Source organism: Atractosteus spatula, chromosome 10, assembly GCF_055471065.1.
Source record: "Atractosteus spatula isolate fAtrSpa1 chromosome 10, fAtrSpa1.hap1, whole genome shotgun sequence".
Taxonomy (NCBI): domain Eukaryota; kingdom Metazoa; phylum Chordata; class Actinopteri; order Semionotiformes; family Lepisosteidae; genus Atractosteus; species Atractosteus spatula.
The window spans coordinates 443487-515575 of record NC_142715.1 but is presented as its reverse complement, the minus strand read 5'-3'; the positions used below and the strand labels follow the sequence as shown (position 1 = coordinate 515575).

General features: G+C 42.5%; 5 non-coding genes and 1 pseudogene across 5 annotated transcripts; 5 read left to right on the top strand and 1 right to left on the bottom strand.

Annotated features, from left to right (window-relative positions):
• The first annotated feature begins 17504 nt into the window (after positions 1-17504).
• On the top strand, positions 17505-17645 carry LOC148824406 (U1 spliceosomal RNA; annotated as a pseudogene).
• A 618-nt stretch (positions 17646-18263) lies between these two features.
• LOC148824405 (5S ribosomal RNA) lies at positions 18264-18382 on the bottom strand. Its single transcript, XR_016093079.1, has one exon. It is a non-coding gene; the product is annotated as a 5S ribosomal RNA (ribosomal RNA).
• Positions 18383-20503: 2121 nt separating this feature from the next.
• On the top strand, positions 20504-20616 carry trnal-caa (transfer RNA leucine (anticodon CAA)). The gene is made up of 2 exons: positions 20504-20541; positions 20571-20616. It is a non-coding gene; the product is annotated as a tRNA-Leu (tRNA).
• Positions 20617-40000: 19384 nt separating this feature from the next.
• On the top strand, positions 40001-40094 carry trnai-uau (transfer RNA isoleucine (anticodon UAU)). The gene is made up of 2 exons: positions 40001-40038; positions 40059-40094. It is a non-coding gene; the product is annotated as a tRNA-Ile (tRNA).
• A 21905-nt stretch (positions 40095-61999) lies between these two features.
• trnak-uuu (transfer RNA lysine (anticodon UUU)) lies at positions 62000-62072 on the top strand. The gene has a single exon. It is a non-coding gene; the product is annotated as a tRNA-Lys (tRNA).
• A 2426-nt stretch (positions 62073-64498) lies between these two features.
• Positions 64499-64570, top strand: trnat-cgu (transfer RNA threonine (anticodon CGU)). Its single transcript has one exon. It is a non-coding gene; the product is annotated as a tRNA-Thr (tRNA).
• Positions 64571-72089: the final 7519 nt, after the last annotated feature.

The following is a 72089-nucleotide window of genomic DNA, read 5'->3' as shown; positions in this document are numbered from 1 at the left end:
TAAGACCGAAGAAAATTGTTGCCCTGCTTTTTGTCGTAAATACACAAGCTCTTTACGTCATGTGTCGGAAATAAACTGCATGAAATTCGCTAAAGCAACAAAAGGCAAGCGCCACAAAGAGGACAAACATTTGAGTTTATGGTGCAATGTTATCTCGTGTCTTTAAAATAACTTTAAACGCAATTTGTTTTTCTCTGTGGCTCTAAGGCTTTCTTATTTAGCTGTACTGTTTTCTTTTACATATTGTAAAAAAGTCGCTAAATCATACGAACCATAAAAATTCCAATTGTAAACAGTTTACCATTCATTATTCTGAATTTTAAACCCATGGAGTATTCATACCTTGTTTTAGTATTTGTGAATATTGCAGAGCTCCTTTTCAAAAACTGTCAGCAATATTGTTAAGGTTTTTTTTTAAAACATTTTGTTACATATTGTAACGCATACGGCCTCCATTGCTTGCGAGAGCTGAGCTGGCTTACCAGAGCGGTGACGTCACCGCCCTTCCCTGTGAATAGCAAGGACCGCAGCCGCAGGGTTGATGGGAGATTTCCCTTTGGCTCAAGAGGCTGGGTTCCTGTTCTAGTCCCCGACGGTGGGGGGGGGGGGGGGCTTTTCATGTCTTTTTAAATCATTTGTAATCTCTAAATCACCCAGGCGGTCTGGGTACAACTCCTCGTATAGGAGCGCGTCTATGTTGCCTTTTGGATTTTAAATGAGCAACTCAGTGCAGAAGACAGCCCCGTAAAACAGCATGCGGAGTGCAAAAACGTGTAATAATAGCGATCGCTTTGGTGTGTTAAGAGAGATACATTGCGCGAGGAGGGGTGACTGGCAGAGAGTGTTGACCTTCAAAAAAAGGACTCGTCTCGGTAAATATATTTCCACATCCTGAAGAGGAGGTTATCCCCATTTCTCTAGTCGGAACTCCTCTATTGCTAGAGAGCTGTAGAATGTGGAGTCTCCAATCCTGCTCTGGGAGTAGGGTGTACTATTGTTTCCGTAGCGCGGTGGTTATCACGTTCACCTCATTTCTTTGGCCTTCTGACAGGCATGTTTTTTTTAAAGAAACTACTGTATAAAAAATAGAGAGGAACTAAGCTACTAATAATGGTTGCGATAATGAACAATGTTTTGCTCAAGCAATTTCATACTATAATGTGGCATGTATTAACTGCGTTTATCTGTCCTAGTGTCTGGTGAAAATACATTGAGAGCAGAGTCCTTGATTCATCTACTAAAGCAAGGAAAGAGATTTGCTTCTTGATAATCTTTAGCTGGACCAAATACATGCATTGCCATTTAGTGCTAGGTACCATTAAGGTGATTAAAGATGAGCGGGACCTTGTGTAAGAGAATGACATACACTGCACCCAAGGTGGGGCTGGAAACCACAACATTGAGATTAAGAGTCTCAGGCTCTACCGATTGAGTTAGTCAGATGCTGACGCCTGAGTGGATCTGCTGTCGTCACTTTAAAGAGGTAGCTGGCTTATAATTATGTGGTGATCAGGATTCTAGTGTCTCTCACGTTGTGGTGTGTTGACTATTCAAAACAGAGCAAATGTCAGTAGTCATTGAAATTAATGGTTGTAATCAAAAACGCTTAATTCTTTCACACAGTAACAGATACGCATATAACGTGGGAAGGTCCTCATTGTGTTTTCTGTGTCCGATACTGGCAAAATACCAAGAGGCAGCAGGCAATACGAGAAATAAATTTTAAATACTGAAAGTATTACCCGGGTCACCCTGGTGAAATCGAGGAATATTAACCGCTAGACCATATGGGAGCATGCAGCCTCGCCATTTCATGCATAACGCAGGCAAAGTGTAATTCCTGTCTCTACGGCGCACTTGTTATTGAGCTAGCTGGCACCCAGAGCGCTGCAGGGTCTACTTACTGAGACTCAGTTGAAGTACAATGTATGGATTTTCCGTTTTTTTGTCACATGAAATCACAGCCGTTTCTACACAGGCATGAGACAGCATGTGTATAGTATGTCAGAAATCTCAGTAACGTGCAGAAATAATAAAACCGTAAATATTTTTTTGTACAACATACCTTTAAATAGGTCTAACTGAATATCAGTGGTGCAAATTGGGGTGTAGCAAAAGATTTAAAGCACACTTTATAAAAAGTGATATACTAACAGCATGTTATAAAAACCCTCAGTATAATTAAATAAGGTAAAAAAATAGGTTTAAAATTAATGATCAATTATACATTTCTTATTATGGGTGTTGTTTGTGTTTCATGTGATTAAGATTAAAAACAATCATTTAGAAATACATTCAAAAGACAACAATAGTTTTATAAAAATATATTTTTTTAATAAGTCAGCAGAATGCACGAAACAATAAAGTGATGTAACAGAAAATGCTCACACAATTTGTAAAAACATTTTTTTAAAAGCTGTAATATTCACAAATACTAATACAAAGTATAAATATTCCGTGGGTTTAAAATTCAGGATTATGAATCCTCAATTGCTTACAATGGGTGTTTGTGTTCTATACCTGTACCGATAGAAACACCTATTTCTCTACAAGACATAGAAATAAGGAAGAATGAGCAACTTTATCCCAGTCCCACTGCCTGATTCCTACGCAGATGACTTAGTAAAACAGAGCACTTTTGCTGGAACATCATTTAATCATACGATTTGATCGCTTGAAGATGGGCACACAACATGTCTTTTTCCAAAGCTTTTCATACTGTCATTCCATGAACCCGTTCCAGCTTCACGTAGCAAAACGTCTCGCCTTAACGCACTTTTGTAGAATTTGGTTTACTGTCATAAAACCAGTAAATGTGCTAATTGTCATATACAATTTAAGTTAGGCACATAGAAATAATTTTATTCAATACAGTTTCAATTAACAATAGCTCTCCTCTTGTACTGTGGAAAGAAAAAGGAAAATATTAAGACACATTGTGAAGCGTGACACTTAGGCTTGTTTAATTGAAAGAAAAAAGGGTTGAAGCAGGCGAAATCACAACAGGGCCAGCCTATCAGCTGTGTTTGGTGTTCATTCAATTCGGCATTGTTACTGCATATCAGATCCTTTTCTCCTACTCTTCTCTTCTTATATTCTAACGTAGTGGGTTAATATAAGCTTAAGTGCATGGAAGGTTTCTTTCTTCTCAACTTCTCTTTAAGCATATTTTGCTGTTGAAAATAAACTTTGTGGATTTCAAGGCTGTGTTCCTCTTCCGTTAGTGTCACCCAAATTGATATATTGTGTTTTGGTGATTCTTCAGACTATTGTATTTTAAGGGGGTCATTTGAATAAGTTTTTTTTTTTTAATACCACATATATAAAATCCAGAAACATAGAGAAGGTGCTCGTGTTTTTACGGCTGTAAGAACAGTTTTGCACAAGAAATATTTAGTTATATAAAATATTGTAATAACAACAGGGAGCTATTGGCCACTCTGACACAGTACAAACAACACAAACCTTCTGCCTTACTGTATGCACTTCTCCAGGACCAATTTCAGCACACGATGATCCTCGGTCAAACGAAAACTTTAATTTATATCACATTGGCTTCTGGAAAAGCAGTTGATCTAACATCACATTTTCCCCAACACACTTCGTCCTCACTTTGAGTGTAATCTCTGGGTTTGAGCACAGAACGAGACACCCCATATAGGACCTGAGCCCCAAATTCCTGTCTTAAAAGACTAATAAACTTCCACTCAGATGCACTTTTTATATCTAAGTTCTCTGATTGACTATCTTCACCTGGGTATTGAGCCAATCATCTGGTCCTGAGACTTAATAGGCTGGATTTGAGCGTCTTTCCAAAGGATAATTTGAAAACCTCACTTATGCAAATAGTGACACTCTATCTTTTCTTCACATATGAGATTTTAAATATTTGAGCACTTTCCTCTTCACACTCATCTATCTATAGTAAGTGGTATCTTTGCATCATATTTCACCATGGAAAGAAAGATCAAAGGGTTTTGGCAGAAGAGAAGGAGCTCTCCTGGCCTGTATAGGAACAAGCAATCTTGGTGTTATTAGCACCACACTCTAACCAACTGAGCTAACCGGCCATATGGAAGAAAGTGCTCTCTGTGCAGCATAAAAATTTAATTTAGAGATTTTTTTTCCTACTCTGAATTGAAACCCTCCCAATTAAGTGTGTGGGCTCTCTGGAAGTGGACAAAATGGTTTTAGTAATTGATTTTCTATCCCAGTCCTCCTAGAAAGAGGGCATGATTGCTCACTGTGCGGCATAGAAGGTGTTTTAGAGCTTCTTTTACTAAGAATTGAAACTCTTGCAAATACGTGTCCTTACTTCCTGGAAGTGGATACAAGTGGTCTGAGTTGCTTTATTGTGAAGTGACTGGAACAATAAAAGAAGAAATGGACACAAAACTGGAGATGTCAGGTCAGTGTGGTCACTTGTATGAAGTCAGTGTGTGTTTAAAAACAGAGTCTTTTACTTCCTCACTGGTGAGAATATAGTGGAGAGATGCAGATTGAAGTGGGAAAGACTTTCTGTTATGTAGCGACAGGATTCTTTACTGGAAACTGAACTGTTATTGTCTGGTTTTGGTGCTAAAAACATCTGTAAATAACAGTAACAGGACTGAAAACACCCTTTCAAATACAATTACTGTATCAGTATTATACAACTCAAATCATTAAATAATATTTTGCATATTTTATTATAGTGTTGATATGTAGAAATATATTCTGTTAATAATTGCTAATTTCATTTAATTTGGAAAATTCCCTTTCCTCCCAAAACCAGGCAACCTAACATAAAAGGTTAAATACATTGTTAAAGATCCAGAGTGAAAGTATATAGAATATTGTTTTACACAATCTCTTAGTGTTTCACAAATTATATTTATTTTACAGGTGGCACCGTGGTTAACATTGCTACCATGAAGTGCTGGAGCTCTGTGTTTCATTCCTGACCTGTGCGCTATCTGTGTGGAGTGTGTATGTTGTAGTGGTTTGATGGGTTTACTGAGACAATTATTAATTGTAACAGTAATCACGAGGTTGTTCGTTGTAGCTTTTAGAAAATCAATCGTCAGAACAACTAACAACGCACACACACGGGTTCAATACACGAGATACATTTATTAATATAAATTGTGCACCAAAGATATACTAGTCTGCCTGGATACGAGCGGCAGACCTTACTGTGAGGGTTATCAATATACAAGGTATATAATCTCGAAGAGATGCAAACACAAAGAGATACACAACAGAGAATATATGTCAATATATATCGTTCGGTTACCAAATCGCTAATCAGTGTTATTACCCACTGTTACTCTAAACTTGGAAGTAAATACATTACTCATGAATTAAATTGATAACAACTTGTGTTGAGGTACAATTGAATTCTCGAGACGCAATGTAGAACATGGGGTTTACTTATCCACTGTGTATGGATTTGGAATCTCCCGGCATGAACACCAAACCAGCTGACAGGCTCTGTTGCAGCCTCTGTTGCAGCGGTTGTTCAATGGGCGTTGTGTCGGCGTCCTCTGGCTACCGGTCAACCAGTCAAGGTGCAGCTCGGAGTAGGACGGGCGGAGGAATCTGACTGTGGCGCGCAGGGCAGTCGTTGCTCCGAGGGGATCTACCAGCAGTCCGGCTGGCTAGTAGAAAGTCTCTATGTACAGAGTGTGACCGCGAGTCCTCACAAGTCACTCTTTTGCCTGGGAAGAAGCTGGTTCGTTCCCGGTCCAGCGCTGCTTCTGAATAAGCTATTCAGGTTGTCGACGAGGGGTCCAACTGTAGGCTGCCGTTGATCAAGTGGAGCATTCGCGTTGGTAGAATTCTGAGTACGTACGGGATCCTCGGCCTCGCGCTTAGAACAAAGTCCAAGTCCTTTTGCAGACAACAGCAGTTGTCACGTGATTGTCTCTGAGGATGCGCGAAAATGGCCAAGGAGAGCCCCGATCTGAGTTTGCACTCAATTTTTGACCAAGACCCAGATGTGTGCTGATTGGTTTAGAGTTTGGCGGGCATTGGAGACCCACGTGGTATTACCACGCCCTGCCAGTCGCTGATTGGTTGGTCAAAATGAGATATAAGTCACTTACTCTTGACACTTAGGAATGCAGTCCAGATGTCCATTCGGCACTCCCTAGACAGATAGGCGCCAATGGATGACCATTGATCATGATAGCCAGGCTTAGCTAAGTGCATCCCTGTCTGGGAGCTTGTTCCTTATCAAAAGAAAACATCTTAAATCAGCCTGCATGGATACTTTCTCTGTGGCTGCACCACAGAGATGGAGGGTGAGATGGGGCCTCCTTTAGGACAGCATACCAACGCTTAATTCTGTCTTATTAACAAGCATTGCTGCTACATATCCCCCCTTTTTGAAGGTCACGAGGTCCTGAGGCGTTGTTGCCTTCAAAACAAAAACAGAGTTAAGTGATGTCTGTTGTACCACGGTGGATTCTACCACCCAATATTCACATTACCTCTCGAGAATTTGTACAGGAAATAGTGTTGGAAAGAACATTGCGTATACCTGCTCTCAGTTATAAGGTACATAGAAATGAGGCATCGGGCATCATCATTAGCCCTAGACCTTAAACTTCCGGCAGTTCACTATCAGTATCAGATAGCTCTGCAGCAGGCAGACGTTTGGGAGTGGTTACCTGATTTCGGTGATAAACCATTGCTCCCTTTGTCTCATTCAAACTACCCCGCAAGGCTTTGATACAAGAGAACAGCATCCAACACATTACCCCAGCCATGATCCAGCTACCCAGCAGCAGTGTCAAGATGACCATGTTTATTGTTCCTAGTGCCCCAGAGGATCCACAATGACTGTGCTTGGGACCTACCAGTGTAGTTTTTAAGTTTGTGTCGTTAAGAACAAATTCGACTACCTGTACACCCTCAAGACTTACTGTCTCTTGGATTCTCTCATCCAAGTCAACGCTGTGTCCTCTGAAAGCGTCCACAATCTCGAGTTCCGTTTCATACAGTTCTGACTCCAGGTGATACAGTGCTAAATCGTTGAGATGCACTATAGCTCCTTCAGGAACTTGTAGAAAAACTGTTTGGTTGGGTAGCTGCACTTCGGTAGCTGTATCATGTCTGTCATAGGTTATTGTAACAGTTAACTGTGGTGTGCTGACCAGCCATTTCTTTCCCACCTGCTCAACCTGGGGTTCGTTAACCTCACTTTTGCTCGTCACTGTGGCCTTACACTTTTCAGTGGCAGCCCCCTTTCTGATACCACAAAACCTCTGAGTTGTGTCCCTAAGGAATGGCTTACTTGGGCATACCCAGTGGATATCCTTGGTTGATATACACAGTTCCAGGTTTGGAACAAGGTACAAATTTGGATCATCCTCCTGGTAAGCTATGAGCGGTAGGGTGGTCAACTTCACATGCATGTCCCCCCTCCAGAAGCCAACGTTCAATTTAGACTTGAGTCTATAGATATCCTTGCTACTCACGATGGGAAGGTTCAACAGGAAACCTATTTCCTTGGCTTCGGGGTTGACATGTATGGGAATGGCACTGCCTAGACTGTATGCAAGATGTACTTGCAATGGCTGCACCATCTCGGAAGTGGTTGTCTTCAGTACTTCTTCTACTAAGGACAGTGGAACCAAGTAGGTTGGAATCTGTCCCATGGCTAGGCTAGTTACCGTGGCACTAAGCTCCCTAAGCAGATCCTGCATCAGCATTCTGACCTGTTGCACATAAGCGTAGTCCCACTGTAACACGTCGACAATCCTGCCCACGGTGTGGAGGGTGTTATTTAACACTGCTGCATGAAGGTTTACTGCTAAAATTGTGCCCTGTAAGGTTTTCCCTAGGCTTTCCAGCCGCTGCTGCTGCTGATACAGCCTGTCATAAATTTCTGGCATTTCCTTACGTAACCCAGACACCTGCCTTCTCATGGTGGTCAGGGTGACAGTGTTAGCAGCAAACAGACCCGCTGAAAATAGCAAACCCACGGCGGAGGCCGCAGCAATCAGACCCCCCAAGAACCTTTTTGGGCGGCTGAGGCCTGTCATCTCCTCCTGGGTGACTGTTGCCTTCCTCAGCTGGCGGAGCATGTGTATAGTGTCTAGCTGGGCATGCCATACAGTATCCCCAGCCCACTGCCTACCATGATAGGACACCCTACTGTTCATGTTGATGTGCTTCCGAAACACATCACTTGGGTCCAGCCGTACATACACTCGCTGAGTATATGTTCTGCAATTTGTTAACAACAATCCGGGAGCGTCCTGCAGGACTATGCCGGTAGGAGGACCGGGTTCCACAACTTCAAGGGGCTGTGTCGAGGCGATCCACAGTACTGTCAGGACCAGCCGTGGCAGTTTTAGGATTCCCATTCTGGAACACAGATGAGGCACATGGTTCAGTTCCACTATAATTTTGAATATATTTTCCTAGCAGGACCTACACTACAGTACCTAACTACCTGCAGCTACAAAGGGGCACCCCCCTCTTTGATCGGGTTTGGACTTTTAACCCTATTCTGTGTCCTCCGGCGCCATTTGAGGTGGGCGATACAACCGGAGGTGGTTGCGATGCACCCACTTGTAGACCAGAGGTTGCCTTCCCTTTTCAATCCGAATTCGATAAGCTACCGGTGATACCTTATCGACAATCTCGTGGGGTCCTGTCCAACTGGGTAAGAACTTCCGGGCCACCCCTGTGGGTTTGGCAAATTGGAAGTACAGGACCTTGTCTCCTACTTGGAGTTCCTGGTTAACTGCCTTTTGGTCATAGTATGCTTTCCTACCCTCTGCACTCCTTCCCAGATTGTTCTGGGCAAAAGCAAAGGTTGCCTGCAGATGTGCTCGCAGGTCTGACACATACTGATGGGCCGTAGCAGCCCCCGTCGTGCTCAGGTCCTTCACCCCATAAAGACAGTGTAGGGGAAGAGTCATCTTCCGACCTGTCATCATCTCAAAAGGTGGGACCCCCGTAGAGCAATGGGGTGTAGCTCGGATGGCCATCAGAACCAGGGGCAGCTTAATGTCCCAGTCCCTACTGCTGGTGGAGACAAACTTTTTGAGCATACTAACCACCGTTCGGTTTGCCCTTTCTGCCTGGCCCGAGGATTGAGGGTGGTAGGAGATATGCAACTGGGCCTTGACCCCAAGCATATTCCACAGGGTTGCCATTACTGTAGCTGTGAAATGGGTTCCCCGATCCGAGTCCACGGTCAGGGGGAGTCCCCATCGACTGAACACATGGTTCACCAACAGCACTGCAGTTGTCTCTGCTGTGTCATTGGGTGCTGGGAAGCACTCAATCCATTTTGTGAATGCACACGTAACAGTGAGGAAATATTTGTTCCCTCTGGATGACCTCACCAGCGGCCCCACCCAATCCATTTGTAGATTGGACCAGGGGAATGTCATGCCCTTTTTCTGGAGTGGTGCACGGTGCAAGGGCCGTGATGGTTGGAACTGGCTACACGTCAGACACCCCTTTACATACGCGGCGATGTCTCGGCCCATGTGAGGCCAGAATGCCACCTGCTGGATAGTGTCGTACGTGGCCTTGATTCCCCAGTGACCCCCACAGGGTTCGTCATGAGCGTGTTGGATCATGACCCCCCGATGACAGCGGGGAACTACCCACTTTGGGACACCTTGTGCAACTGGTACACAAACCAACAACCCCTTTATAATTTTTAGGTTGTCTTTCACCTCTGCCAGCTCCTTCAGCTCCGGAGACTGGCTCAGCACCTGCTCCGAAAGAGGTTGACGCACTGGGTCAGCGATATGCTGATACATTTGCCCAATTGCTGGGTCCTGTTTCTGCATTTCCGCAAGATCGGTGTTAAAACCCTGTGACCCAAGCACTACAGATTGAGCTTGAGATCAGCTCCTACATCCTGTCTAGCCCTGCTTCGGGTGACCACCTTGACCTCAGCCACGGTTTCTGGGGGTAGCCATTCCTGCTGGAACTGCCAGGGTTCACCGTCTAAGGCGCCAGATTTGGCCAGCCGGTCGGCCTCATCATTCCCGTCTTTGTCGGATCCCTTCACCTGGGAGTGTCCCTTCACCTTCCTCCAGTAAACCATCATTCCAGCCTCGGTCATGAGCTTGTCACTGGCCAGGAACAACTCTTTGTTCTTTACTTCCTTGCCCCGGGCATTTTTCATGCCGTTACCCTTCCAATACGGAAGATAGGACACGAAGCTATGTCGGGTGTAGTTCGAGTCACTACAGATGACAAATTGTTTAAGGCCATTTGTCAGGGCCTGCTGGAGGGTGATCAGCACCCCAGCTACTTCCGCATACTGACTAGTCTTTGGTCCTAGCTTATAGCAGGTCGGCCCACAGGGAGTATTGTCTTGCCAGACTACTCCTACCCCTGCTAGCACCTGCTGTTCGTGGCGAAAAGAGCAACCGTCAACATAGGCCATGGGTAAGCCCTGGCCCACGTTCTCATCGTAGTACCGATGATTGTTCAGTAGCTCAGCAGCGGGAATTTTTTCTGGAGCTTCCATGTCAATGTCACAGCCGTGACACACTTGGCCCAAAGCCAGGCCCTGTCCCAGGTACATTTTCTTGCTCTGTGCATAACGTACCTCTATCTCATAGCCTTGTAGGGCCATCATCCATGCCACAATCCTGCTATTTGACACCCTGTCCGCTTTCAGTCTCTGGCTATGCAGGAATGTCACAGGTTGGTGGCAGGTTTTGATAATGATCTTTTGTCCCCCAACATAACTACGGAAGTGTTCTACCGACCAGACCGTAGACAACAGGGCCTTCTCGCAGTCCAAGAACTTTTGCTCCACTGGGCTCAGGGCTCGACTGGCATAAGCCACCACCCTTCGCTCTTGGTCATATTCCTGACTCAGAGCAGCCCCAAGGCAGTGCTCTGAGAACCCTGCTTCAAGGTAGAAGACCTTATTTTTGTCAGGGTAGGCCAAGCACGGCGCACTACCGAGTCTGCGCTTCAGCTCCATCACAGACTGTTCTGGGGAAGGCCCCCACTCAAAGGGCACGTCTTTCTGCAACAGCTTGTGGAGGGGCCTTGCTATTTCAGCGTAATCCTCAATGAACTGCCAGGAATAATTACATACTCCCAGAAAGCTGCGCAGTTCAGACAGGTTAGTGGGCAACTTCATATTCTGGAGAGCTTGGACTCTGCTGGACTGTGGCTGTATGCCTTGGGCTCCAACCAATAGTCCCACGTACTCCACTTGGGTCCTACACCACTGTCCCTTAGCCAGAGACAGTTTGGCCCCTGCACGGGAGAGCTGGGTCAACACATGCCTGATCTCGGCCATGTGTTCTTCCCAGGTCTGACTCCGCATCAGAATATCGTCCACATAGACCAGGTTGCCCCTGGCGGCTACATCACTCATGGCTTTGTGCAGAAATATGTTGAACTCCGCTGGGGAGTTGGAATACCCAAAGGGGCATCGATTCCAGGTGAACTACCTGTTTCCAAAGGAAAAGGCCAGTTTGTACTGGTCTGTCGGTTCTACCTTAAGGGTCCAGAACCCATTGGCCACATCCACTGTGGTGAAATATTTCGCTGTTGTTACCTTGGCTAACTCCTGATCTAGGTAGATCATTGGCCATCGTGACAAAGGAACCTGTTTATTCAGCTGCCGGTAGTCAATGGTCAGACGCCACTTACCATTGGGTTTCAGCACCGGCCACAGTGGGGAGTTATAAGTGGAGTTACACTCCCTTATGATCTGACGCTCTAGTAGAACCAACGTCTGCTTTATGGACTCGTATGCCGTGAGGGGAATGCGATACTGCCTGACATAGGTTGGGCGGGCGCCAGGGGCCGTGGGAATGCGCACTGTGTGCAAATCCGTCACCCCGCAGTCATAGGCGTCCCGTGCAAACACTTCCTGGAAATCCTGGAAGATCTGACGCAGCTGCTGACGCTGGCTTTCCGTTTCCAGGGCATCTGCCTTACCAACCTGTTCCTGTATCTGCTCTAGGAACCCCGCTTTTGGCGGCATGGCGGTATCCCGGGTTGCACTCTCGGCTGAGTGGTCCGTCGGAACACTTGCGTGTACTGTGTACACAACCATCTCATCCTTATCGCTAAGGTCCACCCTGCACACCTCCTGGTTGCAGAATCCCTCTATTAGCATAATTGCAATCATCCGCTGGGGGTAGGTGTAGTACACCTGCTCGGTTCCCCCCTCCCTGGCCAAGGGACCAGGGAGCTGCCCCAGTACTGGGATGGCCAGTTCGAAATCATAGAAACCATTGTCAATTACCAGTCCCATGTCAGTGCGAGCAGGGATTTTGACATCTTGTTTTGCTATGTTCTGCACCAACAGGCAGGTGGCTCGGCCATTCCGTTCCAGTCTGGGGGTACCACAGACTGCTAGGTTCAGTCTGATAAACTGAGCTGATGGTTGGAAGAAAACCATCTCAGCGTCCATTCTCTGTCCCCTCTTTAGGACAAGCCGTACCGGAAACCCTGCTGTTGACGCAGGAACGATCAGGTCCGATTCGTTTACTACCTGGCAGGCCTGAGGAATCGTCTGACCTGACCGAATGTTCTCGGGGTCGCCGCTTAGAGAGTGGGCACCTGGGTTCACCCGCGTCCACAGCACAATGTTTACTGTGTCCAGCTGGGCGCCCAGTCGAACCAACAGGTCTGCACCAATACAGACTGAATGGGTCAGCTGAGGTGCTACCTGGAAGTAGTGAGCAAACTTCCTTTTTCCGATGGAGATGGAAGCTACACAGCAGCTTCCTTTGCTCCAAATGGACCTATGAGGTGGGGGTGCCCACCACAGATCTTGTGACTGCATCACCAGGGTCACCTGACGGCTTCGCGACAGGTCCTCGAACAGACCTTCACTGATTATGGACTTCTCAGAGCTGAGCCTAAGAATTACATCATCAACCTACACTTCTGCCACCTGGACCCCTCCCACCACCATGGGGTGGTAGTCCTGGTCCCCCTGAGGTGCCAGGATGCACAGAAAGGACTCCCATTCATTACCGGACAGGGAGATCCACTCTTCTTCAGGGATGAAAAAGGGGTGTGCTTTACCTGGCGGGTCAAGCAGCTGCTCGGAGCACTGCTCCTGTAGTTGGGAGACCGTGGGAGTGCTGGCCTGGGCAGGACTTCCCTGTAGTTTTGGAAAGTGAGAATAGACATTTATTTCTCGTCCAGAGGAACCAGGAGGATCCTCCAACTCAGCTATAGTGTTCAGTGGGCACTGTGTGAGCACAGCATAACCACTGAACCCCCCTTTTTGCTGTGCGACAGGGTTAGGGTTTTTGACCTGAGCCCACAATTTTCCACGCTGGCAGTCCACCAGAGGCTCCAGCCTGTCAAGCAGGTCTTGGCCAATGAGTAGTGGCTCTGTTTTAAACCTAGAGATGTAAACAGGATGCACCACGTTCATTGGCCTGAACCTAAGTGCCACCCACACTCGGTGTGTGATCCTGGCATGAGCCTGGGTATAGCTGGAAATCTCTATCTTACACGGTTCTACCTTAAGTATGATGCCTTTTCCTTTCGCTACTCGTTTGAGCTCGCTGAAACATCAAACTAATTTCAGCCCCAGTGTCAATCAGTGCTTCTCTATCTAAGACGTTTTCAAGAGAAACCTTGATATAAATACGCCTTGCTTTGCCTTTCTGGCTGAGATTCCCTAAGAATTGTTGGAAGCCTGCCTTTTCTTTGACTTCAGGGGCGGGATCAGCACCCAACTCAGAGTCACAGCCTTCTTCCAGGCAGGAACCCTCCCACCCAATCAGATAGACTGAGGGAGGGGTTTGGGATGGATCCCCGCCTCCTCCAGTGGGAGGGGGCGTGGTCCCCCTAAGCTCATTCACGCTTCCGGCATTCGGTGCGGAAGGTTTACCCTGTCCTGATCTCTCAAGCAGGGCTTGTTCAAGCCTGGCCAGGCGGGCTGCAGTCGACTCCCTTTGTCCAGCCTTATGATAGGCTCTGCCTGAGCCCTTGCCTTCCCCGTAGCGCTCACGGCGGCTCTGACGCTTAGTGCGGTCCTGCCTGCCTATTTTGCGCCTGGGCTTAGCAGGCTCAGGAACCTCAGCTCCCTCGAGCTGAGGCGAGTCGTCAACCCTGCTGGCTTTAGTAGCGAACACGGCCGTTTTAGCAGGTTTTCGCTCTGAGGAAGCAGAGACTTCAGCTCCCCAGGCTTTTTGAGCCAACCTTCTAATGTCAGCCATTTTCATCGCTTTTGCATCAGTGTGCATCACAATCATTTTCCTGACTGAGGGATGCAGATTAGCAATGAATAAACCTTTGAAATTCACGTTCTCTTCGCAACCCTCTTCATTCCACCCTGCAAAATAAGTGCGCCTAAGCCTCTCATAATAGTCGCGAGGGGCTTCAGCTTTTTCGTGCTTAATATGGTGCGCAGCAGCCACGGCAGATATGGGGTCGATAAAAGCCGAAAATTCTCCGATCATTGCCTGACACAGCTCCTCAAAGCTATTACAGACCTCCGGTCCTTGTCTAGACATCCACTCGTGGACCGCTCGGCTAGTAGTTTTCCTTACTAACATAGCCTTTTCCTGTTCGGACGCTTCGGGCATAAACTGCAAAGTATATCTCAGCTCATCGACGTAGGTCTCCACATTATTCCCTGACGCTGACGGGTCAAACCTTTCTACATCTTTGGCTAACTGCCTCAGGGAGTGGAGGTTAATTTTTACGGTTTCTCCGCGGGCAGGGAGAAGGCCGTGATCAGGAGCAGGGGGTCTATGCCTGAATTGAATCGCCCTTGCGTCTCGCGCAGGACTTGGCGATCTCCCCCATGCCGATCTGACCACAGACCCTGGCCGGGAGAAACCTCCTCCCGGCGTGCTGGGTGAGCGCTCCGGGCTGCTAGGTGGGCTGGCATGCAAGTGGGATCTAGCCTGTTTTGCTTCCAGTACGGCAGCATCTAACTCCTTTTGCCTTTCCTGGCTGAGCTCATTTAAACTCTCAATTTCTTTTTCTTTTTCTTTCAAGCTCGCTTCCAGGTCTCTCCTAGCTACCTCAGCCGCAGTTTCTCTAGCAGACAGGTCATCTAATTTACCTAAAACTTCCCTGAGTCTGTCTTCACTTTCCTCATTTTTCACTCTCTTTTCTCTGATTATATCCAACAGCTCAACTCACTCTGCCTTATATCTTTCTAGCTTTCCCTGAAGCTTTTGAAACTTTGTCAGCTCGGACAAAGACAGTTCCAGCTGTTTAGCTAGATTTAAGCCGAAACTAGATAGGACCTGAACTGCATTCAGGGACCCTCCTGTGTTAAGCTGGTTCGCTACCTTAGCTACTAAATTTACTTGCAGCTTCTCAATATCATCAAAGTTCAACTTTTCAATACCGCTCCAGTAACCAGGATTGTCGTCACTAGAAATAGTACTTATAAGCGACTCCACTTCAGACATTTTAGCAGCCATTGTCATTACGTCAGAGAAACTTTAAGAGTATTACCTTTTTTTTCTTTTACCAAAATACAGTATGGAATCTAAACACCCGAGCAGATGGATTTCCAATCAGCACACGTTACACTAAACGGTAGAAAACAGGGGGATTTCTTTACGCAGTTATCAGCACACCCGGTATTCGCTTATAGAAGCCGCGGTGCTGTGCTGAACTTAAACTCACAGCAATATCAGTTATTCTGTGCGATTGATTCTCATTTCATTCTAAACTCGCCCACCCAGGGACGCCATTAAATGTAGAGGTTTGATGGGTTTACTGAGACAATTATTAATTGTAGCAGTAATCACGAGGTTCTTCGTTGGGGCTTTTAGAAAATCAATCGTCAGAACAACTAACAACGCACACACACGGGTTCAATACACAAGATACATTTATTCATATAAATTGTGCACCAAACATATACTAGTCTGCCTGGATACGAGCGGCAGACCTTACTGTGAGGGTTATCAATATACAAGGTATATAATCTCGAAGAGATGCCAACACAAAGAGATACACAACAGAGAATATATGTCAATATATATCGTTCGGTTACCAAATCGCTAATCAGTGTTATTACCCACTGTTACTCTAAACTCGTAAGTAAATACATTACTCATGAATTAAATTGATAACAACTTGTTTTGAGGTACAATTGAATTCTCAAGACGCAATGTAGAACATGGGGTTTACTTATCCACTGTATGGATTTGGAATTTCCCGGCACGAACACCAAACCAGCTGACAGGCTCTGTTGCAGCCTCGGTTCCGGCGGTTGTCCAATGGGCGTTGTCCCGGTGTCCTCTGGCTACCGGCCAACCAGTCGAGGCCCAGCTCGGAGTAGGACAGCCGGAGGAATCTGACTGTGGCGCGCAAGGCAGTCGTTGCTCCGAGGGGATCTATTAGCAGTCCGGCTGGCTAGTAGAAAGTCTCTATGCACAGAGTGTGACCGCGAGTCCTCACAAGTCACTCTTTTGCCTGGGAAGAAGCTGGTTCGTTCCCGGTCCAGCGCTGCTTCTGAATAAGCTATTCAGGTTGTCGACTAGGGTCCAACTGTAGGCTGCCGTTGATCAAGCGGAGCATTCACGTTGGTAGAATTCTGAGTATGTACGGGATCCTCGGCCTCGCGCTTAGAACAAAGTCCAAGTCCCTTTGCAGACAACAGCAGTTGTCACGTGATTGTCTCTGAGAATGCGCGGAAATGGTCAAGGAGAGCCCCGATCTGAGCTTGCGCTCCCTTTTTGACCAAGACACAGATGTGTGCTGATTGGTTGAGAGTTTGGCGGGCATTGGAGACCCACGTGGTATTACCACGCCCTGCCAGTCCCTGATTGGTTGGTCAAGGTGAGATATGAGTCACTTACTCTTGACACTTAGGAATGCAATCCAGATGTCCATTCGGCACTCCCTAGACAGATAGGCGCCAATGGATGACCATTGATCATGATAGCCAGGCTTAGCTAAGTGCATCCCCATTTGGGAGCTGTCCCTTATCAAAAGAAAACATCTTAAAGCAGCCTGCATGAATACTTTCTCTGTGGCTGCACCACAGAGATGGAGGGTGAGATGGGGCCTCATTTTGGACAGCATACCACCGCTTAATTCTGTCTTATTAACAAGCATTGCCGCTACAACGGCATCTCTGCTTTCAAACTTCCTCCTGACGTGTTTGACAGGATCTGGGCCGTGGTGAACAGTGGGAAAGATGCCCTGTGGAGAGTGAGGAACATGGGGCTGTTCAAAGGCATCGAGGTCCCAGTCAAGGCAGCAGGTAGCCTGGCCATGTTCATCACCCGAGAGAACTATTACCTCAGAGATCTGTGGAGAGAAGGGAGGGAGGAAGCAGAAGATCTGTGGGAAATAGAGAGCATAGGTCAATATCTCAAGAGACTGTGAAAAACATTGTCATGTTTAAGTAAAGAATGTGATTTGCACCAGAAAAAAAGAAATTGTTGCTATGTAACTGGTACCGTGTCAAAATGTAATGAGATGTGATCATATATACTGTTCTAAGTATGTATATTAATGTAAAGCTTTCTAATTTGTGATGTCCTGTATTTTTTAGGAAAAGAAAATAAAGTTCTTAAAAATCGAAATCGAATCGGTTCACCCAGAGCGAGGCTCGGCCATTGCACTCCGGCTGTGCTGACCCCTGCGAATTCCCCCAATGTGGGAATCTCGACTGCATAATTTCTGGTAGTGGGGGACTGCGTTCGCGCTCTCCCCTGATGTGCTTGGTCCAATATCAGATACGGAAGAGTTACGACACCACGAGCTGCGATAGGATCCCAGTTCGAAAGGAGTCGATGCCACTGCTGGTTCCCGGTTTCTTTTAGTTAGAGGTCCGGAGAAGCATTTCAAGCTGGTTACACTACTCCTTCCGGACATTCATTCCCTTTTCAAAGTCAGTCGTTTTGCTGTAGTCTGCATTATTTAGGCTGATTATCGAGGTTAGCCTTTATTTGGTCATGGGGGCCTCGGTACTGTATGCTAATTCTCAAGACAGTTTCACCCGTTTTCTGATTGCTAGGTTCTGTACCAGTGCAGACATGTCAAACAGTGGCTGTACCTCTATTGTATCCGTGCTCAATGAATGAAATCAGTAATAAATGAATATATGTATAGTTATACGAAAAACAAGTGGTTTATCGACTCTTCTTCATTTGCAGATTTAGAGGCAGCTTCGATATTCGTTTTACAAACGTTTTTTTTTTATATGGGTCACACACATGCCATAGCAACAAAACATCTCTAGAGATGAGGCTATAGATCACCTTTCCATCCTCCAGGTTTTCCTCCCAAAGCCTACAGTACCAACGGCGACCCCTGCTGGCCGAGAGAGCAAAAGCTTGCAGCACCTGGTATTCCCAGGCGGTCTCCCATCCAAGTACTAACCAGACCCAACCCTGCTTAGCTTCCGAGATCAGACAAGATCGGGCACATTCAGGGTGGTGTGGCCACAAGCAAAAGCCATGCCGCCTGAATCGCTACTTGAAGCTGTGTGTGGCTGGGGCTCCGTGCCCCCCGAGCGGGACTGAAGGATCGTTCGTGTGCAACTCTTTGGAAAGGAGCCTCTTTCCAAATCGCATTGCGTACCTGGATGTTGGCGAATGTGCTCCCTTGTGTTGGCTTGTCCCGCACTGGAGGAGAACAAACAAACTGCTCGGAGGAGCACAAGGCAAGTCTTCACAAGACAAGAACCTCCAGTGCACAGCACTCAAAACATTTCTGGGCTGTCGCGTGTTTATTTCAGCACATCAAGCGCACCAGTCCAACACGTCGGCCAGGTGCGCGGCGCCTCCGCCCTCTTGTGGCCTTGCGGTGTCAGAGCAAGAGGCTCCTTCTCGCTGCCTTTCCGCTGTGTTGCAGAGCCCCGAGAGGGAACCTGGAGCGCACACTTTGTGGGGGGCGGGGGACCGCGTTCGCGCTCTGCCCCCGGTCTCTTGTGCGAGTACTAAATCTCACGGCGTCAGCCAGCGGCCAGGAGACAAGTACAATATCGCGGGACAGGGGGGCCTCGTCATTGATTGTTACATATGAGACGGGCATTAGGAGGAGACCCCGACTGATTGGTAAAGGGGAATACTAACACCAGAGTGACACCCCCGGCGTGTCTTCTTGAGAGACGCCCAGGGATTTCTTAATGGCCAAGGAGGGTCGGGACCTCGGTTTTACGCCTCCCCCGAAGGACGGCGCATGTTTGTGCAGCAGAGTGTCGCCATCAGGATGCTGGGGCATAAGAAAGCCACACAGACCGCAGGGTGAGCGCTCCCTACTGGTCCCAGTCACACCTCTTGCAGGAGCAGCAGCAACCTGAGCTTTTCCGGGGGGAATCTCCCATCCGGGTGCCGACTAGGCTCACACCTGCTGGGCTGCCGTGGGTGAGCCCAGTCGAGAGTCGCAGGGTGAGATCTAGTCACCAGGGAGAAACGATACTCAACTCAACAAGCGAGCGCGTTGGTTGCTCTTGCTCTTAATGTAAGGAGCGGTTTTTTTTTTGCATTAATCATTATTAACCAGAAACAGCTGCACAACTGGTGGCATTTGTGATTATTTCACTTCTCTGCTTCAGCAAGGTCAATAAAAGACTCTGAAAGTAGTAGAGAAAAACTGAATTAAAATCATATTACAAATTCTGAGCGATATCTGCATACAGGCAATCCAATAAGAACGTTGAAATCTTTGAATATCATCTCTCTATATATTGCGCTGCTTTTTCCTTGGAGTGAAACTATTGGATTGAAGGAATGCTAACCGCTGGGTTAAAATGTATTGTTGTTATTTGGAGAAATCAATGAACTCTTGATTTTATATGTTTTAACAGACGGTCATGTGCACAGAAAAAAGACAGTGCTGATTATTTTTCTGGAGACGGAGCACTGATGACCTATCTGAGCCAATTGATAAAGCCCACCCAGTGGATACTCTAGCAGAACGTGGAAGAACGTTCACCATTGTAACCAAGGCAACCACAGGAACAACATCAAGAAGTACAATCAATTCCCCATTTAAATCTTTCGTGTAAGGCATGCTATGTGAAAGCATGAAGTAAATCCCCTGATCTCTTTTGAACATGGACAAGGTATTTCTGATGGAGCGCTATGAGCAAAGATTTAATAAGCTACTCCTGCCGATGATTCAGCTTAAAGAATTCAAAGCTTCACAAACAAAAGCAGCTCGCTACCACAGCCAATATTAAATGTACTTGGTGGCACATTACCATTTGCACTGGCTCAAAAGTGATCTCGGCAAACCTTGTTCCCTACGTAAAGCTGAAAGCGCCAAAGAGCATTTCCATTGAGAAAAAAAAAATCTTTCTTGATGTTAAACATAGAGAGCCTGCCTTTTAGAAGTTCTCCCTCTAAACACCTTGTGCAGCCTCCCGACAGACTAACAAAAAGCACCTTTTCACCAACTCAATTTATAATATGCCCCTCAAAACTCACAACCGAATAACAATCCATCTGTATATTTGATTTCCAAGATCCATTCAAGGCAACTTGGCTCTTCACAAGCAAATAATTTCAGGGAAGAAACTCAGTTTAGTCAACTACTGGTGCATTCAGCACACCACTTGCTCTCACTTGTCAGGGTGGCCGAGTGGTCTAAGGCGCCAGACTCAAGAACATGTGTCTTTCCAGCTGGCTTGGGTATTCTGGTCTCCAAATGGAGGTGTGGGTTCAAATTCCACTCCTGACAGCCTCTGTTTTTACCTCTCTTGAATTGTTCCAGTGCTAGCTGACAGGGAATGACTGAAATATAAAAGCAGCAGAAGAAAGCAAGCAACTCAATGCAATTTGTGAGTATTCTGCACTGTTAAAATGCACAGGTTTTCATACTTTTTGGAATTCGTAGCTCAAGAAGTGACTCCTGTTTCATTTTCTATTCACCAACTCGATTTGCATTCCGCCCCTCACACCTCACAACAGAATAACAAACGGCTTCATGTGCCACAGCATTCCCCTGTAGATTCGGTTTGCACTATGAATTAGGCGACCCCGAATGAAATATTTTAGTGTTGGCTCAAATGTGAGGAATTTCATGAATCCTCAAAAAGGAACGCTTGCAGAAAATGCCAGCAATTCAAAGCGTGTAGGCAGCATGAACAGACCAATTCTGAAATTTCTTTTATTGCGGGTGGTGCTTTCCGAGTCGATGGCTCTGCATTAGAAATGAGAAGTGCTGAACTCTAAACATGTTCTTGCCATTACTGCTACTCCTGCTGCTACTCCTTCGTCCTCGAAAAAAGAAAAAACAGGCATTTTTTGAGTCTCAAAATGATCTTCTGGATCCACAAGAAACATGTAAATTTGATTGATTCTGCAGTATTTTGGATGTACTGTACTTATAACTTCTATCGAAGAGAGATTTCATCAGTTGCATGAAATTGAAACTTTCGACTTTTTGTCTGGTATTGAAAACGTTAAAAAAAAAAAACAAAACAATTTTCTAACGAACAACTCATGAATTATTGCCAGGATCTATATTTAGCGTTCGGTAGTGATAACACTGCTGATATTGATTGAGTAGAAATCTATGATGTATTGACAGCTTTATCTGAAGCGAGAAGTCCTAGAACGCCATCTATGAAGTTTTAGGATTCATACCAAGAAATGCCTTTTGTTTCCCACCCCAACTGCTGCTTTTGCATTACACATTACGTGAACATTACCAGTTTTGGTAGCTTCTGGGCACGATTAAACTGAAACTGAAACTTAGTACAAAATTCTTTAAGATGAACCATGTCCAAAAATTGTAAATCAGGACTAATTTTAATATCAAATGAAATTACTACAGAAGAAAAGGTTTAACTGAAATATGAATAAGACTATGCAAGCCTGAAAAATAGAACAATTCAATTTATACAGATGCAGCCATTCAAAGTGCGCGGTACAGACACGTACTGGAGGTAATTGGCTACGGCTTCGCGCATTTTGACGCAAGATGACACGGGGTACCGCGGTACGTGATTGGTTGACCGACAGGGGGACTCATGGTCCGTTGGTCTGTCGTAGAAAGATTTACTGTAAACGTCTTTACTGTGCCCGTTGTAGTATTGAATATTCATATGGAATTTTACCACTGAAGGGAAATCTTAGTAGCTGAGCATAAAAAGAATAGGAGCATACTGTAACGCGTGTGAAGGCCATAAACTATATTAATTTTGGAACATAAACATACAGTATATGGCTGGTCTTGGTACTTTAAAGAAAACATACACGAAACATGGTTTCATTATGACCAGAATCGGTCTTGAGATATTTTTAACTTGATTTACGGTATTTAAGAGGTATGTCTTGACACCGATACTACGCAAATACTGCTTGCATTTCATACGGTCAAATTACTTTTGAGCAACTGATAAGAAGCGCGAAACGGTATGCCCAGGGCGTTTTAGTTTCGTTTTGTGCGGGGACTCTGCTTTTACTATCTCGCCGTGGATTGATTAGAGATATCAAGTACATACAAGTCATTTTTTAAATGTTGTAGTTCGTCTTGTAAAAATGTTACGAGTACATCATCTGTCAAACATTACACAGGTTCTGTTTCCATATTGCGGATTTTGGTTACGTAATATTATTTTCTAATTTCACGTTGTGAATATATGATTTGGGCAAACAGAGCCGCAAAGAAGTACATTATGGGTTGTTGTTTTTTTTTGCAGTTTTATCTAGAACAAGCGATGCTTAAACCTTTGTCTGATTCTTGTGAAACTATCCACACGACAGTTACAGTACCTAGGAGTTGACTTCAGTAATGTCACTGATGGGATGTTTCTAAAAATCCATCCACTGTAAAACGTCTTCTCCAGTTGTCCTGCATATGTATTCGCTAATGAAGCTGTGTGTTCTGAGCCTGGTTCTCTACATTTCTGTATGAACCAGCTTAGAGGGCTAAAGACAACTTGTGTTTAAATTGAGTGTAAGGTAATTTATGCTTCTAAAGTCATGGTCAGCATTTATTATTGTACTGTGCTGTAAACTTCTTCTGTGCCTAATTACATTATTTTATAGCTTTATCAAATCTGTACATTGTCTTTCGATAATGTTTCTGTAGTGCTTTTTCAGGACTCACCATGTGACCGTGCCGGTGGTGCTGTGGGTTAGGTTCCTGACTCCCATGTCACATGGTCTGTGATTGAATCCCATGTAACTATGACTTTATTTTTTAACAAACATTTCTTTGAAAAAATGAAACGTTTCCCTTGGTCAGAGATTAAATTAAACCTCACTCGCACCAAACAAATTTATATTTCTAAATATCACAACATGATCGAATTTAAGTATTTTTAATAACAATGAATAGTCACCTATGCATTACAAAATAAACATTTATATTGATTTGAATCACGTTTTGATTTAAATCGTAAACACGTGTTTAAATATATGTGTTTAAAGGCGATATACTGTATAAAAGCGCTGATTCTTATGGAATGTGTTCCGCCGGGGATTCAAAAAATGTATTTTTTTTAATCGCGTATCTAAGGAAAATTGCAGTATAACTTTGTTCATGCACAAACAGTGGCATGTTATATTATTAATTTGGGTGTCTCCTCTTGCCAGAAAGCTCTAAATGGCATTTTCAGTGCGGTTTTTGACTTTTTCTAAATTGCAACCCATAAATAAACTGCGACACTTATCATTCAACCAGAGCTCGAAATATCACAAGGACCCTCAAGAGCACAGCAAAGACTGTATTAAAAGACTGTATCACACCTAAAGAAGACTATTTTAAATTTCTTGGCGCAGTTCATTGTGCAATTAACTCTTGTATGTGCTGTCCGTGCTCAAAATGCAATTTAAAAAAAGTCAAAAATCATGCTCAAAATGTAATTTAGAGCTTTCTGGCAAGAGGAGACACCCAAATCAATAATGTAACATGCCACTGTTTGTGCATGAACAGGGTTATACTGCTATTCCCTTTGATACCCGATAAAAAAAAATAAAAAATGTTTTGCATCCATATGAATCAAGTAACAGGTTTATTCCATGCTGAAAGAAAACACATTCCATAAAAATTGACTGAGCTCCGCTCTGTACCACGCAATGATCCCCCCAGAGTCTCTGCCCCGGGTTATGTGGGTTTTTAGACAGAGGGTAAAAAACTCTCTCTCTCGCTTGACCTCCCCCTCCCTGTGTATTGTCTGTTTTTTTTTGATAACAAGGCTCACCAGCTAATGTGAATCGAAACATGTCTTTCTAGCTTTTAAAGTCGTGCGATGTGTAAGCCACAATTCAAGTAGAGAAAAAAGAGCTGACTGACAAGATTTAAGATGTGGCTGTCAATGTTGGATTAAAAAAAAACACATTGCCGACGTTTGTTGCATTGCTTGAAAAATAACTTTATTTCAAGAGACTGGATAAGTAATTCAAGTGTTTTTTTTTTAACTTCCTGAAAAACAACTAATAATTTAACTATATGTGCAAACGTTTTATGATATGTCGCTGTTGTGAATGTCTGTGGACATGTGCTGGCTGGACAGGAGGCTCTACTGTACACAGAGAGGGGCGGGAGGAGGGGACAAGCCGATACATACTCTTAGAGTTTGATTAATAGGGAATATAATACAAAAATATAGTACTAAAAATAAGATACACTCTACAGACATTCACAACGGCGACTGTCAGAAGATAGGACACAGAGGCTCAGGCACCCGCTGAATGGAAAAGGGGCACTTTAATGTTCTGTATGGCTAATACTAAAGCCAATACTTCAATACTTTAATATTCTTTTCTGTATGTTTAACAATAGTGGTTACTGGCCTAATTCGTCCCTGCTCCCGTTGTTAGGTGTTAATGTGTTGTTAAGTGTGAATTTGTACCCGTTTCCCTGAGGTCTGGCTTTTTTTCTGGAAAACCATAACTCTGGTCTTGTCCAGATTGACTGTCGGCGCCCAGGTCTGACAGTGCTGCTCCAGCAGTGCCAGGTTCTGGCGCAGCCTCTGTTCTGTGGGCGACAGCGGGACCAGGTCGTCTGCACAGAGCAGGAACTCGATTTCCATAATTAATGCAGATCAGTAAATCAAGGGACAAAACAACTATTGCGCCCGGGTCGTCAATGGGCTTTGACGTGCTAATGCATTGGTTTAACAGTCCGGGTGTGGCAAGCCTCTAATGTCTCCCGACTTCGGCAAAAGGCACCCGCCTTTCATTGGAAGACAATGAACATTCTAGCCGTACATGTGAATATAGCATAAATACACCAAGGGATTGGGTGAGCTCCCATCACAAAAAAAAACCTGTGAACCTGCACTACAGGGACCACAGTACAGTATGGAGACCAAGACCTTTTACAGGAAGAGACGGGGTGCTTCTGCCGCCCCAGCTTCCAAAGAGCGAAGGGTAAGCAAATACAGCAGACTTCGTCTGAAATATGCGATTACAGCGCATATTACAAGGTATTATTGCCGTTTTGAATTTTAAATTCAATTATAATTATTTCTTCGTAGCCTGTTCTTCAAGAAAACACCGCACGGGCGAAACGATCTTTGAAATCTACCACCAGGACAGTAAAAAAGAAAGCGGTAAGACGGAAAAAAAGAAAAGTTTATTTTGACGTCTGTTCCGCGACTGATGAATACTACTGTGTGACTTTATTTCTTACATGAATTATGTTATTTTGCCACAGGCCGTGGGTCTCTGCTCTCGGCCACTGGCCAGGGTGCCAACCTGTAGAAGCAGCACCTGTGTGGAGACTTTTCGGCAGCAGCGGGAGCAGTACGACGCATTACTGGGGAGGATTGGGAGGCTAGAGACACTCCTGAAAATGCAGAGGAAGGAGACAGTATGTTCCAGCAGTCAAACAGTTGAGCAGCTGTCTCCCGAAAAGTGCCTCTCCCCGCTGCGCAGGTTGCAATGCCTGGCGGAAGCTCTGCCCCCCGCAGAGCACACACCGCCTCAGGACACTCCATCCCGGCCTCTCCGCTCACCACCGCACAGGAATTTGTTGATGCTGTCCCCGCCGTCTATCTCCCCCCAGGAAGCACCGTTTACAGAGCAGAATTCACAGACGCCAGTGGGATGAATAATTCTCCCAGATATCCAACTGTTACCCATCACTCAGGAGATGGAGGGGGGGTTGTACTTGCAGTGCATCGGCATAGACGGGAAAGCAAGAGCCGACCGCTACGCCGCCCTCGTGTTTCGAAATCTTGTGACTTTTGAAATTTACTGGGGGTGGACCACGTCTGTAAATTTCGATGGGTCCAGAGGCAAAAGTGCCTTGCCTTGCAATCTCCGGGAAACCATTAGTAGCATGGTGAATCAGAGATTCTCAACCCTTACTTCGTGCGACTGGAAAAGAATTTGTGATCGGATCAACGAAATGCTTCGCAGAAGGAGGCACTCTTTTCCTCTAGTTTAACAGTCTGTCCACAAACAAAACATTCCTGTTAGACAAGAGGAATTGAAAAAAAACAATTACTTTTGTCAATGGAAACCGGTGTGTGTGTCTCTCTCTGCTGGATGTCCCTCTCACTCTCTGCTGAATGAATAAAAGCATTTTATTAAAAACGCGTTTTCATTTGTCTGGTATTTACTTTGGTCCCTTTTAACTGTTTTTCGATCTACCGTATTGCTTTGAGATGCCACTTTTAAAGGTGATATGTAAAATAAAGTTTTTTATTATTGTTATAGAGAAACATGATCAGATTTTCCCTGGTTCAGAAAAAAAGAGCTAAAGTGCTACACCTAACTGTCTTAATTCGATGTATTTAAAGCAATGAACTACTGTAGGTGTAACATAACATTCAGAAATACAATCATTTCTGAATATTCAGAGAATAGTTTTGTGGTGTTTGTTTAGATGAAACGTTCCTAAAATGTATAACATAACAAAATTAAAGACTTAAAGAGTTAAATTAAAGATCTTTCCACTTGTACTGTATGTCATCGGAAAGTTTCTGCTTTGTGTAAGGATGGTATCAAAAAGTAATCTTAAGTGGTGAGAAAGCTGTGCTCAATGCATTTAAGGGACTTAAAAGTAAAAGGAGATGCTTCATATTGCTTGACTAATTTTAAAAACTAAGTTATAAATGCAGACGCTCCCTCGGTGCCGTGCCGGGTGTAAATATCAAAATATACATTCGTCCTGGGCAGAGGCCGAAGAGCGCCCGGCTGGGGTGCGCAGGGAAGAGCAGGACAGGAGTGAAAGTGGTCAGGGCGGGGTTTAGGAAGGCGTACAGTCTGGGCATGTATAGATTACACTTTTCTAAAACGTATTTGAAAAATAAAAACGATTACAATCTAATCCTTCCACGTTTGATCCCAAAATCCCAAGAAAAATAAATCTAAACGGGTAGAAAGCTATGCTGAAAGTTTATTAAGATACTTAGAAGACAAAGATACTGTATCAATTTATGTTGCATTAGTCTGATTATGATTAAAAAAAACATAATTAAACACGTGTTTGCGATTTAAATCAAAACAGGATTTAAATCAATATAAATGTTTATATTGTAACGCATACTGTCCAGCCTCCATTTCTCTATAAAAATTTACTCTATTACACACACACAATAGAAGCAGGAAGCAGAAGCAGAGACCGTTGTCAGAAGGGAAGAAGGTGACTATTCATTGTTATCAAAAATGACTTAGAATCAATCATGTTGTGATCCACCTTTTGCCCATCAGTCAAGAGAAGGAGGGATTGAATGTGCAGTGTGTCGGCACAGAGGGGACAGCCAGAGCCAACCGCTACTCTGCTCTTCCGTTTCACAATTTTGGGACTGGGGGTGAACCACATCCATAAATTTTGACTGGTCCAGAGGCAAAAGAGCTTTGCATTCTCCAGGAAAACATAGGTATGGTAAATTGGAGATTCTCAGAACTTTCTTTGTATGATTGGAAACCGATACATGATAGGATAAACAAAATGCTTCAAAGAAAGAGGTGCTATTTCTCTCTGGTTTTAGTCTGTGCAGCAATAAAACAATCAGATTAAACAAGAGAGAGTGCGACATTACTTTTCGTCAATGAAAAAATAGTCTTTTCATGTTTATTTAAGTGTCCTTCTTTCGTTTGGATTGCATTAAACAACTCGGGAGTTATTGTTATGATTACTCTATTATCGAATCCTCAACTCGTTCACTTTTTGTTATTTTGGGAACATTTTGACATGTTGCTTTTAGCCGTGGATTCTGTTGAATTCACTCAGTTTGTAATGTAGGGTGTAGGGTAAGTTAAACTTTGATACAGGACAAATGTATTTCCCGCAAGCTGTACTGTAGTAGCATTAAAAGTATACAACATGACACTGTATGCATGTGGCACATATTTGTTCAACTTAAGAAAAAACAGGACATTTGATTGCTGATTGCCTTATGTTAAAGGCCAACAATGACACCAGAAAACTGAAAGTTCTTTCACCTCCCCAAGTAGAACTGTCTAATCTACATAAACACAGTGGGGTGTAACACCTAGCCTAGACTTTGTGAGAAGTATGGAGCTGCATTGCATTAAAATGTCTGCAATGGAATATACATAGTAGGCAAAAGTTAATTTCAAGCTGAAAAGAAAAGACTCAACATGTCTCCTCTATACGTCTTCCATTTAGACCATCCAATCATTTATTATTAATATCTTCCATATCTCATTAAAATCAGAAAGTTTCTTACAAGTGTAAATCCAACTATTTTCTAATCGCTTTATCCAGGACAGCTAACAGTTTCACCAATAGTATTTGGTAACTTTTTACGATTGTCAGACTTCAGAATGCTTCAACTGATGCTTAAAGATATGACATAATGCGTACTGTGTTAAAGAACATCTTTACACTTGTGAAAAGATTTGCACGTGCAGTTTATTCTTATCTGTGTGAAAACAGGAAATATAAATGGAGTTTCAGAAAGCAAACAGAGGTCTGGAACACCATATCTCAGATGTTTAATAAATTGAAGTTTGTGAAAACAGTGACAAATCACCCCCAAACAAAATACAATTTTAGAATACAAGCAGTTTGAAATTATTGTTGTTATTAATAAATCACTTAACTTTGAACATCTTGCGATATTTAGAAATAGCAACAAATCAATATAATTTACTATTTTAGTTTTTCAAAGAAATGTTTTTGTTAAAGGAAAACTCATGCCAGGAGCTGGGTTCAAACAAAGCTAAAGCTGAAAAGGGCAGGCAAAATGTTTAAGTAATCATGGGTGAACGAGACAAATTGATGCAGATGTTTAGAAAGAAAGTGGACTATGGTAATATTTTGAGCTTACAGCCTATCCAATATTATTCTTTATTAATCTTTCATATCACATTAAAATGAATGTTGTTTTTAAATGTAAGAGAATACACAACGCGTGTCCTCTATAACACTTCAGTGTACTTTTTAATCAGTTTAATTTTTAACAATGTTATACAAAGCTTAAAATTATTAAATTGTATGTACCGTTTAGACTGTTAAATTGTGTACTTGACAAAAGATTGTCCCTCAGTATTGACAGGGATTCAAAACCAAACATTTTCTAGCAACAGTGCAAATGCTGCACATGAGACATTAAGCTTTCATACAGATGCAGCCATTCAAAGTGCGCGTCACAGACACGTACCGCAGGTGGCGTCGCTCAGTGTGACGCAAGATGACGCGTGGCACCGCAGTACGTGATTGGTTGACCAACAGGGGCACTCGTGGTCCGTTGGTCTGTCGTAGAAAGACTTACAGTAAACGTCTTTGCTGTGCCCGTTGTAGATATTGAATTTTACCACTGAAGGGAAATCTTAGTAGCTGAGCATAAAAAGAATAGGAGCATACTGTAACGCGTGTGAAGGCCATAAACGATATTAATTTTGGAACTTAAACATACAGTATATGGCTGGTCTCGGTACTTTAAAGAAAACATACACACCAGTATTCCATTTCTCCCTAAACATTTTAAGCATCGAAGTCTTTAACTAACGCGATACCGGAGTCAACAAGCATACTTTTAGAATTTGATTAAAAGGGAATATAATATGGAATCGCGTATCTCAAGAAATTAATAACGATATAATTATATTCATGTTGCAAAAGAACTGCAACGGACATAAAAACTCCCTTGCTTTTAACAGAGCGTTCCATAATTTCTAACTACGAAAATGCCAGGTGAAAGGATTTGTAAACATATTTTGTTAAAGCAAGTCAGTTTTTTCCGCAACACATAAAAGACATTTTTCCAAGAAAGGAAAGGACACTTAGCCTTTGTCACTAATGAAACCACTAAATAAAGACATAAATATAGAAATCTTAAGATTTGTTTTATTTAATGTTGGTAGCAGGATGAACTGTCAGAGTGTATATTTTGTCGCACAGTTGCTGCAAGATGTTAACAGTGAAAAAGGTATTTAGAAATGAGTTATTTCAAGATGAAAATTTTCAGAATAATTGCAAATCTAGCAGGATAGAGAAAGGCAGCGACCTTAATCAAGCCCAAATCACAATTGAACCCATTCAGAGCCTACATTACATTTTAGCGTTTCATTCTGAGCAGAAGACCCTCACACCTGAAGAAGGGGGAGGTGTTTTTCGCTGGAAATCTCGCCTGCTTCTACTTTACAACTGGAGTGCTGGCTGTGACGAATTAAACCGGTATTACAGGTTTCAATCACAGACCATGTGACATGGGAGTCAGGAAACTAACACACAGCGCCACCGGATTTGATAACGCTATAAAAACGCTATAAAATAATGTGACTTGGCACAGAACAAGTTTACAGCACAGTACAAAAATGCTGACCATGACTTAAGAAGCATAAATTGCCTTACACTCAATTTAAACACAAGCTGTCTTTAGCCCTCTAAGCTGGTTCATACAGAAATGTAGAGATCCAGGCTCAGAACACACAGCTTCATTAGCGAATACATATGCAGGACAACTAGAGAAGACGTTTTACAGAGGATGGATTTTTAGAAACATCCCATCAGTGACATCACTGAAGTCAACTCCTAGGTACTGTAACTGTCGTGTGGATAGTTTCACAAGAATCAGACAAAGGTTTAAGCATCGCTTGTTCTAGATAAAACTGCAAAAAAAAACAACAACCCATAATGTACTTCTTTGCGGCTCTGTTTGCCCAAATCATATATTCACAACGTGAAATTAGAAAATAATATTACGTAACCAAAATCCGCAATATGGAAACAGAACCTGTGTAATTGTTGATAGATGATGTACTCGTAACATTTTTTCAAGACGAACTACAACATTTAAAAAATGACTTGTATGTACTTGATATCTCTAATCAATCCACGGGTCCCAGCACGAAATGAAACTAAAACGCATACCGTTTCGCGCTTCTTATTAGTTGCTCAAAAGTAATTTGACCGTATGAAATGCATAATATAAACCTAGAAACATATACGTGAGCAGTATTTACGTAGTATCGGTGTCAAGACATACCTCTCAAATACTGTAAATCAAGTTAAAAATATCTCAAGACCGATTCTGGTCATAATGAAACCATGTTTCGTGTATGTTTTCTTTAAAGTACCGAGACCAGCCATATACTGTATGTTTATGTTACAAAATTAATATCGTTTATGGCCTTCACACGTGTTGCAGTATGCTCCTATTCTTTTTATGCTCAGGCACTAAGATTTCCCTTCAGTGGTAAAATTCCATATAAATATTCAATACTTAAACGGGCACAGTTAAGACATTAAATATACATATACATATACATACTGTATACAGTACAGTTTGCATACGGTAATATGTTTATGTTCCTAAATCAATCTCTTTTATGAGCATGTGTAAGGCATGGTGAATCGATTCTCAAAAATTACTGTACTTTGCATGATTGGAAAAAAATGCGTGATTGCGAAATGCTGTGGTGTTACTTTTACAAAGACGGTCAATGAAAAAAAGAATGTGGACCAGGGCAATACTTTGAGTTTACAGCTTGTCCAAGGTCATTTATCATTAATACTATTATTAATATCTTCGTTAAAGACTTTGATGGCTACAGCTGAAACATGAGAGGTTGAGCTTTATTAGCTCCACCTTGCGGAAATTCCGGATACTATTATTTTGCTAGCGGTATTTACCGGTAACTTGCGGTATTTACCGGTAACTTGTGGTAGACTGCGTACAGCATACCGGAAAATAATGCGGTATCGCCCGCACATTTTGAATGGCTGCATCTGTAGCTCCGCCTGGCAGTTTTACAAGATATTTCACCCTACTTTGATACATCATGCGGTATCCTACAGTTCTTTGCAGAACAAGCACTGCTATTTACTGCAGCATACCTTGCACATTTTGAATGGTTGGATCTGTAGTTCTACTCAGTTTGGTGTATTCTTGATAAACCAAACTGGTGCCCTCCCTCCAACTCACCATTCCTCCCTTATGGTAGTGTATGCAGAGAAACCCATGTATATAAACCCATAGGGTCAATTGCAATGGACATCCCAAGTTAAAACACAGCCGCGTGCTAAGTTAGTATGGTACATTCTGGAGATCATCTCCCACTCCGAGTTCAATTGCAGCAAAAACATGTGGAACAAAGATGGAGCTCAGCTCAACTTGTGCTTTATCCTGTTCCAAGGGCTCGGCCTTGTTGTACTAATTAGACTGAACTGCAGGGGACTGTGCATCAGAACACTTCTGATTAGTAGGATAATACGTAGGCCACATTAATATACAATTACTTTTCTGTTTCTTATTTATATTCAAACTAAATTTCCTGACAAATCAGTTAGTTTTTAAGTTAAGAATTGCATTTAGGCTACAATTCACCTGATGAGGCTACACCGTTATTAAATGAGATACCCAATTGTAATTAGTCATGAAACAAATGAGAACCGCAGCTGTGCATTTGAAATTAAACACTACTGTATTATTGCAGCATTAATTTTGTTTAACACTCCAGATGAATAAGTGGACACATCGTTATAGCTAAATCGTTACAAAACACCCGACCAATAACCAGTAAAGTTAAGTTTAATTTTTAACAGAACTGGAAATTAAACTTGTGCAAAAAAACAAAAAAAAACAATTGTTCCTCTGACCTTCTAAGCAATTTTTTAAGGCAATACATTTCTTTAGCAGGGTGTGCCTTGTGCTTACTTTTCAGAAGTTTGATTTTCTCTCTCTCCTGTATCAGTAGGAGCATACATTTCAAATTAAGTTATTTTTTAGTCAGTTCCAATGTCTTCCTTTCAGTTCAGCTCAACTTGTGCTTAATAAACATTTGGAACAAAGTTGGAGCTCAGCTCATTTTGTGCTTAATCCAGTTCCCAGGGCTCAGCATTGTTGTTGTACTATTTAGCCCGAATTGCAGGGGACTGTGCATCAGCACATTTCATCTGATTAGTAGGTTAATTCATAGGCCACGCTAATTACTTTGTCTCTTGTTTAAAATTAGTCAGGAAATTTAGTTTAAATATAGTTTTTAAATGTAAGAATTGCATTGAGGCTACAATTCACCAAATGAGGGATACTCAATTGCAATTAGTCACAAAACAAATGAGAACTGCAGCTGTGGGCTTGAGACAGGACACTACTGTATTAATTTGACATTAATTTATTTTTAACAGAACTTTACTGAAAATTAAACTTATAAAACTACCTGAGCAAATAAATACAACAATTGTTGTTCCTCTGACCTTCTCAGAATCAGTTATAACATCTTCCTTTCAAAGTGGGGAAGTGCTTGCTGGCAAGTTGTTTTGCTAACTCATGCTTATCCTTTATAACAGTATCTTCTGACACCTCTGCACAATCCAACAACATTACAAGACCAGCACTATAACAGGAGTCATAAAAACACAAGAAGCCACATTGAACGAGCTTTCAGAATTGTAAAACAACGCTTTGCTTTTCTGTCATTTGGTTTGCATACCAGTCCATCAAGAGCTAGCACAACCCTGGCTGTTTCAACACAGTCATTGGATCACAGCCACAGGACAGAAAAGGGACTGTAAACCATCATAAATCACTTTTAAGATGCTGAGTTTTTTTCCTTTAACATGCTTGGGTGCCACCTATTTCCTCCTCATCCCTGCTTTCCTCTGAATACGGAAACCCACAAATACGGAGACCCATCACTAAAATATTTAACAAATCTATTCAGTTGACTCCTCGATTTTATAGAACACATTAAAGCCTCACGCTACATTTATATAAATAAAAGCTTAGGTTCTGTTCTCTTCACTCCCTAGCACCTTAAACTTCACAGCTACTAGTAATGATTAACATTCAACATAATTAGTAAATGTCACTTTTGTAAATACACACATTAATCAACTTCATTATGAATAAATGTGGTATGAGTGTTAAGCAATTTTAATTAAATATTACAATGTTTTCAAGCGACAGATGCATAAATTCAGTACGTGGTAACAATATTATTTCCACTATATTCTGGAGCCTTCTAATGCGATTCTTCGTTACACCAAGTATGGTACTACGTTGCTCAAGCCATATTAAGAGGTGGTTTAAAATAATTCACTAGTTTAGTCACTTCTAGGGGACAACAACTATTACTTTGTGTGCGTCGCAATTGAGAACAGGTAAAGTATAGTGCTGTGGACTAAGCACAGCAGCAACGTTCGTTACAATTGGACTTAAAGTGGAGCACAACTTCAGACCACAGATGTGTACTAAACACGGGTTGAATGCCTGTTAGTACTTCACTTTCAGTTTGTTGCAATTAACCCCTAGACTTTGCCCTACTAAGGTCTAAATCAAGCTCAAGCAGAGACAACCCATTAATGGCTTTCATAACTTCCATTAGTCTCCACCTCTGTCTTCCCTAACTCATTCTTGATCTTTCTAAACTAGGCATTTAACTGAAATTCAGCCAAACGATACTGTTTAGTCTGAGAAAAAAATATAATAAGCGCTATTCCTGACAGCCTGAAAAGAAACACAGATTCCTATAGCCTCAACTGAGCAAAAGAGTCAGTTCCAGCACCTTCTGAAGTATTATTAAAAAAAAATACTACGCTTTTAAAATCTCCAGCACTGGCTGGAGAGGCTGTGTGTGTCCGGGCTCAGCGGTTATATTGGAGAGAACTCAACGCGCAGTAGATGTGATTCATTGCTCTGCGCTGCCCGTGCGGAATGCGCGTCTCCTCCCTCCACGCCACCGCCTCGCTAAACCGCCTTCATACTCCCCAGCGGCAATATCATCTCCATTTATTACATTTATTCTTCCCTCTTACCCCAGAAAACTCCTGGGACGTTTCTGTGAACCGGTAAAGCTCTCTCTGTTGGTGGTCACAAGTAGAAACAATGCACGAGCTGAAAGCAGGAAGTCAAGCACTCCTCCCTCACTGTACGAGCATATTTGGGTTCTGACTTCCGAAAACTCCTAAAAGTGAATTTCCAGAAAGCCATGTTAAAGTCTCCCATCCGTTCGTTTCAAATACATAAATAAGATGAGTTTGGGTATATTTCTGATGTATTTTAATAGTTTGGCACTGTACCTTGTTAAATATGTTACAAGTAAAGTTTATCAACTTCACTTTCATGCGAGGTTTTGCGTGGAAACAAAAACATTATATGATATCTGTAACACACGTGAAGAGTGAATCTGAATTAATCAGAATGCCTCGCTGCACCAGAATTGTTATTTACGTATTTTAAAAATACATCTGGTGCATCTGAAGACAGAATAAAACCCAGAACTGTAAAAGGACGACAGACCATTAAACTGTCTGGTGATATTGCTGCACGGGGCGCAAGATCACAATAAAACACGTTATTGTAAAAAATGTTTACATTCGTGAATGAGTATTTTTTTTAATTATACCAAATGTCCGTTAAATAATGAATTACGTTTATCAGACCATAAACACTATTATATGAAAAAAACATTTACTATATATGCATTTAACTTGCTTTTTTAAAAAAAACATGACAATACGGTAGATGAAAATTGTTGTTCAGCGCTCTTGTATTAAATATACTCTACCAGCCTTTTAAGTCATGTGTCAGAAATAAAGTGTAAAAAAATTCGCTAAATCAAACAAAACACTAGCCCTACGAAAAAGAAAAAAATGTGTTTATCCTGCAATTTTATCTTGCTGAAACGTTTTTTTTTCTGTGGCACTAACGGGCTAACGGTTAGGATTCCTGGTTTCCTGATTACATAGAAATGTGTCTCTCTTGACTTACGGTGTCCAAATGATCAGTTCAGTGTAGAAAAGAGCAGCGTAAAACCCAGTCAGGCGTGCAAAACGTATAAATGAAAGAGATCGCTTTGTTTCTGCCCGCTTTCTCACTGAAGCCCTTTGGTGTGTTAATAGAAGGTTATAACCGCTACACTGCGCGATGTGGGGAGGAGTGACTTGCAAGCAGAGTTGACCTTTGAGAAAGGACTCGTCTCGGGAATATATTTCCACATTTTGAAGAGATTTTCTCCATTTCTGTAGCCTGATTTCCACTACTGCTAGAGAGCTGTAGAATCTGGAATCACCTATCCAGCTCTGGGAACAGTGTGTAGATGACAGGTTTGTGACTTTCTCATGAGCACGGTATATGAATCCATCAGATTAAAGACACTGTGAGCATTTGAATAAAATTAAGGATAGTCTGTCCCAGCTCGCCGCGATGGTATAGTGGTCAGTACTTTGTGCTGTGACCGCAATACCCGCGCTTTGAATCCGGGTGACAGCAGCCCAAGACAAGAGAGTTTCCTTTGTCTATGTTATTTCAGTGAAGGGGGGGCATGCGTGTACAGCGAACGATCATCGAGTTGATGTGTTGCCCCATATAAGCAATGTGAACCAACACTGCTTTACAAAGGAGCACGGTCTGATCTTATAGTTGATAATCTGGAGACCAGACCGATCTCTTCTATGACGAGAAGAAAAGGTCAGGAGCCGCAGTATTTAATATAAATAAGAGATTTCATTTTTTCTGTGGCGCAACTAGTACCAAACACTTAATCTCGGGGTTGTAAATTCGAGCTCCACGCTGGTAAGAAATCATATAGGTTATGATAAATTTACTTTTTTAAATAAAAAGTAATATTATAAAACTTTCCCGATACCAGTTTGCAAGTGACATGTTCTTTATAAAAATAATCTTTAGTATGGGATCAATAACCGCGCCAGAACAAATATTGGAAAGAAATCGCCTGTCACTAAGGAATTTGTAGAGACATAATCAGAAAACCTACATATAGGAAATGTTAGTTACTTTGTATGTGCTTTAGCGTTTTCTTTTATATACCGAAAAAAAGTTCAAGGCGTTCTAGTCGCTGTACTCCTCGTAGATTATCTCAACGAAATCACAATACAGTACAGGACACGCAGTGAGGAGCTCACGCAACGAATAGTCTTGAACATGCCAAGCGTAAAGGCACACTGCACATCTGCGAAACATCACATCCTAGTTTAGTTGCAGTGAGATTATAGACTGGAAGCTAGGAAGTCTCAGATCACTTTTTTATTAAATGTTCAAGCAAACCCAAATACCTTTGCAAGAGACATTTCAGAATCCCAGTCAAATCCAGTATGATTGCTGGATCCCTCGAATTCGGCAATATCACAGATCTGCAGTCCACGATTAGAATACTTTAGGTGCGTTGTGTAAGACATACCGCCCAGAGCATTTCTAAGACAGGAAATACATTTCGTTACGAAAAGAGATATACTGTACGTAGAGTGAAATGGTCTGGTACGAGTCCTAAGTTTGAATAGTTCAAAATAGACGAAAAAGGGTAATTACAGACTCTTTCGAAATGTAAGAACATTAAAGCTGTGCGGACCTTATCTTGATTTACCTAGTTTAATCGTTTTCAGAAAGTGTAATTGTATTATTGTATGTACCCTTGACGATTCTACTGATGTTATAAGTGCTCTTGTTTATATTGAGTCTATTTTGTTGTTCAAATAAAAAGTAAAAAAAAAACATTCCGGATGCGTCTGCTGTAAAAATAAAATGATATCAAAGGCGTTGTACGTAGAGTTCTGAAGCCTGTTCCACAGAGGAACAAGCTGAGATGAAAAGTTCGATATTCTACTGACAGGGCTATTCCCGTCAACTCAGTTTCTTTCTGAAACAACGTTTTTCAAGAAAAACTTACACTTTGCAAAATTTGAAATAAAATACTTGCTTAAAACTGCAGATTATTTTTTTCCCAAAAACTGTAAAAGCAGAAAACCGACCCGTTGGACTCTCTGTCGTACCATTGCTCAGTGCGGTCAGGTCGGGACTAAAATGATAGTATGGTGCTGGTTCAAGCACATCTAGGCACGCCTTTCTCACTGTTCCATCGTGAACATCATTAAGAGAAAAAGTGGCATGTAATGTTTAATACATTATTGACCTTATTAATAATTTGAGGGAATATAAATGCTTTGCATGTATCGAATTACAGCACGTAACAACTGAGTACCTGAGTCGATATCACCGGGCAATTTCCAATAACGACCAACATCAGAAACTTCAAGAAAAATAAGATTCCATATCTTGGAATGTAGGGCGGGAGAATTAATTTATACTCCTGTTGCATCTTGAGCTAAACTTTTTTTTTTTTTAAATATGACGCAGATTTGCTCAAGATACTTGTAATCGCCTTAAAGAGAGTTTTCATGAAAACGTACATCGGCTAGCTCTCCACTGTTAATTGACAGAACTTTTGAAGAAACTGTTCTTATATAAGCAACATACAAATTACACATCTTAATGAACATGAAGGGAAATCTATGGAAGCCCGTTTCCGCCAGGGAGTAAAAAAAAACGCGCTATGGTATCTCATTGTATGTCCTTTTTTACTTAAAAAAGGTCTTCTTTAGCTCAGCTGGCAAGACCTGGGTTCGAGCCAATGCGGTGAGGCACGAACTAGGGGGGGAGCTGCGAGGGCACAAGCCCTAGAACCCTAATCTGTTACAATAACAAAAGGACAGACATTGAAATATGGGCTATTTCGAAGTCGCAAATGTGAGATATAAAGTCGGAATTCTGAGTTACTAAGTCGCAATTCTGAGTTGCTAAGTCGGAATTCTGAGATACCATAGCGCGTTTTTTTTTTACTCCCTGGCGGAAACGGGCTTCCATAGAAATCCGGGTTGTGAATAACAACTGTCACTACACACGATTGAGTTCTTGAGGCTGGCACCTAAGACCACTCAGCCATCCTGACAAGCAGTGGAGGATGCCCGTTACTTTGTCAAAGGATTATTAACTACTTTCTTTTCTTATTATTACAGAGATTTTTACATTGCAAGACAATTGACGATTTAAATAAAGGTATGCCGTGGTAAGCAAACCAAGCACGGATGGGGTTTGAGCCCGTGCTCTTCGGTTTACGAAACCGACGCCTTACCACTTGGCCACCGCGCACACAGTTTAATTTTCTTTCCCATCAAGGCTAATACATTTTGAAAATAAATAAAAAAAATCTTTGTGCACAAATTGCAATGGCAGGAGAAGTAAAACAAATATGATTATGATGTACAGTAATTGTTCACTTAGTGAAATACTCACTTTTTTGGCCCACTGAATATAGTTCTTCTGTGGAGCTGGCTTCAGACTCTGCTTATAGCGCCCGTCAAATCAAATAGATATTTTATTTTTACAGGAAGACGCATTCCGAAATGTATCTCTGCAGTTTTAGAAAAGTTTTGAATAGCATATTTTATACAACGCACAAACCGTATTCTAATTGCAGACTGCAGATCTGTGCAGCAATCATACTACATTTCACTGTGATTCTGAAATACGTCTAGCAAACATATTCAGGTTTCCTTGAACTTTTAATAAAAAACGACTTCGCTTTCAATCTCTGATGTCACTGTAAACATCGGACGTGATGTTCCGCAGATGAGCAGTGTGTGCCTTCTTGTCTTATTCAAGTTCACTGGATTTTTGAAACGAAAATACAAACTGGACAGTTTCAGACACATGAAAACTCATAAATGTCACTACAAATGACAAATTTGTCGTGTAAATCCGCCGGGCTGATTTACGTGTCTGACCATCTCTCTCCTCCCTCTTTTGCAGTGAGCACTATTTTTTCATTTTCTTCCCTTGTAGTTTCCTCGCTCTTTTACTGTCCCTTTCTCCCACGGAGAGACGGAAAACATGCCGAAATCGTTTTCACCCTGTGTTTGTGCAACGTCAGTGTGTGAAGGGAAAGTAGTCTACGCGGCTCCAGTGGCGCAATCGGTCAGCGCGCGGTACTTATACAGCAGTGCACAGCGGAGTCATGCCGAGGTTGTGAGTTCGAGCCTCACCTGGAGCAGTGCAGCCTGTCTTTAGCTACTGAAAGCAACTGTCCACTTTAGATACTGCTACTTATAGGTCGTCCTTAACACCTTATCTAACGGGATTGTAGCCTGTTAGGTATTTGCTGGAGATCCGGTCTAAATTAACATCAAAGGAACAGGTAAAGGTTTATTCCACGTCACACCTGAAGAAGGGTCCACGTTGTGTTACCTTCTCTTTTCAGCATGGAATAAACCTATACTTTTTCCTTTGCAGCTGATGCAGGTCACTACTTAATTTCCCATCAGCTGTGGACCCCCTGTTGATCTCTACACAGATAGATGAGAGATATCTTCTTAGACGAGAGGTCTACTGGGACTAAGGGAGCACGATGGGGTACCAAAGACTTGAAAAAGCTCTCGCATTAGATTCTGTTTTTGTTGTTTCCCAGATTTGTTTTTAATGTTATTTTTGTTTTGAAGTTGTTCCGTTAAGTATTTTTTTATTTTATTTTCTGTAGTCGTTAGACTGCTACAGTGATTTACCTAGATTCCCGGAAGGCTTCTCGCATTGTGGTTGTTGTGTTTTTGGGTTACAAGTATTTTTTTTTCTATTGATAGGACCCCACGCATTACTGTGGGACTGGTTAACTTAAGTTCTTACATTGTACCTGAAATTACCACATAAACTACTACTCTGTTTTTCATTTTTTTTAATAAAGGCACAAATTATGTTTTTTTTTCTTGTGGCTGATTGGCAATGTCCCTACAACGGGTCATTGGTACGAACCTGGCTGCTGAAATTTGTTCTCAATTGCAACAAACCTAAAATAACATCTGCTGCCCATTAGATCTTAGATTAGACTGATGTAGGAGACTAACTTAAACCACCTCTTCACAGGGTTTAAGTAACTCAGTAGTGGAACAGTCGATTGCTTTTGAACTGTTCTGAATGTAGTGGAAATAATATAGTCACAAAGTAATGAACAAACAGTATGCACCACTCACTTGAAATATTTAGCTAAAATTGTTTTCTAGACACCACAACTATTCACAATGAATTTGATCAATACATGTCTTTATTAATAAAAGTGTAATTTATTAATAATTAAGATTAATGTAAACCTTTATTAGTAGCTGTATTACCGGTTAATCTGATGAGAATTCAGAACACGAGTCTCTCGCTCAGTAAACACGCTTTATCGTTTACTGAGCTTTCGATGAACGTCTAAGTGAAAGACAAATTCACTATTTTCACTTGTAGTTTAAAGAACACTTTTATCACATGTTCTGCACTCCCGATGGTGTTTAATGGTGCTCTTTCTACACGCCTGATTTGTCTTTACAGAGAGCTGATTTGGAAGCCTCACATATGCAAATGGTGACACTTTATTTTCGCTCCACATAAGAAACTCATAAATCTTTAAATGCTTTCCTCTTCACCTGCAGCACTAGCATTTGTCTACAGTTTGTGGCATCTTTTCAACACAATATATTTAACCATGGACTGAAAGATCAAATGGTTTTGGCAAAAGATAAGGAGATCTCTTGGCCTGTAAGGGATCAAACCCACAACCGTGGAGTTATTAGAACGACAATCAATCCAACTGAGCTACCTGACCACATACACGTGAGGCTCTCTGTGCAGCATCAAATTTAATTTAGAGAATTATTTTTTCCCTCTGAATTTAAACCCTCACAATTATGTGTACTGGCTTTCTGGAAGTGGTGGATATGATGAAGAAGAGATCAGCCTCTGTGATGCAATATCAAGTGACACTGACCTTCTGTTATACTGTTCCCTGCTGCATTTTAACCTACTGGGGAAATACTGGTATCCATGCATGTAAGGTTTCCTCCTTGTCAAATTATTTTCAAGCACATTTTTGTTGTTGAAAATAAACCTTGTGGATTTACATGTTGTGTCCCTCTTCTGTTAGTGTCACCCAAATTGATACATTGTGCTCTGGCGTTTCTTCAGATCATACCATTTTGTACAATACTGTATCATTATTGTAGAACTCATATCATTAAAGAAAATAAGGCTTTTTTTGTATATTTTATTATAATTGTATTTATATGTGGAAATATGTTATTTTAATATCGACATGTAAATGTGAAAAATTATTTCCCCCCTAAAAGCAGGCAGCATAACATTTTCAGCTGACAAAAAAATTATATGAATTTTTAAAGATCTAGACTGAAAGTTTATAAAATATTGTTTTACACTATATGCTGCTGTTTTGGAAGTATACTTATTTTACAGGTGCAACTGTGGTTAACATTTCTGCCATGCAGTGCTGGAGCTCTGTGTTTATTTCCTGACCTGTTGTTCTATCTGAGTGGAGTTTGTATGTTCTCCCCATGTTTGTTTGGAGTTTCCGCCAGGTGCTGCAGTTTCCTCCCACAGTCCAAAAACATTGTGATATCATTTTAGGAAGTGAATTTCATGATCATAAGTTTTCTAATGTCATTTTGTCACACCTGTCAAAGTGTGAATTGTTTGAACTTTCATCTTTCCTGTCATTTGAACCCAGACGCCTTTGTAACAATCTGTAGTTAATATTTCTGCAGTTTTAAGTGAGGTAGCGATGCTGTATATTTCAACAAGCCGTCCCTTCTTGCAGGACGAGGACCCTTAATTTCTCTTGATTTGTAGGGAAATGTAAATAACAGTCAGGATGTCTCATGTTGTGTCTGGATTTGTCCACAGTGGCTTTTCTCCTTTGTGTGGTCCAATGTATACATATTGATAACAAACATTTAAGTTTTCCTTTCCATTGGGGTTGATATTTTCATTGTGAGTTGCCAAGAGCTCCTTCATTTTTAATTGATAGTTTTAACATCATAAATTAGACATTATAAGCACATAAAATGGTTCTAAAAAGTTTCTTGCAAAAAAACTTCAATAAAATTAATAAAAAATTGTTCCCATCAAAAGTGTTACATTCAGAATTTACATCAAAGAATTGTTTAATTTCTTATTTCTGAAACTCAGGTCACAGTGTCAGTGTGGATTCCATCCCTGAACAACCTCACCCACACTGAGTCCCCTGTCTGTAGTCCCCTTTACCTGAAGTGGGGTCTCCCTCAATGTCCCCTGGATCTCTGTATCCATAGGGCGTCTCATCAGAGAGGACTCTCCCTGTGAACAGACGAGCAGGTCAGTAATGGCTCTGACACAGATTGGCCTGTCAGATACCTCTTCTCTCCCAGTCAGTATTTATTTGCTGGTGTGAAATTAGGTTGAAACTAATGACAAAGGTTAGTCCAGGTTGGTACAGGGTGTACTCCTGCATCTTATTTATAATAACTCACCTGACAGCATCTGGACTCTGGGGCACACTCTTTTTCCAAAACTCTCCACCTCTCCATCTTCTCCTTCAATTGTTGCTTCTCCAAAACTCTCCTCCTTTCCTCCTCCTTCTTCAGCTGTTTCTTTACCTCCTTTTAACAAACTCTCCTCCTCTCCTTCTCATCTTTTGCTTGTTTCTTCTCCTGCTTCTCCAACAGTTTCCTCCTCTCCTTCTTCTCCTTTGCTTGTTGCCTCTCCTCCTCTTCCCAAAATCTCCTTCTCTCCTTTTCCTCCTTTGCTCGTTTCTTATTCTCCTCCTACAGCTGATTCCTCCTCTCCTCCTCCTGAGCTCGCCTCCATTCCTCCTTCTCCTTCTGCCTCCTCTCCTCCTCCTGCTGCAGGCGTTTCTCCAGCCCCCGAGCGTAGGCCTTCCACCTCTTCTGTTCCTTCTTCTCCCATCTCACCTCCTGCTTCTGCTGCTCCCTCCTGTTCTCCTCCGCCTCCTGGGCACGTCTCCGCTCCTCCTTGTTCATGGTCCTCCTAATTGCATCTCCTGCCTTGGTGCGTCTCCTCTCCTGCTTCTCCTCAGTCTTCCTCCTCTGCTCCTCCTCCTTTTCCCGTCTCCTCTTCTCCTTCTCCAGCATCTGCCTCCTGTCCTCTCCCTCTTTCTCCCATCTTCTCTCCTGTTTCTCAAACACCTTCCTCCTCTTCTCCTCCACCTTCATCCTCTCCTCCTCCAGCTTCCTCCTCTCCTTCTCCTCCTGCACATCCTGTCTCCGATCCATCAACCACCCTTCCAGCTTCCGCCTCCTCTCCTTATCTCGCTCCTTGGTGTTCAGGGACCGGTGCCTCCCAACCCAGACATTCCTGACTTTCTCCACTGGTGCCCCCTTGCGGCTCCTTCCATCTCTTCAGCTCTGTAGTGTTGCTCTTATCCTCATCAACCCCGGAACAGCACAGCATCTTGGTAAAGGAATAGGAGGAGCTGACCTGCTTTGAGAGAGAGGAGTTAATATAGACATACTGACTGGACACTCCAGTACATTAACACAGCACTGAGAGAGAGGGGTTAATACAGACACACTGACTGGACACTCCAGTACATTAACACTGCACTGAGAGAGAGGGGTTAATACAGACACACTGACTGGACACTACAGTAAAGGTTCATTCCTCACCTCTCCTAGAATCACAGGAGCTACAGGGTCCTCTAGGAGTCTCAGCACCTGTGTTCTGACTTTCAGCAACTCTGGAGGCCTGTCTTCAGGACTTGGACCTTCCTGACTCTCCTGATTCCTCTGCCTCTTCTTCCTCCTTTTCATAGTCTTCTTCACCTCAGTCTTCTCCTGGGAGGTGATGGGAGGGAGGCGAGGGAGGGGTCTGCGGACAGGCAGCTGGCTGGACAGTGGGGCAGTGACCTGGGGCAGGTCAGTGTCAGGATTAGAAGAGGTGGACATGTTGTCCTCTTCATCTTTTTCAGGGCTGACTTGGAAAGCACACCTCTTTGCACTTGGACACTGAAGACAGACACAGGACTTTGCTGTTGGGGTCAGTTCTTCTTATTTTTAATATACCCTCAGTATATGCATTGTGACTGTAATAAGAGTCTGCACAGTTGACTCTACACAAGGACAGAGGGGGCAGCATGGAGCAGTCGGCAGGGAGTTTAATGAGCTCAGCAGTGTCACAGGTGAGTGTAGAGGGAGGGCCCAGGGGCACCGAGGTCCAGGAAAGGAAGGGGTGGACAGCTGGTTCTCTTTGAAAGCCTCGTCCACCTGGATAATGGGCTGTGGAGGCTGAAGACACACAGCAGAGCTTGGTAATGGAGACACCCTTCACTTCTAATTCTGTACACACTATAAGGTCCACATGTACTGAGTTTCACCAGGTGAGTCTGCACAGTTTGTCCAATAAGATCCTGGACAAGTGTGTCTGTACAGTTTTTTTAAGTGTTTGTACAGGGGTGAGTCTATACAGTGTGTTTAATAAGAGCCTAAACAGGTCTGTTTATATAGTGAGTCCTAATAAAAGCCTGTACAGTCTATACAGTCTATACAGTGTGTCCTATAAGAGTCTGTACAGGTGAGTCTGTACAGTGTGTCCAATTAAAGTCCATACAGGTGAGTCTATACAGTGTGTCCCATAAGAGTCTGTACAGGTAACTCCACACAAGGACAGAGGTTCTGTTCGCTTCTCACCTGTCCAGGAAGCTCAGGAGCTCTGACACTCCTTAGTGGAGGGAACTTAATGGGGGCAGCATGGCGCAGTCAACAGGGGTTTCTCTGAGCTCAGCGGGGTCACAGGTGATCGAAGAGGGAGGGCCCAGGGGCGCCAAGATCCATGAGAGGGAGGGATGGACAGCTTGTTTTCTTCAACAGCCTCGCCCACCTGGATGGTGCGTCTCCTGGGCTGTGGAGACTGAAGACACACAGAAGACCTTTCTGTTCCAGCCGAGTCCCACAACAGGTCAAACTGTCCTAAGACTACTACAAAGAGAAAAAATAAACCTGCTATTCACAGACCTCAGCTACAGGGACTCCCAGGTACTTCTGCAGGATGAGGTCGAAGTCAATGTCGGCTGCAGCCTGGTGGAAGCACTTGTTCACCTCGGAGAACTCACACCTGACCTTCGTGTTTTCAAAGTAGGACTTCAGTGTCTCCACCGCCTCTTCGTAGTTGTCCTGCTTCATGATTCCTGTGCCCTGGAAGGGAAAATCCTAGGAAAATGGGGAGAGAGAATCAGGCAAGATGTCCTGACCATGTCTGCAGTCGTCAAACCAAACCTCCATTATATGAGCTTGTGTTGTCTGTTGTCTTCACTGTTTTAATTTTGGGATTTGGTAAAATTTCTTATCATATCCTTTGTGAAACTTCACTAACTCAGTACCAACTCCTGTACCAGAGAGAGAGAACAAAGACAGTGAATCATCATCATCATACCTCCACAGCGCCAGACAGGAGATGCAACCTAGGGGTGGAACTGTGATATTTCTAAAGCCAAAAGAGAGGGGGAGGGGGGGTCACCCCACTGTTAATAGAGCCAATAGAGAGATGGGGTGTCACCCCGCTGTTGCCATCGATGACCAAGAGTCTCACCACCCACTCTATGATGTCCCCTAGTGTTGATCTGTAAGTGGTGTGTCTTTTCGTCACCCACTTGAAATAACAGCAGGCTGGAGTCCCAGCCCAGCTCCTGTCTTTCTCTCCTTGGATCTGGGAGATTTCCAGGTTGAGTGGGGTGACGCAGATATCTTGGAAAGCTGAGGGGTCAGGACAGTCACCCCAGCCCCTGTACCGCCCTGATACCACAGTGCAAGCTGGACAAGGGGGAGGGGTTTCCAGGACTCACCAATCCCACATATGCTGCCTCTGATCCAAACTTGGCCAGGACCTCATCGTACAACTCCAGGCAGTCAAGCTGGATGGAAGACATCGCATTCTGAGCCCAGGTCCGCACCTGGCTCTCCTCAACCTAGAGCAGCCTCTCCAGTTCGACCCACAGGCCCTCCCCGAGCCACCACAGGGCAGCCAGGGCCTTACCTACACTCTTACCAATAGTTACACTATAACTAACACTTACACAAATACTGCCAATATTACAACAGTAACACTGCAATTAAGGCTTACAGTATCATTATTACTAACAATAACACAAACTTAGTAGTACACTAATAATACCAATAATAACAGTAATACTATCAAAAGAACTAACATGACAATGAGTATTAATATTCTGACACTAACACTATGATTATCACTAATATTAACATGAATACTAGCATTAAAACTAAAATTAAAATTAGCTCTATCATCACTAATTCTCACATGAATACTAGTATTCAGTAGTGCTATCATCATTAATACTCACATAGACACACAGACACTACACATACTCATGGACACACACCCACACACATCAAACACTCACAAACACCCACACACCCACAGACACCACATACGCTAATAGTGATAAAAACACAGCACTCACAGATTTCTGTTCGTTGGTCTGGACTCTAGAAAGTTATAAAGTGCTCTAGAAATTTGCAAGCGACTCTGGACCTCAACACCTGTTGATGGGTCACTTCTGTCAGACACAGCATTGGAGCCCAAGCCCACCTACACACATATTCACACACACTGACAGATATACACCCACACATTCACACACATTATGACATACTGACAGACACACAACCACACACTCACACACATTCACACAAACACTACACACACTCACAGATACAAACTCACAGACACACATTCACAGACACACACATAGACACAACACACACTCACAGGCACCACGCACATTTTTACACACAATCAGACACTCACACACATACAGTACTCGCACACATTCACAGACACACACATACACACTGATAGACACCACACACTTGCAGACACACACCCACACACTGACAAACACCACACACTCACAAACACCACAAACTCACAGACACACTCTACAAACACTTATAATAACAGTAATGCTATCACTAAAACTAACACTACTGCTACTGTTAATACTGTAACAGTAACTCTATAATTAAATTTTATATTCACATTAATATGACCATTAAAACTAAAATTATCAGTAGTGCTATCATCATTAATACTCACATGAACACTAGCATTCGTATTAAAACTACCAGTTGTACTCTCACTAATAACATAAATACACTAGCATTAGTATTATTTGCTGTCCGTGACGTCACACCACTCTTTGTGACGAAGGCGAGACATCTAGCCAGGCACAGTAACCTGCCGTGTGTCGCCATGGTTACCATACTTATGATTTGTAAACAAATGAAAAATGCATTTAAACTGTTACTTACACAAATGTATTAACTTTGAATATAATTTTCTAGCTCTAGGATACGCTGAATCCCAGGGCTGGTGTGGAATCACACACAGACAGGTCTTCTGTGTGATCTGAGTCCCACTGCTCAGAGCTACAGACTGGTCAACTAGTCACTATTGTAGACACAACCATCAGTCTGCTGCTGCTGATAATCATATTACACTTATAAGAGTGGCAATACTGCTGTTCATTAAATAAGTAAAAATAATAATAAGAGATAATCACTTATTGCTCAATTGTCAGTCAAACACTTCTGAGAGGTTTATTCCATACTGAAAAAAAGAAGAAAGAGAACACAATGTTTTGGCCGTGGAGCCTTCTTCAGGTGTAAGAGAGATAGGGCAGTAGGCAAAGGTAAAGTAGTGGGAGAACAAAGGCTGGGAGGGAGGAGGAGTGAGAGGCGGGAGCAGGGGACAGAAAGAGAGGCCAATCAAGAGGTGTGAAGTCAGAATAGATGTAGAGAAGTGTGACAGAAAGAGGGTCTTGGAACAGCTGTGAAGAGACGGAATGCTGGTTTAGTGAGAGAAGCGGGCAAGTGGCCCAGGGAGGAAGAGATTTAATCTGTTTCTCTACTGTGCATGTTTAAATCCACTTAATATTGAATATTAATATGGAATTTTACAACTAAGGCTAAATTTTGGTTGCTGAAACAGAAGTACTGTATAGTACAATTTTGTTTTGATTTGAACCGATGTTTGCACCTCAATAATCCATTATTGAGGTGCAATAATGGATTATTATTGCATAATAATCCCTGTAGTAGTCTAGCAACTATAAAAAAACAACCAAACGCAACAACTTCAAAAGAAAAAGAACATTAAAAACAAATCTGGGGAACAACAAAAACACAGAATCTAATGCGAGAGCTTTATCAAGTCTTCAGTGCTCCTCTCATCTCAGTAGACCTCTCATATATTTGTGTACAGGTCAGCTGGAGGTAAACAGCTGATGGTAATTTAAGTAGGGAGCTGCGTCAGCATGCGTGGGCTTCAAAGGAAAAAGTAAAGGTTTATTCCATGCTGAAAAGAGAAGGAAACACAATGTTTGAGCTGTGGAGCCTTCTTTGATTGTGACTCTAAATAAACCTTTACTTGTTCGTTTATCTCTATCAAATACCAAAGAGTATCTAAACTCAACAGCTGCTTTCAGTAGCTGAAGACACTGCTTCAGATGAAGCTCAAACTCACAACCTCAGCATGTGCACTGGTGTATAAGTACCACGCGCTGACCGATTGCGCCACTGGAGCTGTGCGAATTATGCTCCTCATACAGACTGACGCTACAGAAACACAGGGTGAAAACGGTTCTGGTTGTGGGTCCATCTCCACATGGGGAACACCAACATAGCAAGGAAAATACAAGAAAAGAAACTGAAAGAATTGTGCTAACAGCAAAGGGGGACGGAAGGAGGTGGTCGGAAAAGTAAATCAACCCGGCGGATTATTTGTAGCGACATTTTCTGAGTCAATCAGCACACGGATTTCTCTTCATGTGCCTTAAACTGTGCAGTTTGTATTTTCGTTGTAGATAGGTTTCTTCAGACGTCCAGTAAAGTGACAATAATGGAGAACTAGCTGACGCACCCCGTTGTGAAGACCCTCTGTAAGGTGATTACACGTTTCATTTTCAAGTCGCCTCCTTTACACGCAATTGCAGCCCCGACACTGAGAGAAAGCATGAGAAATGGCTTCAATTTCAATGTGAAGCGCAGTTCAGGCTCGATGGCTTCACATCTCCCATCAATCAAATAAAATTGCAGTGAAGCGATCTAAATAAGACTCTGAAGTACTGGGAAAGATGATTATTTTGAGCGTGCCTCCCAGGGTCTGCTACGAGGCTGAAGTTGGCTTCTTATTCGCGTTTTTCGTTCCACCTTAAATGCTGCTGCTGTGATGTTATGTCGCCTTTCGCCTGTAGATGGCTCTCTTCGATCAGTACTAATCCGGCTGGAATACTTAGACATCTTCACTGAAAGGGAATATCCAAATAAATAGCTACTGTCCAAATTATATTTTTGTATGGAATAGATTTCAGAAAATCGCAAACCAATTTTAAAAACTCACCACAACACGGACTTACACTGGGAAAAGGTGAATGCACTTTCTGCTTATTGCTACGGCCTTCCCCCCGATTATGAAAATGTCTCACAGTTCTGACACCGATGTGTGAATGACAATGTAACAGACTATCAAAATCCTGAAGTACAAGAAATTTTAATGCACCAGTTTTTTAAATATGACCCTCTGATCCTGGCATGTCAGAACACATTTCGAAAAAGTATTGCACGGATTGCAATGGCACAAATTGTTGAGAATATCACTGACCTTGCCGATATTTGCAGGGGATACGAATGTTTTGCACATGTTGAACTACAACACGTAAAAATTGAGCGTCTTAGTCAATATCACGGGGAATGTCCAATAATGACGAACATCAGTAGCTTCAAGGAAACTTAGACTCGCACATGGAGTTTTATCTTCGAATGGAGGGTGGGATAATTCATTTGTACTCTCGTTGCTCATTAGCTAAACTATTTTAAAAATATGACACAGATTTGTTCGAGAAACTTGTAATCGCCTTAAAGAGAGTCATTTTGAAGATGTGCACCAGCTAGCTCTCCACTGTCAATTGACAGGACTTTAGAAAAAACTGTTCTCATACAACCAACATACAAATTACACATCTTAAGGAACAAATCCGTGTACTAAATAACATAAAACTGTCGCTGCAAATTATCAACAAGCTGTTTTATGTGTCTGACCACCTCTTTCCTACTTTGCAGCGAGCACAAATCTTTCTGTTTCTTCATCACTATTTTACTGTCTCTTTCCCCCATGTGGAGATGGATCCACAACCGAAAATTTAGGTCAGTTCCTGTTACTCTGTCTGATTGAAAGAGCTGTATTAAAGGCACTCCCATCTCTGCAGGAAAGTTATTGCTGCTCTCAACACAATATACTGCAGCCAAATGTGATAGCGATACTGTCACTGCCTGTGGGCCACGTGTTCCTGCTGTCAGCCTATTATGTCATGTTCATCCACACCCAGAAACATTACTGCTGTAGCACAAGAGTTATATAGGCGCAGTCCATAGAGCAAGAATCTCTTAATCTCAGAACTGTGGGTTCAGCCCCCACATTGGGTCCCTCTGTGTCAATTTGATCCCCCCAATCTTCCTAGCATGACCTGATGGTGTAACAGTGATACCCAGTACCCAGCATAATTCAGCTTTCTTTCCACTTGATTCAGATTTTGATCTGAAATCATCGGCCGAACAAGAGTTGGTCTAAATCGAGGGAGATCTGCTCACAAGCAAGTATTAAACACTTCAGCATTTACTGTTCGAATACCACACTTTGTCAAAACACTGCCGCTTCTTAAGCTAATAAGTAACGGTTTTTGAGCACGCATTGTATTGTTAATGCTTATATTAAAAAAGCATAAATTCACATAATGGAATTTGGACTGAACAAAGTAGTCCAACCCCTTTACAACATTACATACCCACTGATTAAAGCTTAAAACTACAGCAGCAGGAGTAACAATAATGGCAACAACATGTTTGGAGTTCGGCATTTCATTTATTCTGCGGAAACATCGTATCGGAATGAACTGCCCGAGATAAAAGAGTAATTGCGGCTTCAGATCATATTTTACAGAGCATTGCGTTGTTCTGTTCATGCTGACTACACACTTTAAATTTGTCATTTACTGCAAGTGTTGCTTTTCCAGGTTTTTCTGAAATTCCTCGCATTTGAGCCAGCACTAAAATATTTCATTCCCGTCGCTGAATACATCGTGGAAACGGTATTTGCAACGGAATGCTGTCACACATGAAACCTTTTTGTTATTCGGTTCTGAAGTTTGAAAATGAAAATAAAATGGGGGTCACTTCATAGGCTTGAAAGAAGTCCAAGCAGCATAAAAACCCGCGAATTCTCACAAAGAATGCACCTTTCTTCTGCTGCTGTTATAAATCAGCCTTAAACATTTGAATGCATACCTTACTGCTGCTAATCACGTTCACGTGTTTACAAAGCTTTTTTCTGTCCGTTATGTTTTTGCTAAGCAGTTTCTCCGTTTTCCTCGTACTGTGATTGTCAGCGAGCACAACAAGACTGAAACAGTGTAAAGGCAGGTAAAAAAGACAGGGTAAAACGCCTGACTGTCGGGAGTGGGATTTGAACCCGTGCCTCTATTTGGAGAGTGAAACACAAAGCTTAAAAGACACGAAGCTGTGAATTTGCTGTTTAAAACTGCTCGACTATCCTGAAAAAATGTGTGCTGATTGCACCAGTCGCACCCGATTTTCCGTAACTTTAGGACGATTGATACGATTGGACTAACACAATTTGTGGTGTTTAGCATGACATGGAAAATGGTACCGGAGCATTCGGTTCCGGACTACCAGACTCAGAAACAGTTTTTACCCCCGCACTATCAAACTATTAAACTCCCAGCCTCTCTCACTCTCTCCTCACCTCTCACCTATGATCTTAACCTCACAGTGCCTTCTTTTTTACCAAAAACCCAAACACACATTGAAAATCTACCTCTACCATACATGTCAAAAGCTCACTCCCCATCATTTCTATCCCTTTATTTCATTCTTTTGATGTATGTTTTTGCACATAACCTGTTACCTTTTTGTTGTTTTGCACACTGCCTGTTGTTGTTTTTTGCACATCGGCTGTCTCTGTCTTTCTTCTGTAATACAATTGTATTGTTGTAGTGTTTTTTTTTTGTACTACTTATGTCCGAGAGCTAGCTAAATAGCATTTCGTTATACCATATACAGATGCAGCCATTCAAAATGCACGGGCGATACCGCATTATTTTCCGGTACGCTGTACGCAGTCTACCGCAAGTTACCGGTAAATACCGCTAGCAAAATAATAGTATCCGGAATTTCCGCAAGGTGGAGCTAATAAAGCTCAACCTCTCATGTTTGAGCTGTAGCCATCAATGTCTTTAACGAAGATATTAATAATAATATTAATAATAAATGACCTTGGACAAGCTGTAAACTCAAAGTATTGCCCTGGTCCACATTCTTTTTTTCATTGACCGTCTTTGTAAAAGTAACACCACAGCATTTCACAATCATGCATTTTTTTCCAATCATGCAAAGTACAGTAATTTTTGAGAATCGATTCACCATGCCTTACACATGCTCATAAAAGAGATTGATTTAGGAACATAAACATATTACCGTATGCAAACTGTACTGTATACAGTATGTATATGTATATTTAATGTCTTAACTGTGCCCGTTTAAGTATTGAATATTTATATGGAATTTTACCACTGAAGGGAAATCTTAGTGCCTGAGCATAAAAAGAATAGGAGTATACTGCAACACGTGTGAAGGCCATAAATGATATTAATTTTGGAACATAAACATACAGTTTATGGCTGGTCTCAGTACTTTAAAGAAAACATACACGAAACATGGTTTCATTATGACCAGAATTGGTCTTGAGATATTTTTAACTTGATTTACAGTATTTGAGAGGTATGTCTTGACACCGATACTACGTAAGTACTGCTCACGTACTGTATATGTTTCTAGGTTTATATTATGCATTTCATACAGTCAAATTACTTTTGAGCAACTGATAAGAAGCGCGAAACGGTATGCCCAGGGCGTTTTAGTTTCGTTTTGTGCGGGGACTGCTTTAACTATATCGCTATCAAGTACATACAAGTCATTTTTTAAATGTTGTAGTTTGTCTTGTAAAAATGTTACGAGAACATTATCTGTCAACAATTACACAGGTTCTGTTTCCATATTGCGGATTTTGGTTACGTAATATTATTTTCTAATTTAACATTGTGAATATATGATTTGGGCAAACAGAGCCGCAAAGAAGTACATTATGGGTTGTTGTTTTTTTTTGCAGTTTTATCTAGAACAAGCGATGCTTAAACCTTTGTCTGATTCTTGTGAAACTATCCACACGACAGTTACCCACAGTAGGAGTTGACTTCAGTGATGTCACTAATGGGATGTTTCTAAAAATCCATCCTCTGTAAAACGTCTTCTCTAGTTGTCCTGCATATGTATTCGCTAATGAAGCTGTGTGTTCTGAGCCTGGATCTCTACATTTCTGTATGAACCAGCTTAGAGGGCTAAAGACAGCTTGTGTTTAAATTGAGTGTAAGGTAATTTATGCTTCTAAAGTCATGGTCAGCATTTATTATTGTACTGTGCTGTAAACTTGTTCTGTGCCTAGTCACATTATTTTATAGCATTTTTATAGTGTTATCAAATCTGGTGGCGCTGTGTGTTAGTTTCCTGACTCCCATGTCAGATGGTCTGTGATTGAATCCCATGGAACTACTGTACAGTATCACTTTATTTTTTAACAAACATTTCTTTGAAAAAATGAAACGTTTCCCTTGGTCAGAGATTAAATAAAACCTCACTCGCACCAAACAAATTTATATTTCTAAATATCACAACATGATCGAATTTAAGTCTTTTTAATAACAATGAATAGTCACCTATGCGTTACAAAATAAACATTTATATTGATTTGAATCGCGTTTTGATTTAAATCGTATACGTGTTTTTAAATATAAGTGTTTAAAGGCGATATACTGTATAAAAGCGCTGATTCTTATGGAGTGTGTTCCGCCGGGGATTCAAAAAATTTATTTTTTTTAATCGCGTATCTAAGGAAAATTGCAGTATAACTTTGTTAATGCACAAACAGTGGCATGTTACATTATAATTTGGGTGTCTCCCCTTGCCAGAAAGCTCTAAATTGCATTTTGAGTGCGGTTTTTGACTTTTTCTAAATTGCAACCCATAAATAAAGCTGATAAAGCTTAGACTAACTGTATTCTAAACTGTATTACAATGTAAATTGCAAAAATGCACTTGGAATCTGTCCAAGCCCTCCTACGAAAATTATTTACACTGCGACACTGATCATTCATCTCAAAATAAACTTTATTTTATATAGCGTTTTAGGCTAATAGGTAATTAAATTGCTCATAAACCTAATCGCTTTTTCTACATAAACACAGCGTGATTGCTCTCTGAAAATGCTTTTCCTTTATATTTAGGCTCAGATTTCAACTATAGATCGCATTATTATAAACTTTCTTGGAAAAATGTATTTTATGTAAACCATGTTTGCTATTAATTCATTTAGGGCTAAAATACGTTCATTGTCTTCCAATCGAGTCGAGTTGACATTAGAAGCTTGCCACTCCCGGACTGTTACACCAACGCATTAGCATGTTTAAGCGATTTAATTGAGGTGCCCAGCTACCAGTTAACACTGTACTTCCTACTTTAAAAATACTTGTGAAACCGGTTTAATTCATCACAGCCAGCACTCCTGCAGAGAGGGGGTTGTACTCGTAAAGTAGAAGCAGGCGAGATTTCCAGCGAAAGACACCTCCCCCCCTCAAAAACCCAGTAAGCAGCAAGGCTTTATGTTGAAAATTGAGGTGGATTTTGTTTATGATAAAGAGGAGAAACTGGGATGGGAGGAGGGTTTGGTTTTGCATAAGGGGCGGGATTATGATAATTGGAGGAATTTGCGAGAGTATAATGGTTTGATATATTTGATTTTGTATTGTGGTCGTTATCTATGTTTTTGGTTGGTATTATGTTTATATGGTTGTTTTTGTTGGTTGGTTGTTATTATGGTTATTAATAATACGATCTATAGTTGAAATCTGAGCCTAAATAAAAAGAAAAAGCAAGTGATTAGGTTTATGAGCAATCTAATTACTTATTCGTTTAAAACGCTATATAAAATAAAGTTTATTATTAATTTACTGGACAGAGCAGTGAACATTATTATGCATAAGACAAAGATAACGATCCTGATCAGTTTAGAAATCTGTGTACGCTGTAAGGTTTTTACTTCTTAAACTTTTAAAATACACGTTTTGAATAGAAAGAAATCCTCTTCCTGGTACAGTCGCATGAAGAGACAGGCGAAACAGCCCTACACAGCCCTGTCGCAGTACACGAATATAATCATATCGTTATTAAATTCTTTAGATACGCGATTCCATATTATATTAGCAGAAAAGCTTAAACTACCACTTTTTCACACGCTATTTCACGTTAGTTAAATTTAATTTATTTATATATTATATATTTATATCTCTGACCAAGGGAAACGTCTCATTTTTTCAAAGAAATGTTTGTTCACAACGGCAACTGTCAGAAGATAGGACACAGCGGCTCAGGCACCCGCTGAATGGAAAAGGGGCACTTTAATGTTCTGTATGGCTAATACTAAAGCCAATACTAATATTCAATACTTTAATATCCTTTTCTGTATGTTTAACAATAGTGGGTACTGGCCTAATTCGTCCCTGCTCCCGTTGTTAGGTGTTAATGTGTTGTTAAGTGTGAATTTGTACCTGTTTCCCTGAGGTCTGGCTTTTTTTCTGGAAAACCATAACTCTGGTCTTGTCCAGATTGACTGTCGGCGCCCAGGTCTGACAGTGCTGCTCCAGCAGTGCCAGAGCCTCTGTTCTGTGGGTGACAGCGGGACCAGGTCGTCTGCACAGAGCAGGAACTCGATTTCCATAATTAATGCAGATCAGTAAATCAAGGGACAAAACAATTATTGCGCCCGGGTCCTCAATGGGCTTTGACATGCTAATGCGTTGGTTTAACAGTCCGGGTGTGGCAAGCCTCTAATGTCTCCCGACTTTGAAAACCAAGTAATAACTTAACTATATGTGCAAACGTTTCATATGTTGCTGTTGAGGATGCCTGTGGAGTGTATCTTATTTGCCGCGTGCCCTCCCCCCCTCTTTCCCTCAATTCAATTCAATTCAAGGTGTTTTATTAGCATGGCAGATGGGTTCAATCAGTGTTGGGTATTTACTTTGCTTTGAGATTCCACTTTTAAAGGTGGTATATAAATTTTTGACTAAAATAAATTGATATCTTTGTCTTCTAAGCTCTCAGTGTACAGTGGAGCCTCCTGTCCAGCCAGCACATGTCCACAGACATTCACAACAGCGACATATCATAAAACGTTTGCACATATAGTGTGCAAAAATGCACTTTATTTACTAAAAATAAGACAGAGATACTGTATCAATTTATGTTGCATTAGCCTGATTATGATTAAAAAAAACACATATAATTAAACACGGGTTTGCGATTTAAATCAAAACATGATTTAAATCAATATAAATGTTTATATTGTATCGCATACTGTCCAGCCTCCATTTCTCTATAAAAATTTACTCTATTACACACACACACAATAGAAGCAGGAAGCAGAAGCAGGGACCGTTGTCAGAAGGGAAGAAGGTGACTATTCATTGTTATCAAAAATGACTTAGAATCGATCATGTTGCGATATTTTGAAATATAAAAGTCAATTGATTGTCCATAATATCGCTATTCTATTTTTTCGAAGAAATGTTTGTTAAAAGAAAAGTCCAGCATCAGCTGGATTTGAACACACAACCTGCAAGTTGTTAATCAGGCACGTAGACCAGTAGGCTACAAGACAACTCACATGAACAGGGAGGTAAAACAGCCCTACACAGCCCTGTCGCAGTACACGAATATAATCATATCGTTATTAAATTCTTTAGATACGCGATTCCATATTATATTAGCGGAAAAGCTTAAAACTAACACTTTTTCACACGCTATTTCACATGCTAGTTAAATACTTCGATGCTTGAAATGTTTAAGGAGAAATGGAATACCGGTGTGTATTTTTCCTTTAAAGTACCGATTCCTGGAATCTGACTGGCTGACACCCTTCTGAAGTGGTTCCATAAAATCTGGTATACGGAAAAGAAAGCATTGATAAAAAAAGCCTGGATTCTCATGTATCTCATACAAGTATCTTTTAATACTTCGATGCTTAAAATGTTTAGGGAGAAATGGAATACTGGTGTGTATTTTTTCTTTAAAGTACCAAGACCAGCCATATACTGTATGTTTATGTTCCAAAATTAATATCGTTTATGGCCTTCACACGCGTTACAGTATGCTCCTATTCTTTTTATGCTCAGCTACTAAGATTTTCTTTCAGTGGTAAAATTCAATATCTACAATTGGCACAGCAAAGACGTTTACTGTAAGTCTTTCTACGACAGACCAATGGATCACGAGTGCCCCTGTCGGTCAACCAATCATGTACTGCGGTGCCTCGCGTCATCTTGCATCACAATGCGCGACGCCACCTGCAGTACATGTCTGTAACGCGCACTTTGAATGGCTGCATCTGTACCTGCGTATGAGTATAATGACAATAAACTTGAACTTGACATAGTCTTGCAGGCAGTATATTATTTTATCGTTTACTCGTTTAAAAAAACACAGTCTTCTCGTTCCTAAGTCAGATTTTTTGTGCTTTCGAACGTTACTTCCAACCTGGACTGTCAGCTCACCCGATCTGTTTGTGATCAGACCATGGAGTCGGGGGCTGTACCAAGCGCACGTTCCTTCCCAATGCTGAGGCGATCATTCGGGAGATGGGTGTGAAGAGAGACAAGCTTTGTCGACTGAAAAGCAAGGCAGGATATGCACAAATACTAATCACTAGTGACAGTTATGTTCTTTTACTATCAAGACTCCTACATTGCATGTTTTTTGAAGACTTTGAAACCATAATCTTTGGTTTACAAGACAGATGCCTTACCACTTAGCCACTGCACCATTGAGTAAACATGGGAATAATGTTTTTTTCCAGGTTTTTCTGAAATTTTCTGAATCTGGTTTACATCACCTGGAGGTAGCAACAACAATAAAAGGGATACTTAACAAGGAGATTCGCTGTAGCAGTGCGACTCCAACAGATGCTCCTGAAGAGACTGGAGGTTTAAGCCAGCTCCTTAGAGCGCTCGGTCACGTTACTATCAACAGCGGCTCTTCAGCTCTTGTTGTTTGACCTAGTGGTTTTGTAAGGCGTGGAAACGACCGCAACTTCGTTTTCCGAGATGCTTTCTCTCAAGTGGTGAAATCTCGACCTCTTTGGCATCTCTGGCTATAGTTCTTCTGTAGAGCACCTCTGCTTATAGTGCCCTTGAAGTCATTTTATTTTTACAGGAAGACGCATTCCCAAACGATCTCTCCTGTTTTAGAAATGCTTCATAAGACGTGTTTTATTCAACGGACAAACAGTATACTAATTGTACAATGCAGATCTATGCGGCATTCGTACTGGATTTGAGTGGGATTCTGAAATACTTCTTGAAAAGGTATTCAGATTTTCTTGAACCTATAATAAAAAACAGACCTGAAACTCCCTAGCTTCCAATCTCTGATGTTGCTGTCCTTAAACTCAGACGTGATGTTCTGCAGACGTGCAGTGTCCCTTTACTCTCGTTGTTTTCAAAACGACCTCCATTGTCGGGCGCAGTTAAAGTGGAACTGGCCTGACTGCACAGGAAAGTACGGAATGACAAAATGTTTCTACTGCTCAAAATGTCCCTTTAGACCCTCGTCATGTCTCTGTGAGGAACGGGTAGGTAAAGAGGTTTAACAGATGCTCATGATGTTTCACACGGGGTGTTACCTGTTGTAGTGTTTCAAAAGATGTGTTAGCGGACCACAGATTATCTTGAAAAGATTTGGGTTTGCACTGGCTGGGATTCAAACCTGACTCAATTATTTGGAAGGTGCCTGTACCACCAACGCACTTCCTAGAAGCATCTGCAAATTATCACAATCCTCTCTCTCACCTACAAAGTTATGGAGACACAGACGTCCAATGAAAGCTCAAGGCTCCACTCAAGGCTTTATTCACTCAAGGCTCCACTCTTTTGTTGTGATGTCATTTTAATTAATATTAGCTTTGACAAGGTGTCATTTTTGCCTCTTAAAGGTAAAGTCTGCTCCTTTCTTCCTGGCATAGAAAGAACGTGTTCCATCTTTGTTTAAAAACACCACTAAAAGTAAATTATTCAGCTCTACCGCCTGTGTGCATTGACAAGACATCTCAAAAGGACATATTAAATAAGAACACGATCCTTCCTGTTACCATTCCTGTGGTTGGGGCGTTGTTTCACCCTTTTACGTTAAATCATCAGTACTGCTGTTTTTCTATGCATAGTTTAATCAAGAGCACTTAAAAGATGCAAAAAGCTTTCAAATAAAATAGAATTGAAAGACAGTCGAGTAAGGAGGTAGAAAAAAAGCACTCCCCCGTCTGGGAATCAACCACCGTCGCCCATGTAACTGGATACAAAAATAACAGATTAATTTGTGCCCAGTCTCTTGAAGCTTCGATGCGATTATTTTTCCTTCCTTATTTCTTCATTCCTATGAATTTACTCTGTAGTAGAAGAAACGCGAAAGTGGGAAACTGCAGGCATTCTTCGTGAGTGGTGTGATCAGTGAGCATTTGCACATCTCTAAGTCTGTTCCATAACTTTTTTCATTGGGGATGTAACTCAGTAGTAGAGCGCATGCTTTGCATGTATGAGGTCCTGGGTTCAATCCCTGGCATCTCCAGGTGCTTTATATTACTGTACACACATCGCAATCTTCTGTTGAGTGAGAACTCTTTGCTCGAGTTCAGAGAGAGCTTGGTTTACAAAATTAAATGCAGGCACACTCGACGTGCTGCAGAGTTGCGCTGCTGTTTTAAATGTACCTTATTAAGTTCTGTTAAATCCAAAATTATTTGAACTAATTATTTAGTTCAAATTCCGAAAATCCAGAGATTGCTTCACACTTGTCGTGGCTGTTGCAGAAAACACCTGTTGAATCTCACCCGGGATTTCCTGAGAGATCATTCAGCGAGCGAATCCTCCTTCTGAACTCCACACTAAACTGAAAGCTTCATGAACTCCTCACTGCGTGTCCTGTACTGTTACAAGTGCTCTCGTGTAGATGTGTAGAAGCACAGCCATAAACACACTTTGAACTTTTTCCGTTTGTTAAGGAAAATGCAAAAGAGCATGACATGTATTGATCGTATTAAATATCCATGGCACAACTTGAGAAAGTACTGAAGGACTACACATCGACTTTTGATGATTACAAGAGATTCAAGAAACACAATTGTCCGCACCTGGGTTTGGATCCTGAACACTAGAGTTAAAAGAACATAAGCGACGGATATGACCTATAAACTCTCTTAATTGTCTTATAGTTTATGAAATAAAACAATTTCTTAATAATTTCTAACTGTTGATAGACGATTTATTGAATTTTAACAAAATCACAATTACAAACTTTTTCGGTTAAACTGTTATTCACATACTCTAACGTAAATAAACGTTAGTGTCTTCCGGTGTGTGAGCCAATTTCTCCAAAAAAATATTGTTAGTCTGTCGGGAGGCTGTGCAAGGTGTTAAGAAATATAATTTCTAAAAGACAGGCTCCCTAAGCTTAACATCAAGCCTGTTTTCTCTACAGAAATGCTCTTTAAATTTCAGCACTGTTGCAACTCCCTTTATAAAGGGTGTGCACACGTATACAACCAAGGCATTGAAAGATTTTTTTTTAATTATTGTTCCAAAAAATGTTCCATTTGTTTTCTTTTTAATGTTGTTGATTAAAAGATTTTATTAAATGTGAAAAAAATCTGAATGTGAAAAAAGGTCAAAATGCTATTGAAAAAAATCAGTAATGTGAGGAAAGATGGATTGTGGGAGCCCCTTAACTACCCATGTCATGCTGTATTTCTCACTCATTCTACTGGGCGTGGTGCCGTCGCTTCTGGATAAAGTCTGTCAGTGGTCATTCCAGACGGGTCAGGTATGACTACTCTTCGGCACAAGAGACACGTGACTTCCGAGGATCCCGACAGTGTCGACTTTCTTTCACAGCCCGGATAGCTCAGTCGGTAGAGCATCAGACTTTTAATCTGAGGGCCCAGGGTTCAAGTCCCTGTTCGGGCGGCTGTGCTGTTCTTAAGTCTATTGTGAATGTCATTCTAAGTAGTATTTTATCTTTCACTCTTCTAGCTGTACTGTGGTTATTTTAAATGTCCATTACTTGTATTTACAGTAGTGTATTTAGTGTATTTAGTGTTTCATTTCCCGAAACACTAAATACTACTTGTTAAAATCTCACTTCTAATAAAGAGGTCTTCCTCGTTAGAGTAGAAACGATAGAAGCCTTAAGCGGGAAAAAAATCACAACATCTCGCATTCCACGTGTTTAATGTTAATTGTCTCAGTGGTTGCCTCGGTGATTGATGGCTCTTCTCCCTCGCAGGGTGACGGCAAACTTCTTCAGAGAGGGAGTCTGCCACGCACGGCTTTTCTTTATCAAGCGCTGAGACAACAGAAACAGACTTCCAACTTACATGAATTACTTCTTGAGCGTTTATGACCGTCTTTAAAAGCTGAGAGCAGGTGAAAAAGTCTTTGGAAATGAGGAAATGACTGCTGACAGTAAACAGAGCTGACGCTCAGCTGCAGACAAGCGCTCCTCGTTAGTATAGTGCTGAGTACCCCCGCTTGTTGCGCGGGAGACTGGGGTACGTTTCTGTGACAGGGCGTTGGTTTATTTTTTTTAACAACCTGAGTTCACTTAAAAAGTGTGTACTGTGTCCTACGTTTCGGACTTGTTACTGCGGTAGAATATGGAGATCATCTCCAGCTTTGAGCTCAACTGCAACAAGAAGTCATGCTAAATGTAGTATAGTGAGTAGACAGCGCGAGACAACAGAACGAGAGTAGAAGGCAGGAATATATGGTGTAAGGGTGTGATCTGTGTAGTTAATAAAATAGTTAAAATAATATAAAAACGTCTCTAAATTTAGATACACAATATTTATGGCGACGAGAGATGAGTGCTTGACGGATTCAAAGCGAGCAGAACACTGCATATTTTAGTTCTCTTGCTGGTAGAAACGAACTTCTGAATTTTCGGACTTTGTTTAGCTTGCGCCATGGAAGATATGGCAGCCGCGCCGAGAAGCTTTGCTTATGCCCAGCTTTTTCCACCGCTTCTACTGAACCTCGGAGCTCCGGATTTGTATACGGAATACAGGATATGGATGGAATCGTACAGATTTTTTTTTAAATAGCCAGTGGATCTACAGAAGCTCCGGATGCCGTGAGACGTGCTACACATTACTGCACTGTATCGGGGAACGCGTGCAGCGGATTTTCGCCAACCTCCCTGGAGAAAAAGGTACATATGAACAGACTGTAGCTGCCTTAGACGTTTACTTTAAACCGCGGAGAAATGTGGTTTTGGAACGGCATAAATTTAGGCAGAGAACTTAGTCTCAGGACGAATCTGTTGATGCTTTTGTGACTGCACTAAGAGAACTGGCTAAATCTTGTGACTTTGGAGTATTGGAAACTGACATGTTAAGAGATCAACTTGTGGAAAAATGTGCACATAAGAGACTATAAATTGCTGCAGGAGGAAGGGCTGACTTTAGAAAGAGCTCTTACAGTCGCTAGAATTCATGAAGCAGCTCAAGCAGAATCAAGAATGCTTTCTGACCACAATGACAAAGTGACAATGAACGGGGCGCTCGCTCAAACTTTACAAACAAAAGCCGAGCAGCCGGACGCAGTCATGCTAGAGATATAGAAGAACAGGGGACGGCTGACATTACATGTTACAGGTGCGGACTAACAATGCACAAAGCAGATGAATGCGGAGCGTGAACAGCAAAATGTCTACACTGTAAGAAATCAGGACATTATGCAGACCTCTGTAGAACATCACGTCCGAGTTTAAGGACAGCAACATCAGAGATTGGAAGCTAGGAAGTTTCAGGTCTGTGTTTTTATTATAGGTTCAAGAAAGTCTGAATACCTTTGCAAGAAGTATTTCAGAATTCCACTCAAATCCAGTACGAATGCCGCATAGATCTGCATTGTACAATTAGTATACTGTTTGTCCGTTGAATCAAACACGCCTTATGAAGCATTTCTAAAACAGGAGAGATCGTTAGTGAATGCGTCTTCCTGTAAAAATAAAATGACTTCAAGGGCACTATAAGCAGAGGTGTGAAAGCCTGCTCTACAGAAGAGCTATAGCCAGAGATGCCAAAGAGGTCGAGATTTCACCACGTGAGAGAAAGCATCTCAGAAAACGAAGTTGCGGTCGTTTCCACGCGTTATAAAACCATTAGGTCAAACAACAAGAGCTGAAGAGCCGCTGTTGAGAGTAACGCGGCCGAGCGCTCTCAGGAGCTGGCTTAAACTTCCAGTCTCTTCAGGAGCATCTGTTGGAGTCGCACTGCTACAGCGAATCTCCTTGTTAAGTATCCCTTTTATTGTTGTTGCTGCCTCCAGGTGATGTAAACCAGATTCAGAAAAAAATAATTTGAACAACATTATTCCCATGTTTACTCAAAGGCGCGGTGGCCAAGTGGTAAGGCGTTGGTCTCGTAAACTGAAGATCGTGGGTTCAATCCCCACCCGTGCCTGTTTCATTTGTCTCCGCTTTCCTTTAGTTTCAAAGTCTTCAAAAAACTCGCAATGTAGGAGTCTCAATAGTAAGAGAGCATAACTGTCGCCAGTGATTAGTTTTCTTGCATCTCCTGCCTTGTTTTTTAGTCGACAAAGCTTGTCTCTCTTCACACCCATCTTCCGAATGATCGCCTCAGCATTGGGAAGGAACGTGCGCTTGGTACAGCCCCCCACTCCATGGTCTGATCACAAACAGATCGGATGAGCTGTCAGTCCAGGTTGGAAGTAACGTTCGAAAGCACAAAAAATCTGACTTAGGAACGAGAAGACCGTGTTTTTTTAAACCAGTAAACGATAAAATAATATACTGCCTGCAAGACTATGTCAAGTTCAAGTTCAAGTCCAAGTTTATTGTCATTATACTCATACACAGGTATATGGTATATAGTATATATGAACACGATGTATTCAGCGACGGGAATGAAATATTTTAGTGCTGGCTCAAATGCGAGGAATTTGGTAGGAACTGAAAGTACAGACTGCTTTAATCATCAGGAAGTTTTTTTTCTGCTGTTCTCTTTCCTGATGTATTAGTATTTGAAGGCTATTGAGCAGCAATGATTTATCTTCCTGAACTTGCTATATAAGATATGGGTCCATGGTCATCTTAGTTTAGATGTACCTTTTAGAGGTGGTATTTTTCTCCATTGTTCAACCTTCAGACATACTTGGAAAGTTTTAGGCACAGACATAATCTTTCTTAATCCCCTTTTATCCTGAGGTGACGTCCCAGACGAGCTTGCCCCCTGGGAATATACACTGTGCTCTTCAGGCTTTTTTTCTGATTCTACACAGATTTTTTCTCTTTCAAACATGTCACCACTGTCTGTGCTGCCGTGTGCAGCCCATGCATCTTCTGTATCTTCTGATGAACTTCTGAGCTCTGTGTTGCCTTCCAAACTATGTCCCTCACTTTGACTTGAAATATTGACTATAGATTGTGTACTGTCATCTGGTTTGGAATCCTTACCAATACTCACCTCCTTCTGCGCCCTAAGCACTTGTATTCTTACTTTTTTTCTATCTTCATGCCAAATCACTGATAACCATTTCCTGTTGCTGGAGCAATCCTCTCCAAGGACTCTGTTTGACAGTGTTGACCACATATTGTCATGCCACCTAATTTTTTTTTCTAGCTTAGAAAACTTCATAAATTCTTTGATCTCATTCCCTACTCCACCAGCCCTTGACCACAGGTCTGGCCTCCTACTCCTCTGTCCTCCTTTAACATGTGGCATTGCCAACAATCTGAAAAATAGGGAACACATCTGAATGAAGTGGAAACATAATTGAAATTCAACTCCCAATGGGTGTTAATAGTGTAGGAGTGCAACAGATATACAAGCCATTAAATGTTCTTATTTCTGTGTTTAATTTTTGAGGGATCCTATATTTTGATATAGCATCAATCACAAAACAACATTCTGTCACTGTCACGACCACCAGCCAGGGGAGATCAACTCACAAAAGAACTAACCAGTACCAGCAGCAGGTTAATAATAACATGTGTTAATCCACCAGCACATGCTCTGCTGTGCGGCAAGCAGCACTGTTTTAACCATTCAAACCCACTTCCCGCTACTCGGTATTGAGTCTTCTCTTTGAGAGCTCTACCTCGCGTTTACTCTGAATCTCGCTTACTGGTTACTGAACTCCCTTTTGCCTCTCGACCTTGGACCTTACCTTCTGTTTTGAATTCTTTGCTTCTCTCTGTACTTCCAGTATTTCGATCTACCTTTCACCTAACAATCTCGTTCTGGATTGTTTGCCTATCTCAATAACTACTTGCTCCTGCATCTGCACAGGATCTGCATACCTTTTCACTGAGGATTTCTGACAGTCACAGCCACATAAAAAACTAGAAAAGAAGTATGTGTTTCTTAAAAAAAATACCCCCAAATTGTTTTTATTTTTTAAAAGTCAACATATCTGGGTTGTGTTTGCAAGATTTTTAAAAATTGCAAAGTTTGTGTGGGTATGATTGTAAAAAATCAAATCATAACTGAAGAAGGCTCCATGGTCAAAACATTGTGTTTTCTTCTTCTTTTTTCAGCATGGATTAAACCTATTACTTGTTCCTTGGAGATTACCATGTGCCTATAAGATATGATCACTGTATTGACCATATACAATTTCTTGCATTAGAAATTCCTATTTTGCATATCCCAGCTTGCTCTCCTTGAGACACACATACAGGGAGAGAAGCTGGGGGTCAGAGCGCAGGGTCAGCCATTTATACGGCACCCCTGGAGCAGTTGGGGTTAAGGGCCTTGTTCAGGAGCCCACTGGAGTAGGATTCCTCTGCCGACCGTGGGATGTAAACCAGCAACCTTCCAGCCACAGGTGCAGATCCTTAGCCACAGAGCTGCCGCTCTGCCAAATGTGCCAATTCTTTAAAAGAAAAAAATATGCAAATTTATTTTAAAAAATAGCTGTTGTACATAACATCAGTGGCTATTGAAGAGTACATACAAGCACAGAGACAAGTTAATAAACTTGGAATGACTACTTACAGCTCTGGAAAGACCGAAGATATTGTTTCCGGTTGTTAAGGAACAAGTAATAGGTTTATTCCATGCTGAAAAAAAGAAGAGAGAACACAATTTTTCGGCCGTGGAGCCTTCTTCAGGTGTGAGAGAGAGAAGGCAGTAGGCAAAGGTAATGTAGTGGGAGAACAAAGGCTGGGAGGGAGGAGGGGTGAGAGGCGGGAGCAGGGGACAGAAAGAGAGGCCAATCAAGAGATGTGAAGTCAGAATAGGTGTTGAGAGGTGTGAAATGAAACTTCCAATGAATGGAGAAAATTTAGTAGAATAGTAGTCTGTCGTTTAGAGAAGGGGGAAGGTGTGATCCTAGCTGCAGAATAAGTTTGGTTTTGGTATTCTTTCTAATGTCAGAAAACCATCTTTGAGAACACAGACGGAGAGATTAGAGTGGTCGTGGCCATCAGAGGTGAAATGAGAAACAATGGTTTTTGGAGAGATCTTTAATCTTCACAGCCCTGACATGTTCTCTGAATCGGTCTCCAAGTCTCCTTCCTGTTTCTCCAATGTAGAGAGAAACTGGGCATTTACTGCAAGAGATACAGTAAATAAGGTTGCTGGAGGTACAAGATGCCATCTGGGTGATCCAGAATTGTCCTGAGGGGCCTTGAATGAGTGTGGTGTTGGATGTGTACTTGCAGGTGATACAGCGAGCTCTGTTGCAAGGGGAAGTACCTGGTGTGGATGGTTGCTGAGGGCGGTCAAGGGAGCTGTGAACAAGGTTATGCAGATTAGGTGATTGGTGATATGAGATGATGGGGCGGTCAGAAAAGAGGGCCCCAACAGAGGGATCATCCTGTAGGATGGAAAAGTTGTCGTTAACAGTCCTGGGGATAGGAAGTGTGTTAGGGAAGCACCAAAGGAATGCGGTTGTTATGGTGGGAGTTCCTGATTGGGTTGGTGGTCCGAGGGGTGTTTTTGGCTCGGGCAAGGGCCCTGTCAATAACACTGCTGGGGTATCCTCTGTTGATGAAAAAGGATTACATTTTGAGGGTTTGGTTCTGGAATTCGATGTCGTCGCTGCATATTTGTTGTAGCCGAAGGAAATGTGAAAAAGGGAGAGATTTTTAGCATGTTTGGGGTGAAATGAGCTATACAAGAGATAGCTGTGTGAATCCGTGGGTTTGTAATAAACAGAAGTGGAGAGTCTGTGGTAGATGATGGAGAAGTTGATGTCCAGAAACTGAAGAGTAGTGGAAGATATGTTAACTGTATATTTGAGGGACAGGTGGAAGTTGGTGAAATGGTGCAGGAAGCACTTAAGCTGATTGTTGGAGTATGTGGCGGCACTGACGCAGTCATCAATATATCGCTTGTAGAGGTCAGGGACATAGCCAGTGTAGGAAGCGAAGAAGCGTTCTTCTACTCAGCCAACAAAGATATTGACATAGCTGGGTCCCATTCTGGTGCCCATGGCAACTCCACTCACCTGTTGGTAAAAAAGTTTTTGAAGGAGAATGCGTTCAGTGTGAGAAACAGTGTTTCTGGTTGTTGTCCTTTAATTGATCTGCCACCAAAACATTAATCCTAAACAGTCAAACAAGTCCATGTGATGAAAACCCTTATGCTCTTTAATGTTTTTTATGGATTGTGCATCTGTCACGACCACCAGCCAGCTGAGATCAACACGTAAGCGAGCTAATCAGCACCAGCAGCGGATTACTACTAACAAGTGCCGCCGCACGAGTTAACACACCTGCAATTGCTCTACCGTGCGGCACGCCGGGTTATTTATACCACTCTTACCTGATTCCCGTTGCTCGGTATTGAGTTCTCTACTTGTTGCTCAGCCTTGCGTTCTTACCCCTCTCTTGCCTTCCTGGAATTCTGCCTTCACCTTTTGCCTTCGGACTTCGGATCTCGTCTCGCCCCTTGGATTGTTTGCTATCTTTGCCTGTTTTGGATTTGACCCTGTAGCCCTCTTTTTGACCACGATTCTGCCTCACGTTTTGGATTGTTCGCCACCAGTGCCTTTACCGGATCTCGACCTACCTTCGCCTTCAGACTACGACTCAGCTCCTGGATTTGCTCGGTACGCTTACTTACCTCCCTGCGACTCCTGCATCTGCATCGGATCCTTTTCACCTCTACAGAGCAGCGTTGCAGAATACCGAGCCTGATTATGGATCCCGCAGACGCACAGACCCTTCGTTCCCTTCTCCCGCAGCATTCCCAAACCATCGCCCAGCTTCAATCTTATCTCCAACTGCTCACTAACCAGGTCGCCTGGCTTTTTTCTTCCCCTGTTTCGCCAGCTCCCGCACAGATTCCTGCAACGCCTTTTTTACAAACACCTGCTCCAACCCCCGCGGCCCCGCCCACCACTCCCTCAACTTTACCATTTGTCCTCCCGGAGAAGTATGATGGCAATCCTGCAGACTGCAGGGGCTTTATTGCCCAGTGCTTCCTGGCTTTTCAGCTGCAGCCTGAGCGTTTTTCTACTTCTCGAGAGAGGATCGGATTCGCACTTTCCTTGCTCACAGGCAAAGCATTGGATTGGGCTGCAGTATTGCTTGCTAGAGGAGATCAGCTGTTCTCTGACTTTCAGCTTTTTGCTGACCGTCTCCAGGCGCGTTTTTCTCAAAGCAACCCGGATTTGACTTGCCTTCGGCTTTCCTCTCTTCGCCAGGGCGACAGACCACTGCAAGATTATGTGGCTGAATTCCAAGCCCTCGCCACGGAGTCTGCCTGGAACCCTGAAGCTTTGGTTTGCCTCTTCTCTAAGGGTCTCTCGGAGGATCTAAAGGACCACCTGGTGCTCATGCCTTTACCCACCTGGTCTCTAGAGGCGGCTATCGCTGCGGTAGTTGAATTGGACACTCGCATTCGGCTGCGGAGAGCGGAGAGACACCCATGAAGCAGACCTGTGCGCCCCATGGGTCCTCCTTTCTTGGCGCCCACCCTGCCACATGCACCCCTGTCCTTGGAGGAGAAGGAAAGGCGCCGTCGGGAGGGGCTGTGTCTGTACTGCTCTGCGTCGGGCCACCTGCTCGCTACTTGTCCTTTGAGACCCCCACATCCACCGCGAGCTCCCCCACTGCCTACTGTGAGTGTCAGTAGTGCTGTTTTTTCACAATCATCTTCAGGGCCTTTATTCCCAGCTGAGATTTCCTGGATGGACACGCACCTTCCCCTTTCGGTTTTGGTGGATTCAGGGGCAGCTGGGAATTTTATGGATGCCTCTTTTGCTAAGAAGTGGGATATTCCTCTTGCTCCGCTTTCACCCCCTATCTGCATTCAAACGTTGGATGGGTCACCGATCGCTCCTGGACGCATTTACTGGCAGACCATTCCCCTATCCCTTACTGTTGGTGCCACTCACGTGGAGGACATTTCACTCCTTCTCCTGGACTCCCCTGCTTACCCTGTGATCCTGGGCCTTCCCTGGCTCAAAAAGCATGATCCCCACATCACCTGGGCCAAGAATGAGATTATTGCCTGGAGCCATGCCTGTCGTGACAACTGTTGTCGTCCTCCACTCAAGATTGCTGCTGCAGTAAACCCCTTGGAAGAACACTCTATTATCCCCCCCCAATATGCACATTTGAAGCAAGCCTTTGACAAACAGAAAGCTCTATCGCTCCCCCCTCACCGCACCTATGACTGTGCAATAGATTTGCTTCCAGGAACACTCCCACCCAAAGGACGGATCTACCCTCTCACTCAGACAGAGAATGAAGCCCTGCAGGATTATATCAAGGAGGCCCTGAATTCTGGTTTTATTCGTCCCTCCTCGTCCCCAGCCTGTGCTGGGTTCTTCTTCATAGGGAAGAAGGACGGCTCCTTGAGGCCGTGTATTGACTACAGAGGCCTGAACTCCATTACAATCAAACATCCCTACCCCTTGCCTTTAATCCCAGCCGCTCTGGAGTCCCTACGTGGAGCGTCCATCTTCTCAAAACTAGATCTAGGGGGGGCTTATAATTTAATCAGGATCCGTGAAGGGGATGAGTGGAAGACGGCCTTTATGACCACGCACGGCCACTATGAATATCAGGTGATGCCTTTTGGACTCGCTGATGCCCCGGCAGTCTTCCAGTCCTTCATAAATGACATCTTTAGGGACATTATTGGAAAATTTGTTTTGGTATACTTGGACGACATCCTCATTTTTTCCGCCGACCCTCAGGAACATGTCCATCATGTCCAGGAGGTCTTATCCAGACTCATCGACAACCAGCTCTACGGCAAGCTTGAGAAATGCATTTTTCATGCTTCTAAGATTCACTTTCTGGGCTACATTATTTCTCCTCTTGGAGTCGAGATGGACTCGGCCAAGGTGGCAGCTATCAATGATTGGCCTGTGCCTCGCAATTTGAAGCAAATCCAACGCTTTCTAGGTTTTGCCAACTTCTACAGGCGATTCATCCGGAACTTTAGCTCCGTTGTGGCACCCATCTCGGTTCTGACCCGCAACCGTCCTAGTCGGGGTAAATGGAATCCGGAGGCTAACCAGGCATTCCTGCGCTTGAAACGTCTCTTCAGCTCCGCTCCTCTCCTACGGCATCCAGATCCCTCCCGGCCTTTCATTGTTGAAGTTGACGCCTCTGCCCATGGGGTTGGTGCAGTCCTCTCCCAGCGCCTCGAAGAGGATCGCCTTCCTCATCCATGTGCCTTCTTTTCCAAGAAGCTCTCTCCTGCCGAGGTTAACTATGATGTGGGCAATCGTGAACTCCTAGCTATCAAGCTGGCCCTCGAGGAATGGAGACACTGGCTGGAGGGGGCTCATCACCCCTTTGTCATTATCACGGACCATAAGAACCTGTCCTATATTCAATCTGCCAAGCGCCTCAACTCGCGTCAGGCCCGTTGGTCACTTTTCTTCTCTCGTTTCACTTACACTCCTGGCTCCAAGAATGGGAGGGCTGATGCACTCTCTCGGCTCCATGACCCCCCAGACCTGGACGACACACCTGAACCAATCATCTCTCCCAAC